Source organism: Pristiophorus japonicus, chromosome 6 (genome assembly GCF_044704955.1).
Source record: "Pristiophorus japonicus isolate sPriJap1 chromosome 6, sPriJap1.hap1, whole genome shotgun sequence".
NCBI lineage: Eukaryota > Metazoa > Chordata > Chondrichthyes > Pristiophoridae > Pristiophorus > Pristiophorus japonicus.
The window spans coordinates 223,699,496-223,771,584 of record NC_091982.1 but is presented as its reverse complement, the minus strand read 5'-3'; the positions used below and the strand labels follow the sequence as shown (position 1 = coordinate 223,771,584).

The window sequence follows — 72,089 nt, the reverse complement described above, 5'->3', positions numbered from 1 at the left end:
GGAGGGGTCTATTACGAGGGGGCATAGTTTTAAGGTGGTTGGTGGAAGGTTTAGAGGGGATTTGAGGCTGGCGGGGGGGAGCTTCTTTACGCAGAGGGTTGTGGGGATCTGGAACTCACTGCCTGAAAGAGTGGTGGATGCAGAAACCCTCACCACTTTAAAGAGATGGTTGGATGGGCACTTAAAGTGTCGTAACCTGCAGGGTTATGGACCTAGAGCGGGTAATTGGGATTCGACTGGTTGGCCGGTGCAGATATAATGGTAAGTATTGCAGGGAATTGAATACAGCCAAGGTGATCTCCTGGACTAGTGTCGATCACCTGGATAGGTCGGAGAGGAATTTGCACAGATTTTTTTCCCTAAATTGACCTGTGTTTTTATCTGGTTTTTGCCTCTCCCAGGAGATCACATGGATCCAGTTGGGGTGGAATGTAGAATGTTTCAGTGTAAGGGGTGTCACAGTTGTGTGGGGCGGACTGGTTGGGCTGGGTGCTCTTTACCATTCCGCCATTGTTCATTGTTCAAATGTATCCTTCAAGGCTGCTGACTAAGGGCCATGCGGCTCTTTGTTGGCCGGCTATAGGTCTGGGTAGCCAATCCAGGTGCAGTATATAATTATTCATAATAATGGGAACTCCGTAAGTTGGAGTTCCCATTATTATGATTGAGAAACCCCTCCAAACACCCAAAACACTAATAAAAAAATCGAAAAAATACACCACGTATTTTTATTAATTTAAATTAAAATTATTTATGTACTAGAAAAAAAAAATTTTTTCCCGATTTTTAAAAAAGTTTTTTAGTTAAGATTTAAAATAACCTTACCTTCGTGGGGAGTTTTTTTTAACAATAAAATGTGTTTTTAAAATGTTATTTTATTATGTTTTTGTGTTTTTTAAAACTCTTATGCCTGTAAAAGTAGGGTATGCACCTGCTTTTATCAGGCGCAAGGCTTTTCAGGACATCTGCTGGGCAAGATATGGGTAAATACTGCAATCTTGCCCATGCGATTGTCCTGGCTGTGGGGATACAGAGGATCTGATAGGTCGGAAAAGCCAGTTTTCATCTCATGTGCATTGTGCGCTGAAAACCAGCTTTTGCGATGCCTTCCCGGGTCCACTCTGAATGGACCTAGGAGGCCGGAATTTCTCGGTTGTTAAATTAATGGGTCAGAATTTGCTGGAACGGGGCATCTCATGGTGAGCACCGTGAGTAGGAATTTTTTCCTCGTCGTTTAACTCCAATTAGTTTGGGCCACAAATTATTGGAAGGACAAGTTGATACACTGCCTGTATGAGAAATCCAGGAATGTCTTCTTTGGTCTGTCTACCCTCTGACACGGTGTATACAGGCAGGGTTTCGATGGCACCAATGATGCTGGGCTCTCCTTGTTTCCTTTCTCTCTTCCTCCATATTTCTGTCATCATCTTCCTCAAAACAGATGAACAAGGGAATTTCTGAAGGGAAATTCATAGCTTCCAAAAAAACACATGCAACAACATTAAATGTTACTGGAATCTTGCAAGTAAATTATACTTCCTAAAGTCTCAACAAGCTCAATAATTCTCAGTCTATTTCAGTCTTTAAAAGACCTACATGTTCAGCAATGCTCTCCATTGTGCTATTCCACTCTGGGACATCATCATCATCAACATAGGCAGTCCCTCGAAACGAGGATGACTTGCTGAAAAAGAATTAGTTCACAGGTGCTTCACTCTGGGACACCCTGCTCCTGACAACATATGCCTTAATGTGCTGCTGTTTTCTGGGGACAGAAGATCAAAACAATACAAGGAACAATGAAGCTATTCTCACCTGCAGCATTTAAATGTAGCGGGGTGGGCTCAAATTAGGCAGTTGCACTCACTGTTGGGTTGGGTGGATGAAAATTCTGATGGGCGTTTTTGGGGGGCTGGGGTTTTGGTGAACTCCTCTCGGCCTCATTTCCTTCTTTCTTTTCCCCTATGACCTGAAATCAAGGGTAGTCAGAAGGAAAACCCAGATCAGTATCTTTCATAAATACAAAAATTACTGCAATTAAGTCCTAGGGTTCCAACTCTCAACAGGGTTTTTTGCCTGGCTTTAAAGAACTGGCCGATTGGATGGAGAGAGACATTAAACAGGGCTTTGCTGCCCTCATTATTACCTAGATGATTGTTTGCACACAAACCATTGGACATACTGAGAGAGTGTCCAGCAGCAGAGGCATGTTCAGAGTAGGCATGGTTGAGGCTGCTTTCTTTTAAAGCAATACCCCTTCCAAGTCATCTGGCCCTCCTATTCAAATGACAAAAGATGTGCCAGAAAACAGAAGCAGCATTGGCTTATGTGGTCGAAACTGTTGTAAGTCTATTGTAAGCCAAAAGAACTTCTGAACGGTTAGCCACATCACTTATTTCCCTGAATGTGAAAACATTTATGTGAAGTAGTCGGATCGAATTGCGAAGACCGCACGCAATCACCAAGAGGAAGTGCCACGGCAGGATACGGTATTCACCTGTAGAAATGCCACAAATAGGAAATAAGCTAGTAGCATTTCATGTCAGCTTTGGCCAGAGAGTTTCTTTCTGATGATGCAGAATAAAGGATGGACCTCCATGATAGATGCAGTGGACAATAATGCTAAGGGTGTTTTGGGCCAGTTGATTGTTGACATATTAAGCGGGATGGAAGGGGCTTAGTCGAATTCTCCTGTATGAGCAGATGCGGCAATTGTCTTCATGGGTGCACAGGTATTTCTGTAGCACCATCCTCTTGATCAGTGCCTGCAGCCAGGCCAGGTTTCCCGCAGGGCCTGCCAACTTTAACGGCAGGGCCTGATTTGAATGCGAGGCCTCGGATTCCCACCCGCAGCCAGCCAGATTGAGAGGCTGACTGGCAGCAAGCGGGTAGGCCTCAGAAGCGAGGGGCCTGTCCGGGAAGGGATTGTGGGATGGGGGTTCTGCAATCGGTCGGCGATCATGGGGGTGGGGATGGGGGGGGAACGGCCGGGGTCGGGAATCGGTGGGGGTGGGGGGCGGCAGTGGAGAGGAGTTACCAGGGATCAAGGCGCAATGGGGGGAACGAAGGAAAGGATCAGGAGGGAATCATGAGGGGGGAGAGAGGATTGGCAGGAGTCGGGGTCGGCAAGGGATCAGGGGATCGCCCGGGGATCGGTAGGGGAGAGAGGATCGGGGCCAGCCACCGGAAGATTGTAGCTGGCCTCATCATCATCGATGGGGGGTGCAGGGGGCGGGTGGAAGGCCTAGTGGGGATGATCAGAGGCCTCGCGGGGGTGGGGGGTCGCCTGTCGCAGGGGCTGGGTATCCTGGATGCAGCATTCCCCGACTCTATTTAACTGCCAGTTTTCACGAATTATGTGAAACCATTCACAGGCTATTAAACACAAAATGGACGGGGAAAAAAAGGCTTCCCGCCTCACTACAATATTTAAATTGAGGTAATGCCTCCTGGGAGTGGGTTGGTCACACGGCCCCATTCCGCTTCTGGCAAAATCGGAAGTGGGCGGGTTGGAGGTGGGATCAGGACGGGAATCCTAATTTTAACACCCCACCTTCCGAACCCACCCATTTTATTGGGGGAAAATTCCAGCCATTTGTCTCTGATGTACTAAAGGTTTCCATTAATGATCCTTTGGCCTTTGGAGAATCCAAATGTGTGGGGATATCGTATAGCTCTTTCATTCTGCTATTGAGTGGTGAGGGTGAGCCTGCGGAATAATACATTGATGACTGAGTTGATGCATTTAAAAACAGCAAAATGGCTGATTCTGCAGATAATCGCTATGGTTGCATCGGAGCAAGGCAGGGGCAAGCAGTGGAGCGAGATATACTTCACCTGCCACTAGCAGGGCTATTCCTGTGGGAGAGGTTGTCTGTCAGAGTCCTAACAGCAGAAACGCCTTTTCAGCTACCTATGCGTTAACTAGGGCAAGTGGAAATAGTTGCCCTTGGTTATTGCCAAATAGGTTTGCCAGGCCCTGTGTTTGTAATTGGTGACATAATGGTGACGATGGTGAGTCCAAATTCCTAGCATGGCTCCTTTCATCTTCTGTCACCTCAAGCTGTGGTCGGAGCACAGTAAGCCACTACTGTAAAATGCCATGAATAAAAATAACTCAACCTAATGTTAGCAATAGATAAATCTGGTACTTCTAAATGCAATGAGAGTATGCACCATTAAAGTGCTTGTTGGTCTCCTGAATACATTGCCTAAATTTTCTAAGGTAGTGTGATCACTTGCAGATATAGAAACATAGAAACATAGAAAATAGGTGCAGGAGTAGGCCATTCGGCCCTTCGAGCCTGCACCGCCATTCAATGAGTTCATGGCTGAACATGCAACTTCAGTACCCCATTCCTGCTTTCTCGCCATACCCCTTCATCCCCAGAGTAGTAAGGACTACATCTAACTCTTTTTGAATATATTTAGTGAATGGCCTCAACAACTTTCTGTGGTAGAGAATTCCATAGGTTCACCATTCTCTGGGTGAAGAAGTTTCTCCTCATCTCGGTCCTAAATGGCTTACCCCTTATCCTTAGACTGTGACCCCTGGTTCTGGACTTCCCCAACATTGGGAACATTCTTCCTGCATCTAACCTGTCTAAACCCGTCAGAACTTTAAACGTTTCGATGAGATCCCCTCTCATTCTTCTGAACTCCAGTGAATACAAGCCCAGTTGATCCAGTCTTTCTTGATATGTCAGTCCCGCCATCCCGGGAATCAGTCTGGTGAACCTTCGCTGCACTCCCTCAATAGCAAGAATGTCCTTCCTCAAGTTAGGAGACCAAAACTGTACACAATACTCCAGGTGTGGCCTCACCAAGGCCCTGTACAACTGTAGTAACACCTCCCTGCCCTGTATTCAAATCCCCTTGCTATGAAGGCCAACATGCCATTTGCTTTCTTAACCGCCTGCTGTACCTGCCTGCCAACCTTCAATGACTGATGTACCATGACACCCAGTTCGTTGCACCTCCCCTTTTCCTAATCTGTCACCATTCAGATAATAGTCTGTCTCTCTGTTTTTACCACCAAAGTGGATAACCTCACATTTATCCACATTATACTTCATCTGCCATGCATTTGCCCACTCACCTAACCTATCCAAGTCACTCTGCAGCCTCATAGCATCATCCTCACAGCTCATACTACCACGCAACTTAGTGTCATCCGCAAATTTGGAAATGCTACATTTAATCCCCTCATCTAAATCATTAATGTACAATGTAAACAGCTGAGGCCCCTGCACAGAACCTTGTGGTACCCCACTAGTCACTGCCTGCCTTTCTGAAAAGTGCCCATTTACCCCGATTCTTTGCTTCCTGTCTGCCAACCAGTTCTCAATCCACATCAGCACACTATCCCCAATCCCTTGTGCTTTAACTTTGCACATGAATCTCTTCTCTGGGATCTTGTCGAAAGCCTTCTGAAAGTCAAATACACCACATCAACTGGTTCTCCCTTGTCCACTCTACTGGAAACATCCTCAAAAAATTCCAGAAGATTTGTCAAGCATGATTTCCCTTTCACAAATTCATGCTGACTTGGACCTATCATGTCACCTCTTTCCAAATGCGCTACTGTGACATCCTTAATAATTGATTCCATCATTTTACCCACTACCGATGTCAGGCTGACCGGTCTATAATTCCCTGTTTTCTCTCTCCCTCCTTTTTTAAAAAGTGGGGTTACATTGGCTACCCTCCACTCCATAGGAACTGATCCAGAGTCTATGGAATGTTGGAAAATGACTGTCAATGCATCCGCTATTTCCAAGGCCACCTCCTTAAGTACTCTGGGATGCAGTCCATCAGGCCCTGGGGATTTATCGGCCTTCAATCCCATCAATTTCCCAAACACAATTTCCCGACTAATAAGGATTTCCCTCAGTTCCTCCTCCTTACTAGACCCTCTGACCCCTCTTATATCCGGAAGGTTGTTTGTGTCCTCCTTAGTGAATACCGAACCAAAGTACTTGTTCAATTGGTCTGCCATTTCTTGGTTCCCCGTTATGACTTCCCCTGATTCTGACTGCAGGGAACCTACGTTTGTCTTTACTAACCTTTTTCTCTTTACATATCTATAGAAGCTGTTGCAGTCCGTCTTAATGTTCCCTGCAAGCTTCCTCTTGTACTCTATTTTCCCTGCCCAAATCAAACCCTTTGTCCTCCTCTGCTGAGTTCTAAATTTCTCCCAGTCCCCGGGTTCACTGCTATTTCTGGCTAATTTGTATGCCACTTCCTTGGCTTTAATACTATCCCTGATTTCCCTTGATAGCCACAGTTGAGCCACCTTCCCTTTTTTATTTTTACGCCAGACAGGGATGTACAATTGTTGTAGTTCATCCATGCGGTCTCTAAATGTCTGCCATTGCCCATCCACTGTCAACCCCTGAAGTATCATTCGCCAATCTATCCTAGCCAATTCACGCCTCATACCTTCAAAGTTACCCTTCTTTAAGTTCTGGACCATGGTTTCTGAATTAACTGTTTCATTCTCCATCCTAATGTGGAATTCCACCATATTATGTTCACTCTTCCCCAAGGGGCCTCGCACAACGAGATTGCTAATTAATCCTCTCTCATTACACAACACCCAGTCTAAGATGGCCTCCCCCCAGTTGGTTCCTCAACATATTGGTCTAGAAAACCATCCCTTATGCACTCCAGGAAATCCTCCTCCACCGTATTGCTTCCAGTTTGGTTGGCCCAATCTATATGCATATTAAAGTCACCCATGATAATTGCTGCACCTTTATTGCATGCACCCCTAATTTCCTGTTTGATGCCCTTCCCAGCATCACTACTACTGTTTGGAGGTCCGTACACAACTCCCACTAACGTTTTTTGCCCTTTGGTGTTCTGCAGCTCTACCCATATAGATTCCACATCATCCAAGCTAATGTCCTTCCTAACTGTTGTATTAATCTCCTCTTTAACAAGCAATGCTATCCCACCTCCTTTTCATTTTATTCTATCCTTCCTGAATGTTGAATACCCTTGGATGTTGAGTTCCCAGCCCTGATCATACTGGAGCCACGTCTCTGTATTCCCAATCATATCATATCTGTTAACATCTATTTGCACAGTTAATTCATCCATTTTATTACGGATACTCCTTGCATTCAGACACAAAGCGTTCAGGCTTGTTTTTTTAACACCCTTTGCCCTTTTAGAATTATGATGTAGTGTGGCACTTTTTGTTTCTTGCCTTTGTTTACTCGGCCTTCCACTATTGCTTTTTACCTTTCTACCGTTTGTTTCTGACTCCATATTACTTCGCCCTGTCTCGCTGCATAAGTTCCCATCCCCCTGCCATATTAGTTTAAACACTCCCGAACTGCATTAGCAAATGTTACCCCGAGGACATCAGTTCCAGTCCTGCCCAAGAGCAGACCGTCCCTTTTGTACAGGTCCCACTTCCCCCTGAACTGGTTCCAATGTCCCAGGAATTTGAATCCCTCCCTCTTGCACCACTGCTCAAGCCACATATTTATTCTAAATATCCTGCTCCCTCTACTCTGATTAGCATGTGGCACTGGTAGCAATCCAGAGATTACTACCTTTGAGGTCCTACTTTTTAATTTAACTCCTAGCTCCCTAAATTCAGTTTGTTGGACCTCTTCCCACTTCTTACCTATATCATTGGTACCTACATGTACCACAACAACTGGCTGTTCACCCTCCCTCTCCAGAATGCTCTGCAGCCTCTCCGAGACATCCTTGACCCTTGCACCAGTGAGGCAACATACCATCCTGGAGTCTCGGTTGCAGCCGCAGAAACTCTTATCTATTCCCCTTACAATAGAGTCCCCTATCACTATAGCTCTCCCACACTTTTTCCTCCCCTTCTGTGCAGCAGAGCCACCCATGGTGTCATGAACCTGGCTGCTGGTGCCTTCCCCTGGTAAGTCATCTTCCCCAACAGTATCCAAAATGGTATATCTGTTTTGGAGGGAGATGACCGCCGGGGACTCCTGCACTACCTTCCTGTTCTTGCCTTGTCTGTTGGTCACCCATTCACTATCTGTCCTAACCCTTACCTACGGTGTGACCAACTCACTAAATGTGCTATCCACAACATTCTCAGCATCGCGCATGCTCCAGAGTGAGTCCATCCACAGCTCCAGTGCCGTCATGCGGTCTGTCAGGAGCTGCAGCTGGACACACTTCCTGCACACATCGTAGTCAGGGACACTGGAAGTATCCCTGATTTCCCACATAGCACAGGAGGAACACGACACGGCTCCGAGCTCTCCTGCCATGACTTTTCTCTTAAATTAATTTACTTACTAAAATTTACTTAAACCAAACAGCTACTTAGTAGTTTGCTGCCAATTAAACCAATCTAAAGGTCAGGCTAAAAGAGAGTTGTACATACCAGTCGAACAGCCAACCACTTACCAGCTTGGCCGTGACGTCACCTCTCGATTTCGCACCCCTCTATCTTTGTCTGCAGCTGGTTGGGCTGGTCTCTGATCCTCCGTCTCCTACTCTCGCACTCCTTATCAGCTGCTCTAGTGTCAGCACTGGTAGGAAAAACAAGACAAAACAGCACCTGCCACACGCTCTTGCCCGAACTCACCCACTTACCAAACTCACGAATGCCACTCTATGCTGCTGCATAGGTTTAGTCTTTCAGGTGGTCTACGCTCCCTCGTCGAGCGCCGCAGTTGGGGCTCTGGTTGTTGGACACTGACGTGAGTGTCTGTCACCTGTGGTGATTCCGGCCTGTCCGGGCTGACCGCAGGGACTGTGCATTCTTCTGATTGCTCTTGTTGCTCGTTCACTGGCAGTGTTGTGACTTCCATTTCATGGTCTTCTTCAGGTTCGTCCGTGTCGATGCTGAACCTTTTATTTACTTGGTCCAGATGCTTACGTCATATCTGACCATTGTTGAGTTTTACCACGATGACCCTATTCCCCTCTTTGTCAAGTACAGTGCCCTCAAGCCATTTGGGCCCCATGGTGTGATTGAGGATGAATACAGGATAATTTATTTCTATACATCTCCCCTTCGAATTATGGTCATGGTACTCGTTTTGTGACTTGCGCTTGCCCTCAACTATGTCGGACAGGACTGGGTGAATGAGGGACAACCGAGTTTTGAGTGTCCGTTTCATTAGTAGCTCTGCGGGCGGGACCCCCGTGAGCGAGTGCGGTCGGGATCTATAGGCCAGCAGGAAACGCAACAGACGGCATTATAGGGAGGGTCCTTGAATCCTGAGCATACCTTGCTTAATGATTTGGACCGCATTTCCACCTGGCCATTGGAGGCCGGCTTGAACTGCGCAGACCTGACATGGTTGATACCATTGCCCGACATAAACTCTCTGAATTCGTAGCTTATGAAACATGGGCCATTGTCACTAACTAGGATGTCTGGCAAGTCATGGGTTGCAAAGATCGCACGTAGGCTTTCCACAGTGGTGGATGACATGCATGAATTCAGAATGATGCAATCGATCCATTTCGAGTACGCATCTACCACAATAAGGAACATCTTACCCATGAACGGACCCGCGTAGTCAACATGAATGCGTGACCATGGCCTGGTGGGCCAGGGCCACGGGCTGAGTGGGGCCTCCCTGGGAGAATTACCCAGCTGGGCACATGTCGTGCCTCTGCGAACACAGTGTTCCAGGTCTGAATCAATTCCAGGCCACCAAACGTGTGACCGGGCAATGGCCTTCATCAGCACAATGCCTGGGTGCTCGCTGTGGAGTTCCCTGATAATGCCTCCCTGCCCTTCTGGGGCATAACTACCCAGCTGCCCCATAGTAGGCAGTTGGCTTGGATGGAGAGCTCATCCATCCGTCTGTGGAACGGTCTGACCTCCTCAGGGCATGCTCCGTGTGCGAGCGCCCAATCCCCAGTCAGGACACATTTTTTAATCAGGGATAGGAGGGGATCTCTGTTTGTCCAGATTTTGATCTGGCGGGCTGTGGTGGGGGAGCCTGCACTGTCAAAGGCATCGACAGCCATGATCATCTCGGCGCTTTGCTCCGCTGCCCCCTCAGTGGTGGCCAGTGGAAGCCTGCTGAGCACGTCAGCGCAATTTTCAGTGCCGGGCCAGTGCCGGATGGAATAGTCATAAGCAGCCAGTGTGAGAGCCCATCGCTGTAAGCCAGTTTATGCGTTGGCATTGATAGCCTTGCTGTCTGACAACAGGGATGCTAATGGCTTGTGGTCCGTCTCTAATTCAAACTTCCTACCAAAGAGGTACTGATGCATTTTTTTTACACCATAGACACATGCAAGCGCTTCCTTCTCGACCATCCCATATCCCCGTTCTGCTTGAGAGAGCGACCGGGAGGCATAAGCCACAGCTTGTAGTTGACCCTCAGCATTGCCCTGCTGCAACACGCACCCAACCCCATTTGACGATGCATCACATGTCAGAACCAATTTTTAACAGGGGTCATACAGGGTCAACAACTTGTTTGAACAAAGTAAGTTTCGTGCCCGATCAAAAGCCCGTTCCTGACAGTCCGCCCAAAACCAATCGCAACCCTTATGCAGGAGCACGTGTAGCGGCTCCAACAATGTGCTCAAATTCGGCAGAAAGTTCCTGAAATAGTTCAGCAGTCCCAGGAATGAACGCAACTCCGATGTGTTGCAGGGCCTGGGTGCTCATCGAATCGCCTCTGTTTTGGATTCAGTGGGCCGAATCCCATCTGCAGCAACCCTCCTGCCCAGAAACTCAACCTCAGGAGCTAAGAACACACATTTATACGTCTTGAGTCGCAGGTCCAGTCGGCGTAGCATCTCCTCCAGGTTGTGGAGGTGTTCCTCGGTGTATCGACCCGTGATGAAGTTGTCGTCCTGGAATACGATCGTTCCAGGAATGGATTTAAGCAGGCTTTCCATGTTTCATTGAAAAATTGCGGCCTCTGATTGAATGCCAAATGGGCCCCTGTTATAAACGAACAGTCCCTTGTGTGTGGTGATGGTGGTCAGTAGTTTAGATTCGTCGGCCAGTTCCTGGGTCATATAGGCTGAAGTGAGGTACAACTTGGTGAACAGCTTGCCGCCTGCCAGTGTGGCGAAGAGGTCCTCCGCTCTCGGGGGCGGGTATTGATCTTGTAGGGACACCTGATTGATGGTGGCTTTGTAGTCACCACAGATCCTGACAGAGCCATCCGCTTTTAGGATGGGAAGGATGGGGCTCGCCCAGTCGCTGAATTCAACAGGCGAGATGATGCCCTCTCTCAACAGCCGGTCCAATTCACTCTCGATCTTTTCCCGCATCACATACGGCACCGCTCTGGCTTTGTGGTGCACTGGCCTGGCGTCCGGGGTGATGTGTATCACTACTTTAGTGCCTTTGAAAGTCCCAACGTCAGGTTGGAATAGTGAATCGAATTGTTGTAGGACTTGTGAGCACGAACTTCGCTCCACAGATGACATTGCGTGAACATCCCCCCATTTCCAGTTCATCTTGGCTAACCAGCTCCTCCCCAACAGTGCGGGACCATTGCCCGGGACAATCTAGAGCGACAGCCAATTCACTAACCCATTGTGTGTGACAGGCAACATTGCACTGCCTAGCATCGGAAAGATTTCTTTAGTGTAAGTCCGTAATTGTGTCTCAATACATGCTAATTTGAGTCTACTGGCTTTAAGTGGCCATAGCTTCTCAAATTGCTGAACGCCCATGAGTGACTGGCTGGCCCCAATGTCCAGCTCCATGCGTACAGGGAGACCGTTTAATAAAACCCTCATCATCATTGGTGGCGTTCTGGTGTATGAACTGTGAATATTCGCCACATGGACCCGTTGAACATCGGCGTCCATCGATTTGCCCCAAAATTCATCCTGCCTCAAAGATCCCTCTTCTGGTCCATCCGCCTCATATATTAGTCTGGTTGCAGACTTCCTGCACATTCAAGCTAAGATTGCATTTCCTGCAGACAGACTGTTGAAATCTGCAAGATCTAGCTGAATGTTTTCCCCCACAGCTCCAGCATGAGTTAAAGTTTCCATTATTGGGAACAAAGGGACTATGGCCAGGCATTCCCCACTGACTGTCCCTTAGACTGCTCTTAAGTACCCTATTAGTGGGTGTCAATGGCCCCATCCCGGGCCGCATTGTCCACTGTGATGGCGTGAATGTCCGTTCAGCCTGCCATTGTCTCTGTTGAAGTCCTACTCTGGGATCTATTGCTGCCTGGGGAGTGTCGGACTGTCCCTGCCTGCCTGCGGGGCTCTGAGTCGCATTGATGATGTTGACTCCCTGATCCCTCGCCGCGTTAGAGGCAGAATTGCACACGTATATTATTTTCGTCTCTTTCTCGCCCGCCATGAAAGTTTGAGCCATCAACGCTGCCGCTTCCAATGTCAAATCCTTGGTCTCAATTAATTTGCGAAAAATTCCCGCATGACCGATGCCCTCGATAAAGAAGCCCGTTAGCATCTCCCCCCTGCAGGCGTCTGTGAACTTAGAGGCTGACCAAACGGCGGAGGTCTGCTACGAAGTCCGGTATGCTCTGTCCTTCACGACGTCGGTGGGTATAGAATCTGTGTTGGGCCATATGTATGCTACTCACCGGTTTGAGGTGCTCCCCGATCAATTTGCTAAGTTCTTCAAAGGTTTTGTCCGCCGGCTTTTCGGGTGCTGGTAAGTCCTTCATGAGTGCGTAAGTCTTTGGTCCGCAGCTGGTCAAAAGATGAGCCTTTCGCTTTCGGCCGCTGCATCCCCCAGCCATTCTTTCATAACGAAGCTTTGCTGGAGCCTCTCGACAAAATCGTCCCAGTCTTCCCCGACACAGTACCGTTCCTCTGTGCTACCGGTGGCCATTTTCGTGTGCCATGAATTCCCGTTTCTCGTCGCCAATATAAAGTCCTTACTCTACAGCATGAAACTTCACGGGGCACATTCTGGGGACAAGGTCACTCAGTGACCTTAACTCTTTATTCACAGGCTCCAATGACGATGACCCTGCATGGGACCTCCCTTTTCTTACCTGTATGATCAGGTAAGGAGTGTCTCCCACAAGTTCACCCCTTGTGGTCAAGGTGTGCATCTAGGTTGAGTGTATACAGTAATACAGTGGTGTTACGTTGTGGTTACATACATGACAATTTATTATCTACCATTTAAGATCAGCCATGATCTTATTGAATGGCAGAGCAGGCTTGAGGGGTCAAATAGCCTACTCCTGCTCCTATTTCTTAAGTTCTTATGTACATGATCAGCCTGATCATTTCAACCATATTTTTCCTTTCCTTATTGCTTTTCAAAATCAATGCCTACTAGCTAGTCTGCAGGTTATACAAGAAATTGCAAATTCTGAGTAACCGATTGGAAAATCGAGGCTAGATTTGTATAGAATCATGGAATCCTGGAATCCTCTAATCTTACAGCACACAAGGGGGCTATTAAGCCCTTCGCGCCCATATCGACTCTTTGAAAGAGCTGACCAATTTAGGCGTACATGTCCAATTGCCTTTTGAAAGTTCCTATGGAATCTGATTTCACCAGATATTTGATGTAGTTCATTCTGGAACATAACAAGCATTTATGTGAAATAATTTCTCATCATTTTCCCTCTAGTTGTTTTGTCAATTCTTTTGAATCTACATACCAAAGCAAAATACTGCAGATGCTGAAAATCTGAAATTAAAACAGAAAATGTTGGATGTACTCAGCAGGGCAGAGAGCATCTGTGAAGAGAGAAACAGAGTTAAAGTTTCAGGTCGATGACGTTTCATCAGAACTGGAAAAAGTTCGAGATGTAACAGATTTTAAGCAAATGCAGGGCCGGGGAAATGGGGAAGGGGAAGGTAGAGCAAAAGAGAAGGTCTGTGATAGGGTGGAAAGCAGGAGAGATTAAATGACGAAAGGATTGATTGTTGGCAGACTGTAATTAGTGGGGTACCGCAAGGATCAGTGCTTCAGCCTCAGCTATTCACTATCTATATCAATGATTTGGATGAGGGGAACCAAATGTAATATATAGAAACATAGAAACATAGAAAATAGGTGCAGGAGTAGGCCATTCGGCCCTTCGAGCCTGCACCACCATTCAATATGATCATGGCTGATCATGCAACTTCAGTACCCCATTCCTGCTTTCACTCCATACCCCTTGATCCCTTTAGCCATAAGGGCAACATCGAACTCTCTTTTGAATATATCTAATGAGCTGGCCTCAACAACTTTCTGTGGTAGAGAATTCCACAGATTCACAATTATCTGAGTGAAGACGTTTCTCCTCATCTCGGTCCGAAATAGCTTACCTCTTAACCTTAGACTGTGACACCTGGTTCTGGACTTCCCCAACATCGGGAACATTCTTCCTGCATCTAACCTGTCCAATCCTGTCAGAATTTTATATGTTTCTATGGGAGCCCCTCTCATTCTTCTAAATTCCAGTGAATATAAACCTAGTCGATCCAGTGTTTCTTCATACGTCAGTCCTGCTATCCCGGGAATCAGTCTGGTGAACCTTCACTGCATTCCATCAATAGCAAGAATGTCCTTCCTCAGATTAGGAGACCAACACTGTACACAATATTTAAGGTGTGGCCTCACCAAGGCCCTGTACAACTGCAGTAAGACCTCCCTGCTCCTATACTCAAATCCTCTCACTAAGAAGGCCAACATGCCATTTGCCTTCTTCACTGCCTGCTGTACCTGCATGCAACTTTCAATGACTGATGTACCATGACACCCAGGTCTCGTTGCACCTCTCCTTTTCCTAATCTGTCACTATTCAGATAATATTCTGCCTTTCTGTTTTTGCCACCAAAGTGGATAACCTCATATTTATCTACATTATACTGCATCTGCCATGCATTTGGCCACTCACCTAACCTGTCCAAGTCACCCTGCAGCCTCATAGCATCCTCCTCGCAGCTCACACTGCCACCCAGCTTAGTGTCATCTGCAAACTTGGGGATATTATATTCAATTCCTTTGTCTAAATCATGAATGTATATTGTAAATAGCTGGGGTCCCAGCACTGAACCTTGTGGTACCCCACTAGTTACTGTCTGCCATTCTGAAAAAGACCCATTTATTCCTACTCTTTGCTTCCTGTCTGCCAACCAGTTCTCTATCCATGTCAATACATTACCCCCAATATCATGTGCTTTAATTTTGCACTCCAATCTCTTGTGTGGGACCTTGTCAAAAGCCTTTTGAAAGTCCAAATTCACCACATCCACCGGTTCTCCCTTGCCACTCTACTAGTTACATCCTCAAAAAATTCCAGAAGATTTGTCAAGCAGGATTTCCCTTTCATAAATCCATGCTGACTTGGACCGATCCTATCACTGCTTTCCAAATGCGCTGCTATTACATCTTTAATAATTGATCCAAGTTTGTTGATGATACAAAGCTAGATGGAAATGTAAGTTGTGAGGCGCATGCAAAGAAAGAAAGAAAGACTTGGATTTATAAAATGCCTTTCATGACCATCGACTGTCTCAAAGTGCTTTACAACCAATAAAGTACTTTTCGAGTGTAGTCTTGTTATAATGTAAGAAAAGGCTTCCAGGGGATATAGGCAAAAGTAAGTGGGCAAGAACATGGCAAGTGGAATATCACATGGAGAAATGTGAAGTTATCCACTTTGAAAAATAGAAAAAGTGTATTTTTAAATGGTGAGAGATTGGGAAATGTTGGCGTTCAGAGGGATCTGGGTGTCCTTGTACATGAATCACCGAAAGTTAGCATGTAGGTACAGCATGCTATTAAGAAAGCAAATGGTATGATGGCCTTTATTACATGAGGATTTGAGTATAAGTGTAAAGATGTCTTACTGCAATTATATAGGGTACTGGTGAGACCACACATGGTGTATTGTGTACTGTTTTGGTCTCCTTACCTAAGGAAGGATATACTTGCCATAGAAGGAGTGCAACGAAGGTTTACCAGACTGATTCCTGGGATGGGGGTTTTGTTCTATGAGGAGTGATTGAGTAGACAAGGCCTATATTCTCTAGAGTTTAGAAGAATGAGAAGTGATCTCATTGTAATATCCAAGTTCTTCCAGGGTTTGATAGGGTAGATGCAGGGAGGATGTTTGCCCTGGCTGGAGAGTCTACAACCGGGAGGTCACAGTCTCAGAATAAGGGGTCGGCCATTTAGAACAGAGATGAGAAGAAATTTCTTCACTCAGAGAGTGGTGAATCTTTGGAATTCTTTACCCCAGAGGGCTGTGGAGGCTCAGTCATCAAGTATATTCAAGACAGAGATCGATAGATTTTTTAATATTAAGGGAATCAAGGGATATGGGGAGAGTGCAGGAAAGTGGAGTTGAGGTATAAGACCACCCATAATCTTATTAAATGGTGGAGCAGGGACGAGTGGCAGAATGGACTACACCTGCTCCCAATTCTTATATTCTTATGTTCTTATTTAACCACAACCATCTTCTCTTTTTGTCTTAATTGTTTCTCTTCTATGGAGTGTGTCAAGTTTGGTTTTAACAACGATAATCTGGTTTGTGGCTGTTGTTTGAGAAACAACTCTGCTGGTGTTCTACCAGTCGTTGTATGAGGAGTATTACGATATGTAATTAGAAAATTAGCCAATTTGTGGTCCAATGACAACTGTCATTTCTTTGGATTTGGATCCAACATCTGTTTGATGAGGGCACGTTTTACAATTTGTACTGTGCACTCTGCTGCACCATTTGAAGCAGGGTGGTACGGTGGAACCTTGGTATGTTTCACACCATTTTTACTCATGAACTATGCAAATTCTTCTGAACAAAATTGTGGTCCATTATCAGAAACAATTTCTTCTGGGAGGCCAAATGAAGAAAATAATCTTTGTAAAATCTCATGTTTTACGTTGTTTTACGTTGTTATTTTCCACATTGGAAATACCTCGACTCACTTTGAATGGCTATCAATCACAATGAACAATTGTTGTCCTAGCTCAGCAAAATTAACATGTAGCCTTTGCCACATCCTGGGAGGCCATTTCCATGGCTGTAATGGTACTGATGGTGGTTTCTTGTTTACCAATTGACATGTCATACATTGACTGGCGATGTACTCCATGGGCTAGAACCTCCACTTTTTTTGCATGCTTAACACCTGCTTAACGCCCATTTTATCGATGAAATGACTTATATCTCCCATATATTGCCCATTTTGGCACAACATGGAAACTGGTGGGCTTTTTTAGGAGATTATCGCTGAGCGTTATTTTCCCAATGGCCTTAACGGCGAGAAAAAATATTACTGCCTGCCCACTTTTTTGGGCGGAATCAGCAGAATGGGCGAATTCAACGCCCATAATATCGGCCAGCATTACTTTCCCCACGAAATTAACGTTGAGATTCAATATTAACACTCACCCACTGTTTTTTGTCAGAAAGAGCATATTTACCCAAACTAGCGGCCATGGAGATCGTCCATTGTCAATTTCACCACCTCACACACATATCGCCCACAATATCACTCGCTCAAAAAACTGCCCACAAAAAGTGGAACTAACCGGGACGAACACTAGCGATGTGGCTGGCATTTGTTAAATCCCACTCTTACGTAAGGAGCTGATGTCGGAAATATTTGCCTGAAAGAACACTGATGTGAGTAATAAAACTGACACACTACTGTCTGTGTGCAGCTCAGACATCAATGGTGCCCATCATCTTGGTGCCAGTTAAAGTTTATGCTGATTGATGTTAAATTGTATTTAACCTTTTCATGGTAAGGAATCATCAGTGTGTAACGGTCCAGCTATCTGAGACAATGCGCAACAAGGTTATGTTCAATAACAAAAGTTTAATAGCAACATTGGTCTGAAATCATAAGTATCACAGCCAATAACACCTAACTTCTGCCCACACACCACTTTTTTCACCATTGACATAAATCACATATTCAACATGTCCAGCAATACAGAATACAAAGGCAAAGCAGGAGCGTGGTCCCCAGCCCCCATACATTGCAACACATTTCATACACCCAGATGGAGATATAACATATCCACCACCTGTGCTGCGCACAAGCACCTCACTTTCCTTTCCACTCTCCATCTTCTCCCCTCCTCTACCCCTTCCCTTCCTCACTCCACGGCGCCTGGCCGAGGAGCTCCTCAGGTGGTGCCTCATTGGGGGGGATGAAGGCAGATGCGTTGGTTGCACAGGTACGGGAGCGGGGGATGCAGAAGCAGGATCTTGGTCCTTGCTCTCATCTGCCATTTGCAGTGGTGGTGCGGAACCTAGGGGTGGAGTGCCGCACTTGGGGACTACTGAGGCCTGTTGCAGCAGTGTTCCTGGCTATCGCATCCAGGGACTTCACCATGCTTGGAATGTACTCGGTCATAGTGGCCAGGTGTCGGGATATGCCCCCCAATGCTTCGATGAGCTGGTCACCAATGTCTGAAGTCCTCCTGGACAACTGTACCATCTCTCCGCTGTCATGTTGTGCTTGTGGGACAGACCTGCCGCGTCCACGAGGCCTCCGCGGGATCGTTGCCGTCCTGGGGACAAATGGAGTGCCCTGTGGAGAGGTGCTTGGGGCCGGCACCTCCAGAGTGGAGACGGGAATGACCGGAGGACCACTAGATGGCCTTGGGGTGGAATGGCTTTTGGAGCGTGGCGATGCAGGTTCTTCGAAGTCCACGCTCTCGTCCATCAAGAACAGACCCAGCGGATTGATGGGCAACAATCGGAGCTCCTCAGCACCAGATGTAGTAGGTCCGTCCGTTGACTCCTGCCCCGTGCCCCCACCTTCTGGCCTCTGTGGTCTTGCCTGGGGCCGCGCTGCTGGCTGAGCTTCAAGAAACAAATGAGATTATTAGAGAAGGGGGGGTGCTAGGGTGACAAGGTGAGTCCAGTGCTACACACAGCATTTGCACGACAAAAACACCACTGCCCTCAAAATAATTGCAAACATCACATTTCATGACCATCAACCCATTGTGCATTGCAATGATTTTCATTAGGCCAGCATTATTTCTATGACACTTTTAAAAATCATCGATCATAAATGATTGTTCGGATATGAGTTGATGCGGCATCTATTGACTTTGCATCATGCAATGGTGTAAGCTTTACTCATGTGGCATCACTTCAGCGTCTGCAGATGCATCCGTGACTGTCCGGGGGTGCTTCCCCACGAGTGTGAGCCCCCACTCCTCCATCTCAGTGATGTCGCTGGAGACTGGTGGTCCCCCACCCGTTCACCTCTGCATGGACCTCATCGTCGATAGCTTCTTTTGTAAAAGGTGACAGGATGACATGGCATGAGATCATTGCGTGATATCATTGTTAGGTACTGTCACAGACACAGATACAACACATAACCGACAGATGTAATCATAATTATTATTATCATTCTTTACCTAAAGACATACACCATGACCGCAGACTTTGAGTAAAACATTCTCGGTAAAAGTGCAAGACCTCACATCTGCTGATAGTCACTCATGACTGTGAGAAATCAAATTATATAAATACATAAGTACATGTAAATCAACGTAATACTTGCTCTTGCGCATCCCACAAGGTCATTCCATCGTTTGCGGCATTGATTGTCCTCACGCACCTCGTTGGTCGCCTACGAGACCACCTCTGCTATCTCAGTCCTCTGGTAGGCCTTTGGGGTGGGGTTCCCACGCCCTCCCTGTGTCAAATCACCCCAGCGTAACTCGACCTCCTGCAGAAGGGAGGCATTTGCCTCGTCCGAGAACCTCCTCGCTCTTTTGTGGCCTCCAATGTGCTCCTCTCCCACCTCACTGCTCTCTCCAGCTTCAGTCTCCACAGTGTGCTGTGATGCCTCCTCCTCTCCCTTCATTATAGGGCAAATTCAGTCAAATATGTGGCTGGTAACAGTTAATTTTTGTTTGCGTACTTGCTGTGAAGCTCTGAAGTCTCCCTCCTTCCTCCCAAAGCAGCCACACCACACCTAGCCATGCCTTCAGTCTCTCTGAGCTCCCTCTTTCTCTGTCTCCTCTTCTGTGCATGTCATGGTGACCCTTGACCTCCAGAATCACGGGAATCGAGCATTACCACGCCATTGCTAAGGACAGCCACACTTTACACCAGAAGGTCAGAAAAATTTAATGCTACCTCCCATGTGATATCGCTCGCGGTAACGGCCATTTTCAAAAATGTAACCTGGTGCTCTGAAAACCCTTTTTTAGCACCCACGCCGGAAATAACGCCCATTTTTGGGCGATAAGCTCAAAAGTGGAGGTTCTAGCCCCTTATCTTTATCTAGACCTGGCCATCATAAGTAACTGCGTACAAAACTCTTGGTCAAGCACATTCCCAGGTGTTGGTCATGGACGTTTCCTAATAATTTGGACTTGAATTGATTTGGTATAACCACTCTTGCACCCAACATGATACAATCTTTAGCAACTGATAATTCATTCCTACGAATGAAGACTGGATGAATATCTTTGTCTGTTACCTGGTTTGGCCAGCCATTTGCAATATAATTATACACCTTTGACATAACTGGGTCACGATTGGTTGCTCTACCAATCTCTCCAGCTGTGACTGGCAGTTCATCAATGTATGAAAAATAGAACACTTCTTCCCTATCGGGTGTAGCTTGTGAAGGGGAAGGCAATCTAGACATAGCATTAGCATTACTGTGATCAGCTGATCGTCTGTATTCAATATCATATGTATATGCTGACAAAATCAAAGCCCATCTCTGCATTTGGGCTGTAGCTAATGTTGGAACTGGGGACTTTGGATGGAGGAGTGCTGTCAGGGGCTTATGGTCCGTAATGATGGTAAACTTACGACCATACAAGTATTTGTGGAATTTCTTGACCCCAAAAATAAATGCCAACGCTTCCCTTTTGATTTGCACATAATTACGCTCACTGGCACTGAGAGTGCGTGAAGCAAAAGCAATTGGTCTCTCCTCCCCACTACTTAATACATGAGAGATCACTGCTCCAACTCCATATGGAGAGGCATCACATGCTAGCTTGATCTCCTTAGATATATTGAATCAAGTCCTCAAACAGCTAGAGAAGCACAGAGTATGAGTGTCTGCTCACAAGTGTGAGTTATTTCAAAAATTCTGTGGAGTACTTAGGGTGCAGAGTAGACAAAGATGGTTTACATCCAACCATGGGAAAACTGGATGCAATCAGAAATGCACCCACTCCCAATAATGTCACTGAACTTTGATCATTTTGGGGTCTTTTGAACTATTATGGTGCTCTCTACCAATTTGTTTTTACACTCCTTGAATGCTGTATCGCATTCTTCTGGCCACTTCCAATGGACCTGTTTTATCAATAGTTCATTCAATGGATGTAATACTGTAGCCAAATTTGGTAGGAACTTCCCATAATAGTTCAAAAGACCTAAAAATGATTGAAGTTCAATGACATTCTTGGGAGTGGGTACATTTCTGATTGCATCCAGCTTTCCCTTGATTGGATGTAAACCATCTTTGTCTACTCTGTACCCTAAGTACTCCACGGAGTTTTGAAATAACTTGCACGCGAGCAGACACTTGTACTCTGTGCTTCTCTAGCCGTTTGAGGACTTCATTCAATATGTTATTATGAATTTGCCTATTTGGTGCTGAAATTAGTATGTCAACTAAATAACATACTACTCCTTCAATACCTTGCAAAATCTGGTTCATCACCCCTTGGAATATGGCAGGGGCGGAAGACACTCTAAATGGTATACTATTAAATTGATATAGGCCTAGATGAGTATTTATAGTCAAGCATGACTTGGACTCCTCATCTAGTTCAAGTTGTAAGTAGGCATTTGTAAGATCCAACTTTGAGAAGATCTGACCATCAGTCAGTATTGTGAACAAATCTTCTACATTTGGCAATGTATTGGGGAGATTACCCTCTAGAACTTGATTTACGGATACTTTATAATCATCACACAATCTTACCTTACCACGGACTTAGGTACAACAACAATGGGTGTAGCCCAATTGCATAGATCTATCTTCGAAATAATGTTCTCAGTTTCTAGTCTTTTGAGTTGTTGCTCAACTTTCTGCTTGAGTGCATATGGTACGGGTCGTGGCTTGCCGTAAACCAATCTAGCATCCTTCTGTACCCTGACACTTGCCTTGAAGCCTTGGATCGAACTACTTGTTTCGCAGAACACTTTTTCGGATAATTCTTGATGACATCATCCTTTGATGCAAATCTCATTTTAACACGAAAAATCTTACTCCAATCGAGCTTCAGTGATCCCAACCAATTTCTTCCCAGTAACATAGGCTTGTCTCCTGCCACTACTAATCGAGGAAAGCTCTGAAATTGATCCTTGTATTTCACCGGTACGGTGATACAACCTACCACAGGAGTGTTTTCTCCTGAGTAGCCTCGCAGCTCTATCTTGGATTTCTCCAATGGGAAATCACGCAATTTGTCGAGGTATAGCGATTCCGGTACTACATTCATGGATGCACCAGTGTTGATTTCGATGGGTATCTTGGTTCCTGCAACATCTATGTGGATGATGATACGTTTTGAATTGCCATTAGTTAACTGCGTGCTCCTGATGATGTGTAGCTCTAAAACCTCCTCATCCTGTTGTGTTTCTTCCATGCTATGTAGTCTCTGGGGATTTCTACTTATAGCTTTGAAAGCTGGTTTACTCTTCAGTCGGTATGCCCTTGCAAGATGCCGAGTTTTCCTGCAGATGAAACACTCTGCCTTCACATATGGGCAACGGTGAGCAATGTGTTTTCCCAGGAACTGATAGCAGGACTTCAATGCTCTGTTACCATTGGCAGTTTCTGAGACCTTGGGGCCCAACTGCTTTACTTTTTACCTGCAGGCGATTCACCTCGGTTGTCTGACGGCTGGAAATAGTATGAAATTCTCAGGACTATTGATTGGCCATGTCCATTGACATAGCTGTCTGACAAGCTAAATCAAAAGTCAAGTTAGGAGTTGACAATAACTTTTTTCTGATTGCATCATTTTTCATCCCACAAACAAAGAGGTCACGCAATGCTCGGTCCTGAAAGTTTCCGAAATTACAGTGAATAGATAATTTTCTTAATGCTACAATGTACTCACTGATATTTTCTTCAGTTAACTGATCTCGTATTCCGAAATGATAACTTTCAGCAAGTTCCAGGGGCTCAGGACTGTAATGCTGGAATCTGCTTAAGAGTTGTGTTCTTTGGCTTGACAGGCACAGCAACGTTTTCAGGGTTTCATGCACCTCGGGTCCTGCTTCAATTAAGAAAATAGCCCTTTGTTGTTCCAACATCACCCGGTTATGGTTTTCTTCACTGGGGACTTCAATGATATTATTTGCAGTGAAAAACATTTCTAGCCGCTCCACATATGCTCCAAAACTTTCACAGTTACGTTGAAACTCCCCCAAATGCCCTATTATTCCCATAGACATGGCCATCTGGACTCTGGCAGTTCAGACAAATGTACTTGTAATTTACCTTGGATTTGTAGCTGTTAATCAAAACAGAGAGGCTCTCAAAGTCTCTCTGTCGGTTGGCTGAATCCTCCACCAACAAAAATTGCAGCTTTGTTATCCGATTAACCCATTCTCTTCGCCATTTGTTATATCTTCAGTACAACTCACAAACACACACAAGCCTTAAGATGGCAGAACACTTCAGGAAGCTTGTCAGCTGACCTGACTGTTTATTGTTGTAGACATTTTTAATTTGCTGGAAGAAGAACTACTGCCGAGAGGACCTGGTGGACATGCCACAGTAGTCCACAGGTGGAGCTATATATATTACAGACCTAAGATTCAGATCAAGATGAGCCCCAGCATCAACAGCAACACCAGCAGCCTTCTCCTCACCGAACTGATGCTCTACAGGAGAGGGGATGAGCTTAGGGCTGCACCATGCCAGAGGGAATAACCTTAACACAGGGAGAGGATGAACTTCCTGGACATGACTGAACAGCAGTGCTTCAGGAGACTCGGGCTATCGTGCCAGGTCATTGCAGACAGTTGTAGTTTGTTGGAAGATGAACTACTGCCGAGAGGACCTGGTGGACATGCCTTAACAGTGGCTGTCAAAATCACCACTGCCCTCAACTTCTTCACCTCAGCCTCCTTCCAGGATCTTGCAGTCAGCCATCCACAAATGCATCACCCAAGTGACCGATGCCATGTTTCACAAGTCAGGCAATTATGTACACTTTGCCACTGATGAAGCCAGTGTGATTGAGTGTGCGCTTGGCTTTGCAGCTCTGGTTGGCTCCCCACAGGTGCAGGGCGTCATCGACTGCATACATGTGGCCATCAAAGCACCTCCACATCAGCCAGTCATGTGTGTGAACTGGAAAGGCTTCCACTCGCTCAATGTGTAGCTCATCAGCCACCACAAAAAAATCAATGCATGTGTGTGCCAGATTCCCAGGGAGCTGTCATGACTCTTTTGTGCTCCACCAGTCCACCCTCCCTCAGCTCTACGCACCTCCGGCAGACTTACCGGCTGGCTGCTTGGAGAGAAGGGTTATCCACTGAAGACATGACTGATGACACCCTTGAGAAGGCTAAGCAATGAGATCAAGGATCGCTATAATGAAAGCCACATGGTGTCCAGATGTGTCATAGAGCAAGCAATCGACATACTGAATCTATGCTTCAGATGCCTTGACAGATCTGAAGGAGCCCTTCAGTATGCACCAGCCAGGGTCTCCATGATGATCAGTGTATGCTGTGCACTACACAACAAATGCAGCAGTGAGGATGAGAACTGCAGGAGCAGCAAGATGCAGAGCGCACAACCTCACCAGAAGGAGCGGAACGGCATAAATAGCGCAGAGACAGGAGGCCTGAGACCAGAAGGAGTGGGAGTGGAGTGGGAGCAGAGCGGCGAGGCTCCGATTCAAAAACAACAAAAAATCAATGCTCCTCTGCAACCACAGGAGAGCAGGTAGATGATGTCTTGGTGAGCATTACAGCTTTTTATTGCTGTCTAAATTAGGGAAGGATGTTAAATTAAGAGGTGAGGAACTGTAACTTGCTAGTACTTATATTAATAAATTAAAACAGATAAAATAATTAAACAGCCACTCTGTTTAATTGGCTGGGAAACCCGCATGACTCAGTCACGTGATTAATTGAATTAAACATGCAGCGTAGGGCACGCTGATGGACCGCTCATGATGGCGACCCGTTACATAAAACCACTGCACCCGAGCCCACTCAAAGGTAAAAATCCAGCCTATTGGTTCTGCAGCCAGTGCTTTTCCATCCATTCATGTTAATGGTGGGAAATCACAGTATGTGGACCAGTGATTGCCCAGCCTGCACCCCCTGTGAGTGTCACTGTCCACTGGAAGCACTTGATCGGTGAATTATCACCACTGTCCTTTCACCTCACAACCTGAATTGAGCCTGAAGTGCTCATATCATAATGTCCTCTCCATAGGTGTCTTAAATTAAATAATAAATACAATCTAAGCCTGGTGCCTGGAAGATCAACACGCCTACAACATAAATTGAACTTTGATACTAAACTGACCATCTAACTCCAGGAGGGAACGAATACGGCTGATGTCAAAATGGATATGTAATTCCGAGCTTGGTGATTTAGGCACAGTAATTGGGTACAATATAAAGTGAGCTTTATTCTGTATCTAATATAGTATATACATATTTATACTGTATCTATACAGTATAAATGCACACGAGGCCCATACTTGAGAGAAGGTTGCTCTGTGACCAGTAACCTTTATTTGCCAGCACTGAAGTGATGAAGGTGGGTGGAGCTTCCCCTTTTATACCTGAAAGTCCAGGTTAGGAGAGTCTCCCACAAGTTCACCACCTCGTGGTCAATGTTCTCACGGTGTACAACTTTGGTCAGTTTATACATGGGTTACAATGACAGTTGAATACATGACATCACCTCCCCCCCAAAATCTTATTGGGATCACAGGTTAAGTCTCTCTGATGGTTTACACTCCCTTGCAGAGCGCCTGAGTTGGGGCACCGGTTTTGGGCGCTGGCCTGAGTGCTGTTTGCGGTGCCTCAGGCCTGTCCTGACTGCCCACAGTGACTGGGCTCTCCTCCGCTTGGTTCCTGTGTTCAGTCACCTGTGGAGAAGTGAACTCTACATCGTGTTCTTCCTCTGCTTCTTCTATGGGATTGCTGAACCTCCTTTTTGTTTGATTCACGTGTTTGCGGCAGATTTGTCCATTGGTAAGTTTAACTACCAAAACCCTATTTCCCTCTTTGGCAATCACAGTGCTTGCGAGCCATTTAGGCCCTGCAGCGTAGTTGAGGACAAAGACAGGGTCATTGACATCAATACATCGCGCCCTCGCATTTCCGTCATGGTAGTCACATTGTGACTGGCGCCTGCTCTCAACAATATCTTTCATGTTGGGGTGTATAAGGGATAACCTGGTTTTGAGCATCCTTTTCATTAGCAGCTCTGCGGGTGGGACCCCTGTGAGCAAGTGTGATTGGGATCTATTGGCCAACAACAGGCGTGATACGCAGCTTTGTAGGGAACCCCCTTGGATTCTGAGCATCCCCTGTTTGATTATCTATACTGCTCATTCTGCCTGGCCGTTTGAGGCCGGCTTGAACGGTGCCGTTCTGACATGGTTGATACCATTTCCTGCCATGAAGTCCTGGAATTCAATGCTTGTAAAGCACAGGCCATTGTCGCTGATCAAGACGTCCGGTAGACCATGGGCGGCAAACATCGCCCGTAGACTTTCTACCGTGGCAGAGGATGTGTTTGAATTGAGAATGTCACACTTGATCCATTTGGAGTAAGCGTCTACTACAACCAAAAACATTTTTCCCTGTAAGGACCTGCGTAGTCCACATGGATGGGTGACCATGGCTTGGCGGGCCAGGACCAGGGGCTAAGGGGGGCTTCCCTGGGCGCATTGCCCAGCTGGGCACACGTGTTGCACCTGCGAACACAAAGTTCCAGGTCTGCATCTATCCCTGGCCACCAAACGTGTGAGCTGGCAATTGCCTTCATCATGACAATGCCCTGGTGCTCATTGTGGAGTTCTCTGATGAACATCTCTCTGCCCATCTGGAGCATGACTACTCGGTTTCCCCATAGTAGACAATCAGCCTGAATCGAGAGTTCATCCTTGCGCCTGTGAAAAGGTTTGAATTCCTCAGGGCATGCCCCGTAAGTGGCTGCCCAGTCCCCATTCAGGACACATTTCTTGACTAAAGACAGTAGCGGGTCTCTATTTGTCCAGACTTTGATCTGACGGGCTGTCAAGGGTGAGCCTCCGCTTTCAAAAGCTTCAACAGCCATGACCATCTCAGCAGCATGCTCGGTTGCCCCCTCAGTGGTGGCTAGTGGGAGCCTGCTGAGTGCATCGGCGCAGTTTTCAGTGCCCGGTCTGTGCTGAATTGTGTAGTCATAGGCGGCTAATGTGAGTGCCCACCTCTGTATGCAGGCCGATGCATTTGCATTTATGGCCTTGTTGTCGGCCAAAAGGGATGTTAGGGGTTTGTGATCTGTCTCCAGCTCAAATTTCCTGCCAAACAGGTACTGGTGCATTTTTATTTACAGCATATACACATGCAAGCGTTTCCTTTTCTACCATCCCATAGCCCCTATCTGCTGGGACAGACTTCTGGAGGCATAAGCTACCGGCTGTAACTGACCCTTGGCATTAACATGCTGCAACACACACCCGACCCCATAGGACGACGCGTCGAATGTTAAAACGAGTTTCTTACATGGGTCATGTAGCATTAACAGATTGTTGTTGCATAACAAATTTTGTGCTCTATCAAAAGCCGTTTCCAGGCTGTCCCCCCGACTCATTTGTGACCTTTGCGTAGGAGCACGTATAGCGGCTCTAACAGCGTGCTCAATTTGGGAAGAAAGTTACCAAAATAGTTCAGGAGCCCGAGGAACGAATGCAGATCTGTCGTGTTACGGGGTCTGGGTGCTCTCTGGATCGCTTCTGTTTTGGACTGATCCCGTAGGTCTGATCCCATCTGCTGCGACCCTCATCACTAGGAATTCTACCTCTGGAGCTAGGAAGATGCACTTCGCCTTTTTCAGTCGCAGACCTACCCAGTCCAGTCTGTGTAACACCTCCTTCAGGTTGCGGAGGTGTTCTTCAGTATCACAACCAATGATGAGGATATCATCTTGAAAGACCACTGTCCTTGGAATCGACTTGAGGAGGCTTTCCATATTTCGTTGAAAGATCGCGGCGGCCGAGCGAATCCCAAACGGACATCTGTTGTACTCAAACAACCCCTTATGTGTTGTGATGGTGGTCAGCTTCTTCGACTCACTCGCCAGCTCCTGGGTCATGTAAGCTGAAGTCAGGTCCCATTTTGAAAAAGGTTTGCCACCGGAAAGCGTCGCAAAGTGGTCCTCCGCTCTCAGTAGCGGGTACTGGTCTTGGAGTGACACCCGATTGATGGTGGCCTTGTAATCACCACAAATCCTGACCGACCCATCCGCCTTGAGCACCGGCACAATCGGGCTCACCCAGTCACTGAATTTGACTGGCGAGATGATGGCTTCCCTCAGCAGGTGGTCCAATTCGCCTTCTATCTTTTCCCACATCACGTACGGCACCGCTCTGGCCTTGTGGTGTACTAGCCTGGCGTCCGGATTTATGTGAATCACTGCCTTGGTCCCCATGAAAGTGCTAATGCCGGGTTGAAATAGTGGAGTTAAATTTGTCTAGGACCTGTGAGCATGATATTCGTTCCATAGAAGAAATTGCATTGACATCGCCCTATTTCCAGTTCATGACAGCAAGCCAACTCCTCCCCAGTAGTGCAGGACCGTTCCCCGGGACAATCCAGAGTGGCAACCTGTTCTCCGAATCTTTGTGGGTCACGACTACCATGGCGCTGCCTAGCACCGGAATGATCCTCTTTGTATATGTCCGTAGTTGTGCATCAATTGGCAATAATTTTGGCCTCCTGGCCTTGGACGCCCACAACTTGTCGAACTGTTTGATACTCATCAGGAACTGGCTGGCCCCCGTGTCTAGCTCCATTGATACTGGGATGCCATTGAGGAGCACTTTCATCATTATCGGTGGCATCCTGGTGTATGAACTGTATATGTGCTCCGCATGAACTCGCTGAACTTCAGCTTCCAGTGATTTCCCCCAGTGTCCATTTGGCCTCGTAGGGCCTACATTGGGCCCATCCTCCTCGTACATCAAACTGGCTGCAGGCTTCCTGCACATATGCGCCAAGTGACCACTGACGTTGCAGTTTCTGCAGATATATTGCTGATACCTGCAAGCTCTGGCTGTGTGTTTACCTCCACACCTCCAACATGAGCCGTTGTTGGAAACAAAAGGTCCATTACCAGTCGATTATCTCCGACTGTCTCTGTAACTGTCCTTAAGCGCACCATTGACAGGTGTTGATGGCCCCATTACTGACCGCATTGTCCCTTGCGATGGCATGAATCGCCGTTCAGCTAACCATTGTCTCTGTTGAATTCCCCCTTTGGGTTCGGCTACATGCTCGGGCATGTCCGATTGCCCGTCTGCCTGGAGAACTGTGTGCCGCATTAATAATGTTGACTCCCTGTCCATTTGCTGCATTTAAACCAAGATTTTTGTCAAACATCATTCTGGTCTCTTCCTCCCCTGTGATAATGTCTGGGCCATCAAAGCCGCCATTTCCAGGGTCAAGTCTTTGGTCTCAATCAATTTCCTGAAAACCCCAGCATGCCCGATGCTCTCAATAAAAAAGTCTCGCAGCATCTCCGCTCTGCATGCACCTGGGAACTTACATAGTCTCGGCAGTCGCCAGAGGTCTGCCACGAAGTCTGGAACACTTTGCCCTTCTCGTCGCCGGTGCGTGTAAAACTGATGTCTCGCCATATGCATGCTGCTCGCCGGTTTAAAGTGTTCCCTGATCAACTTACTGAGCTCTTCAAAAGTCTTGTCCGCCAGCTTCTCTGGCACTAGAAGGTCCTTCATCAGGGAGTACATCGTGGATCCACAAACCGTCAGGAGGTGAGCCCTGCGTTTGTCGGCCTAATCCTGTCCCAGCCATTCCTTAGTGACGAAACTTTGCTGTAGTCTCTCAATAAAATTATCCCAATCATCACCAACACAGTACCTCTCGTCTGTGCTGCTAGTGGCCATGCTCACGTGGTTTAAATCCCAGTTTCTCATCACCAATAATATGTCCTTACTATACAGTATAAATGCACACGAGGCCCATACTTGAGGGAAGGTCACTCTGTGACCAGTAACTTTTACATGATCTCATCTCGCTCATCTGGAGGGAGGAGAGCATGCCGGGAGATCTCAGAGATGTAGTGATCGTGACCATCTTTAAAAAAGGGGACAAGTCCGACTGCGGCATCTACAGAGGAATCGCCCTGTTATCAGCCACTGGAAAAGTTGTCGCTAGAGTCCTCTTCAACCGTCTTCTCCCTGTGGCTGAGGAGCTCCTCCCGGAGTCACAATGCGGATTTCGTCCCCTATGGGGCACAACGGACATGATTTTTACAGCGCGACAGCTGCAGGAAAAATGCAGGAAATAGCACCAGCCCTTATAAATGGCCTTCTTCGACTTTACAAAGGCCTTTAACACTGTCAACCGCGAGAGTTTATGGAGCGTCCTCCTCCGTTTCGGATGCCCCCAAAAGTTCGTCACCATCCTCAGCCTGCTCCGCGACGACATGCAGGCTGTGATCCTTACCATTACAAACCCAATCCACGTCTAGACCGGGGTCAAACAGGGCTGCGTCATCGCCCCAACCCTCTTCTCAATCTTCCTCGCTGCCATGCTCCACCTCACAGCAACAAGCTTCCCACTGGAGTGGAACTAAACTACAGAACCAGTGGGAACCTGTTCAACCTTCGTCATCTCCAGGCCAGGTCCAAGGTCACCCCAACCTCTGTCGTCGAGCTACAGTACTCAGACGATGCCTGCGTCTGCACACATACAGAGGCTGAACTCCAAGTCATAGTCAACATATTTACTGAAGCATACGAAAGCATGGGCCTTACGCTAAACATCCATAAGACAAAGGTCCTCCACCAGCCTGTCCTCGCCACACAGCACTGCCCCCAGTCATCATGATCCACGGCACGGCCCTGGACAATGTGGATCATTTCCCATACCTCGGGAGCCTCTTATCAACAAGAACAGTCATTGACGATGAGATTCAACACCGCCTCCAGTGCACCAGTGCTGCCTTCAGCCGCCTGAGGCAAAGAGTGTTTGAAGACCAGGCCCTGAAAACTATCACCAAGCTCATGGTCTACAGGGCTATAGTAATACCCGCCCTCCTGTATGGCTCAGAGACATGGACCATGTACAGTAGACACCTCAAGTCGCTGGAGAAATACCACCAACGATGTCTCCGTAAGATCCTACAAATCCTCTGGGAGGACAGACAACCCAACGTTAACATCCTCGACCAGGCCAACATCGCCAGCATTGAAACACTGACCACACTTGATCTGCTCCGCTGGGCAGGCCACATTGTTCGCATGCTAGACACGAGACTCCCAAAGCAAGGGCTCTACTCGGAACTCCTTCACGGCAAATGAGCCAAAGGTGGGCAGAGGAAACGTTACACAGACACCCTCAAACTCTCCCTGATAAAGTGCAACATCCCCACTGACACCTGGGAGTGCCTGGCCAAAGACCGCCCTAAGTGGAGGAAGAGCATCCGGGAAGGTGCTGAGCACCTTAAGTCTCATCGCCGAGAGCATGCAGAAATCAAGCGCAGGCAGCGGAAAGAGCATGCGGTAAACCAGTCCCACCTACTCCTTCCCTCAATGACTATCTGTCCCACCTGTGACAGGGACTGTGGTTCTCGTATTGGACTGTTCAGCCACCTAATGACTAATTTTTCAGTGGAAGCAAGTCCTCCTCGATTCTGAGGCACCGCCTATGATGATGATAATACATAAAACAAGTTTTATTTGTTGAATTAGAAATAGAGTAACCTTGCATTTCTCAGAAAGAGCAGGATAAGTAAATGTAAAGGTACACATCATATTGAAGTAAGCAAGATTTTTAACTTGGACTGTGAGGTCTTAAATACTAAATTCACTAACTTCAAGCAATAGAGATTAGATAAACTTTTTATCTACATGATCATAAGCATGTGACAGCTACTTTCGGTCTTTGTGTGCTGGACAAGCATATCAGAAATTCAGCTGCAGCTGTGCACGAAGTCAGAAAATTACTCCTGTGAAACAAACTCTTAGAAATGGTTGATTTGGGGTTAGTTGACATTTTTAGAAAACATGCTGAATTATCACCTGCAGAGACAGGACATTGAAAACAGAGAAGAATGGCACTATTTATTTTTTTCTTTCTAAATTAGTTACTTTGATTATTTTCTACTTATTCATTGTGTAACAAATCACATTATGTAAAACATTTCTCCCCATTTTGAATTTTCTTCCCAATCACACTCCACCTACAAAACTACACAATTGTATTCTACCAGAAAAAAAGTTCTCTCTTGTAGTGTATGAATGAAGAGTCTGACCAGATACTATGAGCTCAAAGTAAAGTGTGACCTTATTCTTTTATTGCAGGTCTCCAGAGTGCCACTCCAGCCTGTGAGGCCTCCTTAAATACAGGTGCTCCCGAGGGATTAAGGGATCCCTTGGGACTCCAGAGGATGAGCCCTCTGGTGGTTAAACAAGGTATTTACAGATTTACATACATAACAACACTCCCCCCAAAGTCAATAGTGTAATTATTTACAAGGTGAGTCGGTTTGGGGCCTTTCTTTCCCTGATTGATCGTCTCGGTGCAAATGCTGGTTTTGGTGAGTCATTTGCTGGGCCCTCGCTGGGCTGCTGTGCAGCTGGCCTTGCTGGGGTGCCTGGTGTGGTGAGTCCTGCTGAGCTGCTACGGGTGATGGATTCGGCTTCGTGGTCAACCACTGTGTCGGTTGCCACTGGTGTGTGTGTTGGGGGGTCAAAAAAGATAGAGTCGAATGTGGGTTGCTCTGGATAGTCCGTGAATCTGAGTTTGGTTTGGTCCAAGTGTTTCCTGTAGATGAGTCCATTTGAAAGTTTGACCCTCTTTGTCCACGACAGTGCCGGGAAGCCACTTGGGATCTTGTCCATCGTTCAACACAAATACAGGATATTTAATCTTAATTTCGTGTGACACTTTTGCGCTATCATGATATGTACTTTGTTGAAGTGCCTACTCTCTTCCTGTTCGTGTACATAGATCATACAACACAAGCAATTTGTTTGAGCACAACAGTTTTCTAGCTTTTACAAAGGCATTTTCTTGGCTTTTACCCCATACCCATTTGTCTCCTTTACACAGTAAAGCATGCAGTGGTTCTAACAGTTTGCTGAGACCCAGCAAGAAGTTACCAAAGTAGTTCAGGAGTTCTAGAAACGACTGTGGTCTCGGTGCATTCTTGATTACCTCCGTCTTCGAGTCAGTGGGCCTGATGTCGTCCGCCGCGATTCTTCTCCCCAGGAACTCCACTTCAGGCACCAGAAAAACGCACTTCGAGCGTTTTAACCTGAGCCCCACGCAATTGAGCCGACTAAGAACCTCCCCCAGGTTCTGCAGATGCTCGACGATGTCCCGACCTGTAACCAAGATGTCGACCTGGAAGACCACGGTACGCGGGACCGACTTCAGTAAGCTTTCCATGTTTCTCTGGAATATCGCCTAGGCTGATCAAATCCCAAATGGGCATCTGTTGTAAATGAAGAGACCTTTGTGTGTGTTGATGCAGGTGAGGCCCTTTGATGATTCCTCCAGCTCCTGCATCATGTAGGCCGAGGTCAAGTCCAGCTTTGTGAACGTCTTTCCTCCCGCCAGCATCACAAATAGGTCATTTGCCTTTGGTAGTGGGTATTGATCCTGCAGGGAGAAACGATTGATAGTTACTTTGTAATCATCACAGATTCTGACCGTGCCATCTCCCTTGAGAAGTGGAACAATTGGACTGGCCAACTCATTGAATTCGATCAGCGAAATGATGCCCTCTCGTTGCAGCAGGTCCAGCTCGATCTCCACCCTCTCTCTCATCATGTACGGTACTGCTCTTGCCTTGTGATGGATGGGTCGCGCCCCCGGAATGAGGTGGATCTGCACTTTTGCTCCTTGGAACTTCCAGATGCCTGGTTCGAACAACGAGGGGAACTTGTTTAGGACCTGAGCACACGAAGTGTCGTCGGCGGGCGAGAATGTTTGGACGTCGTCCCAGTTCCAGTGTATCTTCCCCAGCCAGCTCCTGCCGAGCAGCGTGGGGCCATCGCCCGATACCACCCAGAGTGGTAACTTGTGCACCGCTCCATCGTAGGAGACCTTTACGGTAGCACTGCCGATTACGAGAATCAGTTACTTTGTATAAGTTCTCAGTTTAGTGCGAATAGGAGTCAGAACAAGCCTTGAGACCTTGCTGCACCACAATTTATCGAAAGTCTTTTTGCTCATTATGGACTGGTTCATGCCATGTCCAGCTCTATTGGCACTGGGAGTCCATTTAATTCAACCTTCAGCATTATTGGGGGAAATTTTGTGGTAAATGTGTGCACCCCATATACCTCTGCCTCCTCGGTCTGAGGCTCTGGTTCATCGTGATCCACCGTGGATCTGTCCTCCTCTGCAACATGGTGGTTTGCAGGATTAACAGGGTTTGCAGCTCACCTACATATACGTTGGAGGTGTCCCATTGTTCCACAGCCCTTGAAAACGTATCCTTTGAAGCAACATGAATGGAAACAGTGATCACTCCCATAGTGCCAACAAGGTGTTAGTGGCCTAGCATTCATCACCCTTGATGGTGGACTCTGAGATATCTGCGGACGTGCAGCTGCAGGCATGTGAGGTCTGCCCTGTACGTTACAATTCGAAAACAACATTACTTTGTTCATAATAATTGTAGCAGCACTCGTGTGCTGAGAGATTTGCTTGGTATTGTCACTGGTGGCGATAAACGCCTGGGCTATTGCTATGGCTTTACTCAAGGTTGCGGTCTCTACAGTCAAGAGTTTGCGAAGTATTACTTCATGACTAATGCCAAGTACAAAGAAATCCCTGAGCATGTACTCCAACTGTCCTTCAAATTCACAATGTCCTGCAAGGCGTCTTAGCTCGGCGACATAGCTCACCATTTCCTGGCCTTCAGACCTCTTGTACGTGTAGAACCGGTACCTAGCCATCAGAACGCTTTCCTTCGGGTTAAGATGCTCCCGGACCGGTGTGCACAAATCATCATACGATTTCTCTATAGATTTCGCTGGAGCAAGCAGATTTTTCATGAGGCCATACGTTGGTGCCCCGCAAATGGTGAGGAGAATCGTTTTTCGTTTGGCAGCGTTCGCTTCTCCTTCCAGCTCATTGGCCACGAAGTATTGGTCGAGTCGCTCCACGAAGGTTTCCCAATCATCTCCCTCCAAAAATTTCACCGGGATGCCCACTGTTCTCTGCATCGTTGCGGTGGGGTTCGTCATCTGTATCTCTGTAGTGTATGAATGAAGAGTCTGACCAGATACTGTGAGCTCAAAGTAAAGTGTAACCGTAGTCTTTTATTGCAGGTCTCCAGAGTGCCTCTCCAGCCTGTGAGGCCTCCTTAAGTACAGGTGATCCCAAGGGACTCCAGGGGATGAGCCCTCTGGTGGTTAAACAAGGTATTGACAGGTTTCCATATATAACATCTCTAATTAGATTCCAGCAAAGAAAGCTGAGTTTCAGCTGCCATGGAAATTCCTTACTCATCCCACTATTTACCACAAATAAATCTTTCCACATAAAACAGTCATAAACTTGCCTATATACTTGGCTCCAATAATTTCCCCATACCGTTCTCCCTCTTTCATTACAGAGCACAAGATACCCAACAGATCGCTCAACATCCAGTACACCTTTTCCCCCTTATTTTATGATCCTCACGCAGGCAGCTGACTTCTCCCATTCAGAGCCTGATCACTGCTGGCCCCTACATCTGGTTAGCGGCTTGTTCTGAAACCTTTCTCCAAATATTGGCCCTGAAATTCCAGCCTCCCTGGGTCCATGCACTGGAAACCGGCATTTTCGATCTGTCAAGTTTCTGGCTTGACAGATTGTAGCCAGATCAGGAGCAAGGCCACTTGTAAGTGAAAATTTCCAATATTTATGCTTACCAATGTCCTCAAAAACCTTGCGCCTGAAAAAGCAGGCGCACAGCCTACTTTTACAGGTGCAAATGCTTTAAAAAACACCAAAACATCTAAAAATAAAGTTATTAAAACATAGATTATCATTAAAAACCCTCCCCACAACGGTAAGTTTATTTAAGAAAACGTTTTAAAAAATCAGGAAATTATTTTATTTTTAAGACATTAATAACTTTAATTTAAATGAATGTAGTGTAATTATTTTCTATTTTTTATTAGAGTTTTGGGTGTTTGGAATGTGTTTTGGGTGTTTCGGGCTCTATCACAATCATAGTAATAGGAGTTTAGGACCCTGCGGAACTCCTATTACTATGATACCTTACCTGTTTGGCTGCCCAGAGCCATGTGACACCAGCTCCAACACTGCGCACGTCCCCACGTGCACGCGCTGCGACTAGCAGCCAGCTCAGCCCACAGGCTTGGAAGTGTGGACGTGGGCAGCAGCTTGAGGTAAGTGCGGATTTTTTCTCTAAAATGCCCACGGGAAGACCAAAGCGGAATTTCAGGCCCAATGTGTTATTCCCAGCAGCCATTCTGCAGATGGAACAACAAGGTGTGTAAAGGATCAAGTGTCTTTCTTCATATAAATGTAACAGTGCATCACTGCCCAGAATGCTCTGGATTTTACGAGCCAACAGTTTCGTTTTTTGAATGTATCTATTATCACTGGTCTAACCACTCCTTGGGATTGGCGCAACAACTTTTCCAATTCCCGAATGTCTCTCATTTGTGTTCAATTTGAAACTGTTTAAATGTACCTTTTAAAATAGTTTTTAGTGATATGATAACTATATGACTGCCTGGTACACATTATAGGCTAACATTTCTGACCAGAAAGATGTTCCCAGCTGTCCTTACTGTCAGCATATAGATTTATGCAAATGATTAATTGAGAATGCATCCTGCATGGAAATAAGGACCTATAGAGAAAAGTCAGGATTTCCTGATCGTCAGGCCGAGCCCTGCCTGGCATTACTTATCCCTGCTGATAATGGGCATTAAATGTAAACTGTATGCAGGAACAAGCTCTTAAAGGAATAGAGGCACTTTTTGGTAAGTCAATTTAAAATTAATGCTGGGGTTTGCTTTGAAAGTGCCTCAATGTCAGTAATTATTTATTAAAGTGGTACAAGATGAAAGAAAGTATGATAGTTGATGCCCAAGCTGAATTTCCCACTACCAATATACCACCACTGTACCTACACCTCCTGCCACATCTAACTGGCAGTGACCAAGGACAGTTGCCTCTGCAGGCTCTGGGTCAGTACTGAAGCAGTTCCAGATATGTACCATTTGCTATGTGGACACATAAGAACATAAGAAGTAAGAGCTGGAGTAGGCAATTTGTCCCTTCGAACCTGGTCCGCTATTCAATAAAATCATGTCTCCGCCTTCCCGCACTATTCCCATATCCCTTAATTCCCTTAGTTCCCAAATATTTATCGACCTCTGTCTTGAATATACTCAATGACTGAGCATCCACAGCTCTCTGGGGTAGAGAATTCCAAAGATTCACAACCCTTTGAGTGAAGAAATTTCTCCTCATCTCAGTCCTAAATGGCCAACCCCTTATTCTGTGACCCCGTGTACTAGATTCCCCAGCCTGGAGAAACTTTTTCGCAGCATTAACTCTGTCAAGCCCCTTAAGAATTTTATATGTTTCAATTAAATCACCTCTCATTCTTCTAAACTCTATGGAATATAGGCCTAGTCTACACAAGCTTTCCTCGTAGGGCAATCTCCTCATCGGAGGAATCAGTCTAGTGACCCTTCATTGCACTCCCTCTAAGGCAAGTATGTTTTTCCTTAGGTAAGGAGGCCAGAACTGTACATAGTACTCCAGGTGTGGCCTCACCAATGCTGTGTATAATTGGAGTAAGATTTCTTTACTCTTATACTCTAATCCTTTTGTAACAAAAACTAACATACCATTTGCTTTCTGAATTGCTTGCTGTACCTGCATGTTAACTTTCTGTGATTCATGTACAAGGACACAAAGTTCCTCTGAATGTAAACATTTCCCAGTCCCTCACCATTCAAAAAATGTGCTGTTTTTTTGTTTTTCCCACCAAAATGGATAACCTCACATTTCCACACATTTGTATGTTCTTGCTCACTCAGTCAACCTGTCTATATCTCTCTGCAGTCTCTTTGCGTTCTCCTCACAGCTTACTTTCCCACCCAACTTTGTAACATCAGCAAACTTGGATATGTTACTCTCAGTCCCTTCATCTAAGTCATTAATATAGATTGTAAATAGCTGAGGCCTAAGCTCGATTCCTTGCACTACCCTGCTAGATTACAACCTGCCAACCTGAAAAAATCCTGTTTATTCTTTACTGTCCATTAACCAATCCTCAATCCATGCTAGTATGTTACTCCCATTCTCATATGTCCTAATTTTGCGTAATAACCTCTTGTGTGGCACTTTATCAAATGCTTTTTGAAAATCCAAATACTCTACATCCACTGGTTCCCTTTATCCATCCTACTAGTTAAATCTTCAAAAAACTTTAACAGATTTGTCAAACACGATTTCCCTTTCATAAAACCATGTTGACTCTGCCTAGTCATATTATGATTTTCTAAGTGTCCTGTTACCATGCCCCTAATAATATATTCTAGCATTTTGTCTACTACTGATGTCATACACCTGCAGAAAATCTCCACCACAGGAACTGATGTGGCAGTCAAAGTCACTACTACCCTCAACTGTTACTCTTCCACCTCCTTCGAGGTTAGCAGGTTCATCTGCAAGTTTATTTTCTGACCAGAGATGCTTCCCAAGTAACGATTATCTTACATTCATTTTAATGTTGTCCTTTGATCCTAGCTTCTTTGGCGAAAGATTGCTGTGGCAGGTGTTGGCAGTCAGGGTTAACATTATGTACAATAACTGCAGAACCTAGGCAGAGGCTTTTACCATTATTTCCCAGTCCTCTTTGTATTTGGGCATGGTGCTGGAGGGTTGGAGGACTGCTAATGTAGTACCCTTATTTAAGAAGGGAGAAAGGGATAGGCTGAGTAATTACTGTCAGCCTAACCTCAGTGATGGGAAAATTATTGGGAAAAATCCTGAAAGACAGGATAAATCTGCATTTGGAAAGGCAAGGGACAGTCAGCATGGATTTGTTAAGGGAAGATCGTGTTTGACTAATCTGATTGAATTTTTTGAAGAGGTAACCAAGAGGGTCGATGAGGGTAGTGTGTACGATGTAGTGTATTTGGACTTTAGCAAAGCTTTTGATAAGGTCCCACATGGTAGACTGGTCACGAAGGTTAAAGCCCATGGGATTCAAGGCAAAGTGGCAAGTTGGGTCCAAAATTGGCTTGGAAATAGGAAGCAAAGGGTAATGGTTGATGGATGCTTTTGTGACTGGAAAGATGTTTCCAGTGGGGTTCCGCATGGCTCAGTACTGGGTCCCTTGCTTTTTGTGGTATATATCAATGATTTAGATTAGAATATAAGAGTATGATTAAAAAGTTTGCAGACGACACTAAAACGGGCTTTGTGGTTGATAATGAAGAGGAAAGTCGTGGGCTGCAGGAGGATATCAATCTACTGGTCAGGTGGGCAGAGCAGTGCAAATGGAATTTAATTCAGAGTAGTGTGAGGTAATGCACTTTGGGAAGGCTAATAAGGAAAGGTTATACACATCAAGTGGCAGGCCACTTAATAGTATAGATGAACAATGGGATCCTGGAGTGCTTGTCCACAGATGCCTGAAAGTTGCAGGCCAGGTGGATAAGGTGGTTAAGAAGGCATACAGAATGCTTACCTTTATTGGCATAGAATATATGAGCAGGGAGGTTATACTTAAATTGTATAGTAATACTTTGGTTAGGCCACAGCTGGAGTACTGTGTGCAGTTCTGGTCACCGTATTATAGGAAGGACGTGATTGCACTAGAGAGGGTGCAGAGGAAATTTACTAGGATGCTGCCTGGAATGGAGAATCTTAGTTATGAGAACAGATTGGATAGGCTGGGATGTTCTCCTTGGAACAGAGGAGATTGAGAGGAGACCTCATTGAGGTGTACAAAATATTGAGAGGCCTGGACATATGGATAGTAAGAGCCTATTTCTGGGAAAATTCCTCTCTGACCCATCCAGGCGATCAAAACTAGTCCAAACCCTAGCCATATTCGATTCCCTGTAGTACTTACCATTATATCCGCGCCAGCCAACAAGAGATTATCCAGTTTAATCCCAAGTACCAGCTCTAGGTCCGTAACCCTGCAGGTTACGGCAATTTATTTACCCATCCAACCATCTCTTAAAAGTGGTGAGGGTTTATTATGAGGGGGCATAGTTTTAAGTTGGTTGGTTTAGAGGGGATTTGAGGGGTAGCTTCTTTACACAGAGGGTTGTGGGGATCTGGAACTCACTGCCTGGAAGAGTGGTGGATGCAGAAACCCTCACCACTTTTAAGAGATGGTTGGATGGGTATTTAAATTGTCGTAACCTGCAGGGTTACGGACCTAGAGCTGGTACTTGGGATTAAACTGGATAACCTCTTGTTGGCTGGCGTGGATATAATGGTAAGTACTACAGGGAATCGAATACGGCTAGGGTTTGGACTAGTTTTGATCGCCTGGATGGGTCAGAGAGGAATTTTCCCAGATTTTTTTCTCCTTAATTTGGCCTGGGTTTTTATCTGGTTACTGCTTCTTCCAGGAGATTACATGGCTCTGTTTGGGGTGGAGTGTAGAATGTTTCAGTGTAAGAGATGTCGCAGTTGTGTGGGGTGGACTGGTTGGGCTGGGTGCTCTTTGCCTTTCCGCCATTGTTCATAGGTTATATTCAGGGCTGCTAACCGAGGGCCGTGCAGCTCTTTTCGGCCGGCATGGACACGATGGGCTGAAATGGCCTCCTTCTGCGCTGTAAATAAATTTCTAAATATGATAGGAGATAGCAGATCTTAAGGAGACTGTCAAGGAAAGACTACACAATGCCGCCATTTACTAGGTAGGTAACCACAACTGCATGTCACAAAGTGTATTCAGTCAGCCTGCTGCACATTTAGTACTAAACCATGGCTTTTTTTGTCAGCCAGTTATTTTTCCCATCCAGGTATTTTTAGCATTCTACTTTCAGCCACTGTCCTTTGAGTGTCTGCTTGCCTCGAAGTAGCTACTGCATCCCTTTAAGTCCTGCACCTGCATTGGTAATCTCTTTCGTCCTGCCCATTGCCACCTTCAAAGTAAGCTTCCAATGGAAGTTGGATTCCACTAAGGGAGATCATATTGAATGATAATTACATAGTCCTGGTAAGTTTGGTGAGAAGTCATGCAGGGTGAGGGCCGATGCATATCCTGTTATGTATTGTTCCAATTGTCCCAATCATGCTTGACAAATCTTCTGGAATTTTTTGAGGATGTTTCCAGTAAAGTGGACAAGGGAGAACCAGTTGATGTGGTATATTTGGACTTTCAGAAGGCGTTCGACAAGGTCCCACACAAGAGATTGATGTGCAAAGTTAGAGCACATGGGATTGGGGGTAGTGTACTGACATGGATTGAGAACTGGTTGTCAGACAGGAAGCAAAGAGTAGGAGTAAATGGGTACTTTTCAGAATGGCAGGCAGTGACTAGTGGGGTACCGCAAGGTTCTGTGCTGGGGCCCCAGCTGTTTACACTGTACATTAATGATTTAGATGAGGGGATTAAATGTAGTATCTCCAAATTTGCAGATGACACTAAGTTGGGTGGCAGTGTGAGCTGCGAGGAGGATGCTGTGAGGCTGCAGAGCGACTTGGATAGGTTAGGTGAGTGGGCAAATGCATGGCAGATGAAGTATAATGTGGATAAATGTGAGGTTATCCACTTTGGTGGTAAAAACAGAGAGACAGACTATTATCTGAATGGTGACAGATTAGGAAAAGGGGAGGTGCAAAGAGACCTGGGTGTCATGGTACATCAGTCATTGAAGGTTGGCATGCAGGTGCAGCAGGCGGTTAAGAAAGCAAATGGCATGTTGGCCTTCATAGCAAGGGGATTTGAGTACAGGGGCAGGGAGGTGTTGCTACAGTTGTACAGGGCATTGGTGAGGCCACGCCTGGAGTATTGTGTACAGTTTTGGTCTCCTAACCTGAGGAAGGACATTCTTGCTATTGAGGGAGTGCAGCGAAGGTTCACCAGACTGATTCCCGGGATGGCGGGACTGACCTATCAAGAAAGACTGGATCAACTGGGCTTGTATTCACTGGAGTTCAGAAGAATGAGAGGGGGCCTCATAGAAACATTTAAAATTCTGACGGGGTTAGACAGGTTAGATGCAGGAAGAATGTTCCCAATGTTGGGGAAGTCCAGAACCAGAGGTCACAGTCTAAGGATAAGGGGTAAGCCATTTAGGACCGAGATGCGGAGGAACTTCTTCACCCAGAGAGTGGTGAACCTGTGGAATTCTCTACCACAGAAAGTTGTTGAGGCCAATTCACTAAATATATTCAAAAAGGAGTTAGATGAGGTCCTTACTACTAGGGGGATCAAGGGGTATGGCGAGAAAGCAGGAATGGGGTACTGAAGTTGAATGTTCAGCCATGAACTCATTGAATGGCGGTGCAGGCTAGAAGGGCCGAATGGCCTACTCCTGCACCTATTTTCTATGTTTCTATGTTTCTATATACTTCTCCTGGACATTGTACTAGCTCAACTCTGGTGGGCAACCCAAGTGCTGCGTGTTTCTCATGTGGTAAATAAACATTTGAGTCCAACTCCAGGACTTGAGCGCATAAACTAGGCTGACAATTCATTACAGTACTGAAGGAGTGCCGCATTGTCAAAGGTGCTATCTTTCAGATGTTAAACTGAGGCACCGTCTGTTCGTTCGGGTCAGCATGAAAGATCCCATGACATTTTTTCAAAGAAGAGCAGTATTCCCAATGACCTGGCCAACATTAATTCCTCAACCAACACCACCAAAGCAGATTAACTGGTCATTCATCTCATTTCTGTTTGTGGAATCTTACTATGTGTACAAACATTTGTCTACAAAACAGACAAATTTTCAAAAATAATTTATTAACTGTGAAGTGCTTTGGGATGTACTAATAATGTTAATGATGCACATGGTTTGTAACTGCCGTTAGTGCCTTCGACTTTTGCGCCCTTAGCTCCCCAGACCTGCCCCCGAGAGGAAGTGGAACGCCCAATATTACGCTCCACTCCTTATCGGGATGCTAACCCGAATTTAGGTCGTAGGGTGGGACATCTGCGCCGGCGCAGGAAGTCCAACCTCATCAAGATTACTGCCCCCAAATGGAGCGATAGGCAATTTCGGACCCTTATTCTCAATGCCTCTTTCAGCATGAATAAATATTCATAGAGAAAAGAGAATTTGTCATTCTTTACTTGTCTTAAAACACATGCTTAAACACAGCAGACCAGGAGATGAGGAGCTTTGCCTGTGAAGAAGGAACTGTTTCCAGTGAGCCCAATAACATGGCACCAATAACTTACCCTCAAGCACAGTAACCCGCACCTCATATCAGCTATTCCAATGGGCTCTTCATGGCCGATTGTCTAAATACATGTAGAAGATGTTGTCTAAATACATGTAGATTGCCATGATAGAAGGGGCAACTAGGATGGTTGGTATATTTGATGAAGGTGGTGGGCTGCTGATTGTAAGCAGTGTTTAGAGCAGATTTCTGTTGCTGCTGACAGCATTGTGACAGTGCAACAGACTACTCACTAGTGAAGGAGCTGGGGTGTAGTGCACCCCAACCCTATAATGCATGTGCAGCTCAATGGCACCTTCTTAGAAGACATAAACTTAGAAGATCATGTAGGAGGAGCAACAATTGACTAAGCAGTTAATAAGCAAAAGGTGCTGGTGGTATTGGGCCCATTTGAGAATCATCACTAACAGCAGGAACAAGACATTCAGCACATGTAGCTGACAGGTGAGGTTCAGTACATTACGTTGTCACTTACATTATTCAGTTGTGGGTGTGGAGAGAATTTGTTGTCAGTAATTCGAATGGGGTGAGTGAGAGGAGGAGACATCCTGTTAATCAGAAAGGGAAAAAGAGGGGAATCTTTTCTTGGTCTGTTGGGACTATGAGGTTCAGTTAATAGAAACATAGAAACATAGAAAATAGGTGCAGGAGTAGGCCATTCAGCCCCTCGAGCCTGCACCGCCATTCAATAAGATCATGGCTGATCATTCCCTCAGTACCCCTTTCCTGCTTTCTCTCCATACCCCTTGATCCCCTTAGCCGTCAGGGCCATATCTAACTCCCTCTTGAATATATCCAATGAACTGGCATCACCAACTCTCTGTGGCAGGGAATTCCACAGGTTAACAACTCTCTGCGTGAAGAAGTTTCTCCTCATCTCAGTCCTAAATGGCCTACCCCTTATCCTAAGACTATGTTCCCTGGTTCTGGACTTCCCCAACATCGGGAACATTCTTCTCGCATCTTACCTGTCCAGTCCCGTCATAATCTTATATGTTTCGATGAGATCCCCTCTTATCCTTCTAAACTCCAGCGAATAGAGACCCAGTTGATCCAGTCTCTCCTCATATGTCAGTCCAGTCATCCCTGAAATTAGACTGGTGAACCTTCGCTGCACTCCCTCAATAGCAAGAAAGTCTTTCCTCAGATTAGGAGACCAAAACTGAACACAATATTCCAGGTGAGGCCTCACTAAGGCCCTGTACAACTGCAGCAAGACCTCACTGCTCCTATACTGAAATCTCCTCGCTATGAAGGCCAACATACCATTTGCCTTCTTCACTGCCTGCTGTAACTGCATGCCCACTTTCAGTGACTGATGAACCATGACACCCAGGTCTCATTGCACCTCCCCTTTTCCTAATCTGCCGCCATCCAGATAATATTCTGCATTCGTGTTTTTGCCCCCAAAATGGATAACCTCACATTTATCCACATTATACTGCATCTGCCATGCATTTGCCCACTCACCTAACCTGTCCAAGTCACCCTGCAGCCTCTTAGCGTCCTCCTCACAGCTGGCACCGCCACCCAGCTTAGTGTCATCTGCAAACTTGAAGATATTACACTCAATTCCTTCATCTAAATCGTTAATGTATATTGTAAAGAGCTGGGGTCCCAGCACTGAGCCCTGCGGCACTTCACTAAACACTGCCTGCCATTCTGAAAAGGCCCCGTTTATCCCGACTCTCTGCTTCCTGTCTGCCAACCAGTTCTCCATCCACGTCAGTACATTACTCCCAATACCATGCGCTTTGATTTTGCACATCAATCTCTTGTGCGGAACCTTGTCAAAAGCCTTTTGAAAGTCCAAAAACACCACATCCACTGGTTCTCCCTTGTCCACTCTGCTAGTTACATCCTCAAAAAAATTCCAGAAGATTCGTCAAGCATGATTTCCCTTTCATAAATCCACGCTGACTTGGTCCAATCCTGTCACTGCTTTCCAAATGCATTGCTATTTCATCCTTAATAATTGATTCTAACATTTTCCCCACTACTGATGTCAGGCTAACCGATCTATAATTAACCGTTTTCTCTCTCCCTCCTTTTTTAAAAAGTGGTGTTACATTAGCTACCCATCAGTCCATTGGGACTGATCCAGAGTCGATAGACTGTTGGAAAATGATCACCAATCCACTATTTCTAGGGCCACTTCCTTAAGTACTCTGGGATGCAGACTATCAGGCCCCAGGAATTTATCGGCCTTCAATCCCACCAATTTCCCTAACACAATTTCCCACCTAATAAGGATACCCTTCAGTTCCTCCTTCTCACTAGACCAACTGTCCCCTAGTACATTCGGAAGGTTATTTTTGTCTTCCTTCGTGAAGACAGAACCGAAGTATTGGTTCAATTGGTCTGCCATTTCTTTGTTCCCCATTATAAATTCACCTGAATCCGACTGCAACGGACCTACGTTTGTCTTCAGTAATCTTTTTCTCTTCACATAGTTATAGAAGCTTTTGCAGTCAGTTTTTATGTTCCCTGCAAGCTTCCTCTTGTACTCTATTTTCCCCCTCCTAATTAAACCCTTAGTCCTCCTCTGTTGAATTCTAAAGTCCTCCCAGTCCTCAGGTTTGTTGCTTTTTCTAGCCAATTTATATGACTCTTTCTTGGCTTTAACACTATCCTTAATTTCCCTTGTTAGCCATGGTTGAGCCACCTTCCCCGTTTTATTTTTACTCCAGACAGGGATGTGCAATTGCTGAAGTTCATCCATGTGATCTTTAAATGTTTGCCATTGCTTATCCACCGTCAACCCTTTAAATATCCTTTGCCAGTTTATTCCAGCCAATTCACGCCTCATACCGTCAAAGTTACCTTTCCTTAAGTTCAGGACCCTAGTTTCTGACTTAACTGTGTCACTCTCCATCTTAATAAAGAATTCTACCATATTATGGTCACTCTTCCCCAAGGGGCTTAGCACAACAAGATTGTTAATTAGTCACTTCTCATTATGCATCACCCAGTCTAGGATGGCCTGCCCTCTAGTTGGTTCCTCGACATATTGGTCTAGAAAACCATCCCTAATACACTCCAGGAAATCCTCCTCCACCGCATTGCTACCAGTTTGGTTAGCCCAATCAACATGTAGATTAAAGTCGCCCATGATAACTGCTGTACCTTTATTGCACACATCCCTTATTTCTTGTTTGATGCTGTCCCCAACCTCACTACTACTGTTTGGTGTTCTGTACACAACTCCCACTGGCGTTTTCTGCCCTTTGGAATTCCGTAGCTCCACCCATACTGATTCCACATCATCCAAGCTAATGTCCCTCCTTACTATTGCATTAATTTCCTCTTTAACCAGCGATGCCAGCACGCCTCCTTTTCGTCTCTGCCTATCCTTCCTAAATGTTGAATACCCCTGGATGTTGAGTTCCCAGCCTTGGTCACCCTGGAGCCATGCCAATTACATCATATCCGTTAACCGCCATCTGCGCAGTTAATTCATCCACCTTATTCCGAATACTCCTCACATTGAGGCACAGAGCCCCTTTAGAATTTTGCTGTAATGTGGCCCTTTTTGTTTTTTGCCTTGGGTTTCTCTGCCCTCCACTTTTACTATTCTTCTTTCTATCTTTTGCTTCTGCCTCCATTTTATGTCCCTCTGTCTCCCTGCATAGGTTCCCATCCCCCTGCCATGTTAGTTTAACTCCTCCCCAACAGCACTAGCAAACACTCCCCCTCGGACATTGGTTCCGTTCCTTCCCAAGGTACTGGTCCCACCTCTCCCAGAACCGGTTCCAATGTCCCAGGAATTTGAATCCCCTCCCTTCTGCACCACTCCTCAAGCCACGTATTCATCTGAACTATCCTGCGATTCCTACTCTGACTGGCACGTGGCACTGGTAGCAATCCTGAGATTACTACTTTTGAGGTCCTACTTTTTAATTTAGCTCCTAGCTCCCTAAATTCATCTCGTAGGACTTCATCCCGTTTTTTACCTATATCATTGGTACCTATATGCACCACGACAACTGGCTGTTCACCCTCCTTTTTCAGAATGTCCTGCACCCGCTCCGAGACATCCTTGACCCTTGCACCAGGGAGGCAACATACCATCCTGGAGTCTCTGTTGTGGCCGCAGAAATGCCTATCTATTCCCCTTACAATTGAATGTTCTATCACTATAGCTCTCCCACTCTTTTTCCTGCCCTCCTGTGCAGCAGAGCCACCCACAGTGCCATGAACTTGGCTGCTGCTGCTCCCTCCTGATGAGGCATCCCCCTCAACAGTACCCAAAAAGGTGTATCTGTTCTGCAGGGGGATGACCGCAGGGGACCCCTGCACTACCTTCCTTGCTCTTCTCTTCCTGTTGCTCACCCATTTACTATCTGGCTGTGTACCCTTTTCCTGCGGTAAGACCAACTCGCTCAACGTGCTATTCACGTCATTCTCAGCATCGTGGATGCTCCAGAGTTCATCCACCTGCAGCTCCAGTGCCGCAGTGCGATCCGTCAGGAGCTGGAGGTGGATACACTTCCCGCACACGTAGTCGTCAGGGACACCGGAAACGTCCCTGACTTCCCACATAGTACAGGAGGAGCATAACACGTGCCCGAGCTGTCCTGCCATGACTTAACCCTTATATTACTTAATTTGGCAACAACAATGCTGAAAGTTACTTACTGATGTAGGAAAGAAAAAGAAAAACTACTTACCAATCACCAGCCAATCACTTACCCCCTGGGGTAAGAGAGCTAAAGCTATAAAACTGGAGTTTTGATGAAGGGTTATCGACCTGAAACGTTAACACTGTTTCTTACTCTGTCATTTATGTACTTTTGGAATCACTAGCCAATAGATGGCATCACTGTTGGAGGCCATTGGGCTGCACGCACGTGTGTGCAGCCCAAGTATAAAAGGCCAGCCATTTTTTATATTCGTCACTTTGGGCCTTAGGTAAAGCAGAGCCAAGGTCATACCTCTTGGAGTTAAACAGTACTCAGTCTAACAGTTATTGCATACACAACATTTGGCGACGAGGCAACAAGAATCTTTGCATGCAAAAATGAGCACAATTGGATTGTTTGACCGATTTGTGGAAGGAGAAGATTGGGCAGACTTTGTGAGCCATTTGAGCCAGTTCTTCGTGGTTAACAAAATGGAGGAGGTTGGCGACGTAGATTGGCACCGGGCGGTGTTCCTCACGGTCTGATAAAGAATCTACTCCTGCCTGTGAGTCCAACAGAGAAGACATCTGAAGAATTGTGTGCACTGGTACAGGACCACCTTAACCCAGAAGAGCATCATCATCTCGAGATACAGATTTTATACGCACGTTCGCTCAGAGGGCCAGAATGCGGCGGAATTTGTTGCCAACCTGAGACATCTAGCGGGAACATGTAAGTTCGGGGCTGTGTTGGCAGACATACTGCGGGACTTCTTTGTAATCGGCATCAACCATCAGGTGATCCTGCGTAAACTACTGGCGGTGGAGATGTTGGACTTGAACACGGCCATCACGATCGCTCAGTCATGCATGACGACGGATAGAAGTCTAAAGCAGACATCAATGAAATATTGAAACTCGGCAAGTACTGTAAATGTGATCGATTCGCCGTTCGGCAGAGCAGTACACGGCAGGGCCTACCCGACTGCATACGCAAAACATGTGGCTGCCCAAAGTCCGCCAGCGGGAATGCATCTGATTTCTCCGTGTTGGCATTGTGGGGAAATCACCGGCACCAGCAGTGCTGTTTTAAGCAATATAGTTGCAAAGGCTGTCTGAAATTGGGGCATCTCCGGCGCAAGTGTCCGTAGATAAGCAAGCGTGCTGCGACACACCATGTGGAGGATGATGTTCAGACTAGCGCGGATCTGGATACGCAATCCGAGATACCAGAGGAGGAAGTGTATGGATTGTACTCGTTCCTAACTAAGAGCAAACCGATAATGATCAACGTGAAATTTAATGGGGTGCCGGTATCGATGGAACTGGACACGGGGGCAAATCAGTTGATAATGAGTCAGAGGGCATTCGACAAGCTGTGGGATACTAAGGCTGTGAGGCCCAGGCTGAGTCCAGTCAATGCCAAGTTGCGCATGTACACTAAAGAACTCATAATGGTGATTAGCAGTGCCACAATTAAAGTGTAATATGATGGTGCGGTTCCCGAGTTACCGCTATGGATTGTCCCAGGCAATGGCCCAACGCTGTTCGGCAGGAACCGGCTTGAAAAAATCAGATGCGACTGGAACGACATCAAGATGTTGTCGTCGGAGGAAGATACATGTGCCCAAGTACTGAGCAGGTTCCCCTTGTGGTTCGAACCAGGCATCAGCAATTTCACGGGAGCCAAGGTGCAGATCCACGTGGACTCGGATGCAAGACCCGTCCATCATAAAGCTCAGGCAGTTCCGCATATGATGAGGGTGAAGGTCAAAATCGAACTGGACAGACTCCAGCATGAAGGGATCATATCACTGGTTGAATTTAATGAATGGTCCAGCCCCATTGTTCCTGTGCTGAAAAGTGATGGCACAGTCAGAATCTGTGGAGACTACATGGCTACGATCAACAGGGTTTCGAAACAGGATCAGTATCCGTTACCGAAGGCTGATGACCTGTTTGCAATGCTAGCCAGAGGGAAGTCATTCACTAAACTGGATCTGACATTGGCCTACATGACACAGGAGCTGGTTGAGATGTCGAAGAAACTTACGTGCATCAACACTCATAAAGGACTGTTTATCTAGAACAGGTGTCCTTTTGGAATTCTCTCGGCTGCAGCCATATTTCAGACGAACATGGAGAGTCTACTGAAGTCCGTCCCGAGAACTGTCTTGTTCCAAGATGACATCCTGGTCACAGGTCGTGACACCGCCGAACATCTGAACAACCTGGAAGAGGTTCTACATCGACTGGACAAAGTGGGATTCTGACTGAAACGTTCTAAGTGTGTCTTCATGGCACCGGAAGTCGAATTCCTGGGGAAGAAAATTGCTGACGACGGCATCAGGCCTACGGACTCGAAAACCAAGGCCATCAAAAATGCATCCAAGCCTCAGAATGTGACGGAGCTGCGTTCGTTCCTGGGTCTACTCAACTACTTCGATAACTTCCTACCTAAATTGAGCACCTTATTAGAACCACTGCACATGCTGCTAAGAAAAGGCGACAACTGGATGTGGGGTACGTCTCAAGACAGAGCTTTTGAGAAAGCCACTAATCTGCTTTGCTGTAACAAGTTGCCGGTACATTATGACCCATGTAAACATTTAGTATTGGCCTGTGATGCTTCGTCATATGGAATTGGTTGCGTACTCCAGCAAGCTAATGAGTCGGGTAAACTTTAACCAGTCGCGTTTGCTTCAATAAATGTTGTCTAAAGCAGAAAGAGCCTACAACATGCTAGAGAAAGAAGCACTAGTCTGTGAGTATGGGGTTAAAAAGATGCATCAGTACCTGTTCGGTCTTCGGTTTGAACTGGAGACAGATTGCAAGATGCTCATTTCACTGTTCTCTGAAAACGAAGGTATCAATACCAATGCTTCATCCCGCATCCAGAGGTGGGCGCTGTCATTATCCGCTTATGATTATGTCATTCGCCATAGACCTGGCACCAAGAATTGTGCCGATGCTTTGAACCGTCTGCCGTTGCCCACACCGGAGGTGGAAATGCTATAACCGGTGGACTTATTGTTAGTTATGGATGCTTTTGAGAGTGAAGGAACCCCTGTCACGGCTCAACAAGTTAAGACTTGGACCAGCCGGGACCCGATTTTATTGGTGATGAAGAGTTGCATTCTCAAAGGTGATTGGTCTGCCATACCCATGCAAATGTGCGAAGAGCCCAAACCTTACACTCATCGCAAAGACAAACTGTCTATTCAGTTGGATTGAATACTGTGGGGCAATCGTGTTGTTATGCCCAAGAAAAGGAGAGAGAAATTTGTACGTGAGCTACATAGCACATATCCCAGAATTGTAATGATGAAAGCCATCGCCAGGTCTCATGTATGGTGGCCGGGAATTGACTCTGAGCTGGAATCATGTGTGCATCAGTGCAACACTTGCATGCAGCTCAGCAAAGCATCAGCGGAATCGCCGCTGAGTCTGTGGTCGTGGCTGTCTAAACCATGGTCCAGGATCCACGTAGATTTTGCAGGTCCCTTCCTGGGGAAGATGTTTTTAGTTGTGGTGGATGCATATTTGAAGTGGATAGAGTGTATAATCATGTCATCCAGCACATCCACAGCTACCATTGAGAATCTCAGTGTCATGTTCGTGACACATGGTCTGTCTGACATTGTTGTTAACGACAACGGATTGTGCTTCACCAGTCAGGAGTTTCAAGAGTTCAAGTAACTCAATGGTATCAAGCATGTAAGGTCAGCACTGTTCAAATCTGCATCCAATGGGCAAGCAGAACGTGCTGTCTAAATCATTAAGCAGAGTATGAAGCAAGTAAGCCAAGGGTCACTGCAGACCCGCCTGTCATGCATACTGCATGTGTTACAGGACAAGACCACACACACTTACCGGCTGTCGCCTGCTGAACTAATGATGAAGAGAGGTCTTAAGACCAAGCTATCTCTTATACACCGTGACTTGAATAATCATGTTGAATGTAGAAGACAAAGTCAGCAAGGGTATCACGATCGCGCAGCGGTGTCACGCGATATTTCTGTAAATTATTCTGTATATGATCTGAATTATGGTCAGGGTCCCAAGTGGATCGCTGGTACTGTCATGGCCAAGGAGGGCAACAGAGTATTTATTGTCAAGCTCAAAAATGGGCAAACATGCAGGAAACATATGGATCAGACAAAGCTGAGGCACACAGATGAACCAGAACAGTCGGAGGAAGAGACAATCGATGACCAACCAGCCTACCCCCAGTCATCAGAGGACTCAGTGGTCATCAGTGAATCGGGACTTTCAATCACTGACATGTTCAATGAAAATGGACTTTCAATCCCTGACATGGCCATTGCCACTCACACCAGGTCAGCCACCCAGCCACTAGTCACAACAGACTCTGAACACTCACCCAAGGCTGGAGTTGAACTGAGACGGTCAACCCAGGAGCGTAAAACGCCGGACGGTCTCAATTTGTAAAAGACTGTGTTCATATCTCAGAGGGGGTTATTGTCATGTATGTACTTTTGGGATCACTAGCCACTAGATAGTAGAACACTAGTCACTGTTGGAGGCCAAAAAGCCAGCCATTTTGTATATTAGTCATTTTGGGCCTTAATAAAGCAGAGCCAAGGTTATACCTCTTGGAGTTAAACAGTTCTCAGTCTAACAGTTATTGCATACACAACACACTCCAAAGATGCTGACTAACCTGCTGTATATTTCCAAGATTTTCTGTTTTTGTTTATTATGAAACTTGGTATTGTCTGACTCTCTGTGAGCAACCACAGTAGATCTGCTGCTATTAAAGATAAACAACTGATGTGCTGGGAATGTTAATATATTAACTGCAACCGATGTAAATTCAACATTGCACTGATTTACACACCAAGGGCTGGACTTTCGGCTTTTGTAATTTCGGGGCGTTAATGGTGGCGTGATGGTTCTGGTACTGCCTAGAACAAGTTTGTGCCCTCATCTGAAAAATTCGGCAATAAAGAGGTTTAATGATTGGGGGCACAAAATCCGGCATTACACAAGCAAGTTTTTGCACCTCAGCTGAAAATGGTGACGGTAAAAAAGTTTTAAAATTTGTGCATGCGCAGACGCGTTTAAATTTTCCCAGGCTGTGCTCCAGAGCGTGGCAGTTTCCTTCGTGCATGTGCAGATGACCCGGCCCACTTCCAGCACAGCAGGAGAGATGGCCCAGCAAGAGGGCATGGCAATTCCCTCCAGCGGCTGCTGAGGCGTTAGTGCAAGCCATTGAGAGGAGGGTCCTGCACTCCATCTGGTTGGGGGAAGGAGGCCGTTGCCCAGCATCTTTAGGAGAATTTGGAGGGAGATTGCCCAGGAGGTCTCAGTGGCAGACACGGTGGCCAGAGCTGGCCCACAATGCCGCAAAAAGTTCAACGATCTCACGAGGTTCGTCAGGGTAAGTACTCATCACATTTTTGTAGGCCTGCCATGCTTGCAAGATCACTGTCTCACACAATGTTAAGTCTTTGATGCAGCTGGCCCTTCCCTATGTGTTTCAGGCCATGGCGTGGGTTGTTGAATCCAGCAGAAAGCTGGAGGCTCACTTCTCCAGCCATTCCCTCTGCATTCAGGATGCACCTACCCTCTTGTCACCTAATCATTGTCAACTCTCCTCGCACTCCACTCCCACTGATGATATGTGTTATCCAAACATCACCCTGAGCCGCTCACCTCCTCCCAGTGTTTGAAAAACCTCAGTCAACAGCCACACAGATTGACCTGAACACATTCGCACATCCACACAGTGGCAGCTATTGAACTATGGGAGGCACATGTGTCACAAGATAATGTGGACCCTTATGGAACACTTCTTCTTGTTCATATTGCAGGCCAAGCTGTCCCATAACAGAAGGAAGCAACGCTGTACTGGAGACAGACGGCCAGAGCTGCTGGAGCTCACAGAGGTCGAGCAGCGAGGGTCGGCCCTCATGGGCGCCCCAGTTCGCACAGTGGCTGAGGGCGATGCCGAGCCTCCTGTGGGTAGTGATGGTATGTGAATGGCACTTGCGACTGATGTGACTTCCTTGACCCCTAATACCAAGTGGCTTAGCCCCTTTACATATACATGTCCAATGCCTCCCTCCTGTTATCACCCTGCCCGCTCCCCTGTTGTTAACCACACGTCTATTGCTTTGTGCCTATAGATGACTAGCCAGAAGATCGCCAATGTTCCCGTGAGCCATTGACGTCTGGCCACGGGGGAAATGATGATGGAGGGGATGATAGTCTGCTGCCTGAGCGTCAGTGCCCTCCAGTTGCACCGTCTGAGGACACACGTTGGGGGATGAAGGAGACTTCGAGGGGTTTGAGGACTCTGAGGCTTCTGGCCCCAGTGGCCTACAGCAATGCCGAGCAGGCGGGGAAGTTTGGACGCCAGCTCCCCAGAGCGTGAGTCAGCACAGTAATCCTGCTCAAGAACAGGCAGACGTGGGCCTGGACTGGTGGCAATATCCAAGGAGAACCCGGAAATGCAACACGAGCTCATGGGTGCATTGGCTAAGGTCCCCCAGAGCATAGACGTGCTTGCTGTAAGTGAGTCTCCAGCAAGCCCATCCTGGCCGCTCACAGAGGCAGATGGGCTCCAGCAGCGATAGTGTTGTGCCAGAGTGTGTGGCATGTGCCATGGGTGAGGTTGCAGCATGAGTTCAATATTTTGATATTTCAAATAACAGTGTTAATAAAGAGGAGACTAATTGATGTCCTGTTTCTGAATGCTCCATTTTTGATCGGAGTGGAGGAGCAGTGAGCGTCGTGATCGGGGCCCAGGAGAGGCGAGGGCCCAGGGGCAGCACGGGCCAGCGCACACTGTGATCTATGGATAGTAGGAGCATATGTGCACACTAGGTCCATGCAGCAGAGCTTGGTCTCCAGTCGTCTTGGTTAACCCTTGCCACTGGATCAAGCTGGTGTAGTGGCTGGTGTGCAACAGCCACCCCATGTTAAAAGAATCCATGCACAGGCATCTTCCACCCTTCAGTATGTAGTTCGGGACATCGAATGTCAGGTCCCTCATTGAAACACCTGTGAACTCATCCCTTTTTGGTGTGGAAGCAGGTCATCCTCAATACGCGGGATTACCCAATACTATACTATACTGCAGCAGGATTGCATCGCAGGCACAAGCTATGCTCCAGCTTGGTGATGTCATATAATCACTGACTGCTGCTATCCTCTCTGACTTCCCCATTTGGATGCTGAAGCCCAGCCTCGTGTGAGTGTCATTGGTTCCCAGGAAATGGAAGGTGCTGTCCTTCCTCAACATGACAGCATTTCAGTTCCCACCACTGACTCTCCCACCATGCACCTGACGCAATCCACACCCGAGCCATCAGAGACAGCTGCCGCCAATGCTGAGGCACAGCAGTCCGCAGCCGGGCCTTCCTGGGCCACAGCTGGTCCAGGGCGTCCTCCTAGGCCATCTGCACTGTCTGGCCCACCAACAAAGCAGACCTCAAGCAGCCTTGCTGTAGGTACTGAGGCCTCATTGAGGAGGAGCAGCAGGTGTGGGAGGGGGATGGAGGGAAGGGGTGGAAAAGCTCAGGGCAAGTCCCTTTTAGGAGTGTGAGGACATTGTGGAGATGCCTTCGTGTATTGTGATGATGTATATAAATAGTTGAGTTGAAGTAATCCAATGCCTTGTCCTTGAGTGCCTTGCAGCAGAATGCTGTTTATTAAATGGTTTTGTTTTGTTGGGGGGAACTGTTTGTTACTTTGTTGGAGTAAATTGTCACTTTGATCATTTGCCTTTGGTGTCATGTACATCATTCCAAAGTTCACCGATGATGTGCCTTTATGGTGGCAAATAGCATGGCCAGTTTTAGTGCATCCCTCCGTTTCCTCCATTCAAGCCAACTGGTCCATTATGAGCTGGCGATGTGCGGCTCTTTGTCCAGCAGAATTTCGGGTGGCCTCCCCCGTGGATGGGGTGGCTATGCATTTGGGGCCTCACCAGGCTCCTCTTCATCGTCCTTCTCCTGAGGTGGCCCTGCAATCCCCATTGGCAATGCCTGGACCCTCATAATGGCCAAGCTGTGCAGCATGAAGCACAACACAATTAATTTGGAGACCTGTTGAGCAGAGTATTGAAGGCTGCTTCCAGAGTGGTCCAGGCATCGGAAGCGTTGCTTGAGCACCCCTATTGTCTGTTCGATTATGTTGCATGGCTCTCATTGTAGTGCTCCTCGACTTCTGTGGTGGGTTTGCGGAGGGGGTCATGAGCCAGGTGACTAGGCCGTATCCTTTGTCCCCGAGCAGCCAGCCGCGCCCTTTCCTTTGTCGCTGAAACATTCATAACATACTACTCTCATGCAAGATGAAAGCATCATGTGCTCTCCCTGGATAGCAGGCATGTGAGGATGTGCTGAGTGTGGTTGCACAGCAGCTGCACATTTAGGGAGTGGTATCCCTTTTGGTTTCTGAATACCTCTGTGTTGTGGAATGGTGCTGGCAAGGCCCTGTGTGTGCAGTCAATGGCTGTCCACAATTCTGCCAAACCCACATGCCCACTCATTCTGGCTGTCCCTCTTCATTGGGAACTTTATGAAGTTCATTCTGCGGGCATACAGAGCCTTTGTAATATGCCGAATGCAGCGATGTGCAGCGTATTGAGAGATTTTGCATTGGAGTTTAGAAGTATGAGAGGGGATCTCATAGAAACATATAAGATTCTGACGGGACAGGACAGGTTAGATGCGGGTAGATTGTTCCCAATGTTGGGGAAGTCCAGAACCAGGGAACCCAGTCTTAGGATAAGGGGTAGGCCATTTAGGACTGAGATGAGGAGAAACTTCTTCGCTCAGAGAGTTGTTAACCTGTGGAATTCCCTGCCGCAGAGAGTTGTTGATGCCAGTTCATTGGATGTATTCAAAAGGGAGCTAGATATGGCCCTTGCGGCTATGGGGATCAAGGGGTATGGAGAGAAAGCAAGAAAGGAGTACTGAGGGAATGATCAGCTATGATCTTATTGAATGGTGGTGCAGGCTCAACTCCTGCACCTATTTTCTATGTTTCTATGTTTCTATGTCCTGGAAGGAGCCAGAGGCATATAAGGCCAATGCCACAGTCACTGCGACGGGAAGTCCTGTTGGCGCTGGAAGGCTGTAGGTCTGCCTGTCGGAGATTGCATATCTCTGTCAGCACTTCCTTTCGGAAGCGCAGCCTTCTCACACACTGCTCCTCAGAGAGCTGGAGGTATGAGCATTGGTGTCTGTAAACCCATGGGGGGGTGAGCCCTCCTCCCCAGATGTCTTTGGCCTCTCCTCATCCGTGGACCAAAATGGCCAAGAGCCCTTTTTCTATCTTGATGCCGCCTAGCAATAGCATGGAGCATGATATGCTGGGAAACTAGTAATGCCCCCATTAAATTATCTCACTGATGTTGTAAGAACACTCTAATGGCAGATAAAACTGCTGCTTTCAAGTTGGAGCTTCACGCAGTGTGCTGTGTGCAACCGTTGAAGTCAATGTGACCTGCGAGATAGGATCCTCCTCCCTCCATTTAAATACACCGCAAATACACTGCACCCTGGGAATGCCTAGGCATTTTCTGGGACGGGTGTATGATGGGGCTTTGGGGCCTAATTTTGCAACTGGGGCACTAGTGGAGCATTACATATTGATTGACTTCATGATTTCACTGAAACAAGAGGGTGGGGCGGTAAGTTTGTGCGCCGCCGCAAATCTGAGCCGAATTAGCATACCAGGCGCTAAAAGCTGGACGCTTGCAGTTGCGTCTAAAAACACCCTTTACCGTCCCTCCAGGGCGCTACTGGAGGAGCAAGGGAGCCAAAAATCCAGCCCCAAATAACTAAGTGAACAAAGACTATAAGCATGTGAAGGTAATTTATGTGCAGGAATCTTGCAATATCATGCACAAGTCAATTCAATTGCTGTTTCTTCTTGAAACCAATTCGAAACATTGACTTTATTGGGATTTCAAATAGAGAAATGCAGGTTATGCATACCTCATAAAGATTAAAACATGAATATAAATGAGTTCAATGATTTTTGCAACTCGGTCTATTTCCTCAAGGCCTGGTGACTTACTAACTGAATACAGGTCAGCTATTATGTCACACAGCTGGTTCCACAGGATAAGCACATCACCGCGAGTAGAACTAACTTGGTCACTTTTCACAGTGCAATATACTTGCTTGTGTTTGCGGGGAAATATAACTCAGTTCCTAATTTGGAATCTACAAACTATTTTGGGTGTGTCTAAGGGCTGATTTCAGTGAGTGCTGACACTCATGCACATACAATAGGGAACCAATGGCTTTGGCTTTCATTCTCTGTTGTGGTGTAGATACCGCAGAAATTGCTCGTCCATCGTAATAGTGACACGAACACAGTGACAAACCAACACATTGAAATGTTTCAATTATGATACAAGAAGTTATTTGTAAAAAATGCTATTGCTGTAACTGCAAGGTTTTCAAAAGATGTTCGGGGCAAAATTGCCCCACGTTCCGTTTGGGGCGCATAATTTGAATTAAATGGAAACTTAGCGCCAGCAGAATTGGGTTCTTTGAACAATCTGAGAGGCGGTATTGGATGCATAATTTGCCTCCGCGAAGCGATAGTGGGGCAATAGAGGGGTGGAAACCCGATGTGGCACAACGCCCCTCCCCTTCTTTTAAAGGGGCGGGCGCCCATTGCGAACTCTGCAGCCATTTTCCTGGTGCCCACTGGGCCACCAGGGAGCGTTTCGGTTCGGCCAGTGGCTGCCATTGTCGGGCCGACTGTGAAGTCGGCCGACAAAAAAAGATACCGGCCGTGGTGCAAGACTCTCCCCTTTAAGGGCAGATGGGGCGACCCAGCCACGACAGCTTCACGACCCGCAAAGCTGTCATTGGCATCCACCCACGCCAATCTCACATTAAAATGGACTGCAAAAACTTCTATAGATATGTAAAGAGAAAAAGGTTAGTAAAGACAAATGTAGGTCCCCTGCAGTCAGAATCAGGGGAAGTCATAACTGGAACAAAGAAATGGCAGACCAATTGAACAAGTACTTTGATTCGGTATTCACTAAGGAGGACACAAACAACCTTCCGGATATAAAAGGGGTCAGAGGGTCTAGTAAGAAGTAGGAACTGAGGGAAATCCTTATTAGTCGGGAAATTGTGTTGGGGAAATTGATGGGATTGAAGGCCGATAAATCCCCAGGGCCTGAAGGTCTGCATCCCAGAGTACTTAAGGAGGTGGCCTTGGAAATAGCGGATGCATTGACAGTCATTTTCCAACATTCCATAGACTCTGGATCAGTTCCTATGGAGTGGAGGGTAGCCAATATAACCCCACTTTTTAAAAAAGGAGGGAGAGAAAACAGGGAATTACAGACCGGTCAGCCTGACATCGGTAGTGGGTAAAATGATGGAATCAATTATTAAGGATGTCATAGCAGCGCATTTGGAAAGAGGTGACATGATAGGTCCAAGTCAGCATGGATTTGTGAAAGGGAAATCATGCTTGACAAATCTTCTGGAATTTTTTGAGGATGTTTCCAGTAGAGTGGACAAGGCAAAACCAGTTGATATGGTGTATTTGAACTTTCAGAAGGCTTTCGACAAGGTCCCACACAAGAGATTAATATGCAAAGTTAAAGCACATGGGATTGGGGTAGTATGCTGACGTGGATTGAGAACTGGTTGGCAGACAGGAAGCAAAGAGTAGGAGTAAATGGGTACTTTTCAGAATGGCAGGCAGTGACTAGTGGGGTACCGCAAGGTTCTGTGCTGGGGCCCCAGCTGTTTACACTGTACATTAATGATTTAGACGAGGGGATTAAATGTAGTATCTCCAAATTTGCGGATGACACTAAGTTGGGTGGCAGTGTGAGCTGTGAGGAGAATGCTATGAGGCTGCAGAGTGACTTGGATAGGTTAGGTGAGTGGGCAAATGCATGGCAGATGAAGTATAATGTGGATAAATGTGAGGTTATCCACTTTGGTTGTAAAAACAGAGAGACAGACTATTATCTGAATGGTGACAGATTTGGAAAAGGGGAGATGCAACGAGACCTGGGTGTCATGGTACATCAGTCATTGAAGGTTGGCATGCAGATACAGCAGGCGGTGAAGAAAGCAAATGGCATGTTGGCCTTCATAGCGAGGGGATTTGAGTACAGGGGCAGGGAGGTGTTACTACAGTTGTACAGGGGCTTGGTGAAGCCACATCTGGAGTATTGTGTACAGTTTTGGTCTCCTAACTTGAGGAAGGACATTCTTGCTATTGAGGGAGTGCAGCGAAGGTTCACCAGACTGATTCCCGGGATGGCAGGACTGACATATCAAGAAAGACTGGATCAACTGGGCTTGTATTCACTGGAGTTCAGAAGAATGAGAGGGGATCTCATAGAAACGTTTAAAATTCTGACGGGTTTAGACAGTTTAGATGCAGGAAGAATGTTCCCAATGTTGGGGAAGTCCAGAACAAGGGGTCACAGTCTAAGGATAAGGGGTAAGCCATTTAGGACCGAGATGAGGAGAAACTTCTTCACCCAGAGAGTGGTGAACTTGTGGAATTCTCTACCACAGAAAGTTGTTGAGGCCAACTCACTAAATATATTCAAAAAGGAGTTAGATGTAGTCCTTACTACTAGGGGGATCAAGGGTTATGGCGAGAAAGCAGGAATGTGGTACTGAAGTTGCATGATCAGCCATGAACTCATTGAATGGTGGTGCAGGCTCAAAGGGCCAAATGGCCTACTCCTGCACCTATTTTCTATGTTTCCATCCCGCGGCGCAAAGTGGTTGGTGCGGGGCGGTGTGTGGTTGGCGCCAACGGCGATTACGTCATCGCCGGTTGTGTGCCGGCCCGGGGCGGTAATCAAGGGGCATGGTGCTGCCAGAACAGCACATCCCCAGGCCTCCGGGGCAATTTCTCTGCAGGTGCTAGTGCCCCCCCCCCCCCCCCCCATTCCCCTGGACAAAAACATCAATGCGCCGTTAGCGTCGACGACTACGTGTGCGGGAAGTGTATCCGCCTCCAGCTCCTGACGGTCCGCGTTGCGGAATTGGAGCTGAGGGTGGATTCACTCTGGAGCATCCATGATGCTGAGAATGACATGAGTAGCACGTGTAGCGAGTTGGTCTTACCGTAGGTGAAGGGTCCACAGCCAGCTAGTGAATGGAAGACCAGCAGGAAGAGCAGTGCAAGGAAGGTAGTGCAGGGGTCCCCTGCGGTCATCCCCCTGCAAAACAGATACACCGTTTTGAGTACTGTTGAGGGGGATGACTCATCAGGGGAGGGCAGCAGCAGCCAAGTTCATGGCACCGTGGCTGGCTCTGCTGATCAGGAGGGCAGGAAAAAGAGTGGGAAAGCGATAGTGATAGGGGATTCGATTGTAAGGGGAATAGATAGGCGTTCTGCGGCCACAACCGAGACTCCAGGATGGTATGTTGCCTCCCTGGTGCAAGGGTCAAGGATTTCTCGGAGCGGGTGCAGGATATTCTGAAAAGGGAGGGTGAACAGCCAGTTGTCGTGGTGTACATTGGTACCAATGATATCGGTAAAAAAAGGGATGAGGTCCTACAAGATGAATTTAAGGAGCTAGGAGCTAAATTAAAACGTAGGACCTCAAAAGTAGTAATCGCAGGATTGCTACCAGTGCCACGTGCAAATCAGAGTAGGAATCGCAGGATAGCTCAGATGAATACGTGGCTTGAGTAGTAGTGCAGCAGGAAGGGATTCAAATTCCTGGGGCATTGGAACCGGTTCTGGGGAAGGTGGGACCAGTACAAACCGGACAGTCTGCACCTGGGCAGGACCAGAACCAATGTCCGAGGGGGAGTGTTTGCTCGTGCTGTTGGGGAGGAGTTAAACTAATATGGCAGGGGGATGGGAACCAATGCAGGAAGACAGAGGGAAACAAAAAGGAGACAAAAGCAAAAGACAGAAACAAGATGAGTAAAAGTGGAGGGCAGAGAAACCTAAGGTAAAAAACAAAAAGGGCCACTGAATATAAAGGGGCTGCAGGAGGGGTCAAAATTAAAAATCATGGTTTAAAAACCAGTATTAAAACACTCTACCTAAACGCGCGCAACATTCGAAATAAAGTAAATGAGTTGACGGCACAAATCATTACAAATGGGTATGATTTGGTGGCCATTACAGAAACGTGGTCAAGACTGGGAATTAAACATACAGGGGTATCTGACGATTCGGAAAGATAGACAACAAGGGAAAGGAGGTGGGGTAGCTCTGTTAATAAAGGATGATATCAGGGCAGTTGTGAGAGACGATATTGGCTCTAATGAACAAAATGTTGAATCAATGTGGGTGGAGATCAGAGATAGTAAGGGGAAAAAGTCACTGGTGGGTGTAGTTTATAGGCCCCAAAATAATAACTTCACGGTGGGCAGGGCAATAATCAAGGGAATAATGGAGGCATGTGAAAAAGGAACGGCAGTAGTCATGGGGGATTTTAGCCTACATATCGATTGGTCAAATCAAATCGCACGGGGTAGCCTAGAGGAGGAAGTCATAGAATGCATACAGGATTGTTTCTTAGAACAGTATGTTACATAACCTACAAGGGAGCAAGCTATCTTAGATCTGGTCCTGTGTAATGAGACAGGAAGAATAAACGATCTCCGAGTAAAAGATCCTCTCAGAATGAGTGATCACAGTATGGTGGAATTGTAATACAGATTGAAGATGAGGAAGTAGTGTCTCAAATGAGCGTACTATGCTTAAACAAAGGGGACTACAGTGGGATGAGGGCAGAGTTGGCTAAAGTAAACTGGAAACACAGACTAAACGGTGGCACAATTGAGGAACAGTGGAGGACTTTTAAGGAGCTCTTTCATAGTGCTCAACAAAAATATATTCCAGTGAAAAAGAAGGGCAGTAAGAGAAGGGATAACCAGCTGTGGATAACCAAGGAAATAAAGGAGTATCAAATTAAAAACCAATGCGTATAAGGTGGCCAAGGTTAGTGGGAAAATTGAAGATTGGGAACATTTTAAACGACATCAAAGAATGATTAAGAAAGCAATAAAGAAAGGAAAGATAGATTATGAAGGTAAACTTGGGCAAAACATAAAAACGGATAGTAAAAGCTTTTACAGATATATAAAACGGAAAAGAGTGACTAAAGTAAATGTTGGTCCCTTAGAAGATGAGAAGGGGGATTTAATAATGGGAAATGTGGAAATGGCTGAGATCTTAAACAATTATTTTGCTTCGGTCTTCACAGTGGAAAACACAAAAACCATACCAAAAATTGCTGGTCACAGGAATGTGGGAAGGGAGAACCTTGAGACAATCACTATCACTAGCGGAGTAGTGCTGGGCAGGCTAATGGGACTCAAGGTAGACAAGTCCCCTGGTCCTGATGAAATGCATCTCAGGATATTAAAAGAGATGGCGGAAGTTATAGCAGATGCATTCGTTATAATCTACCAAAATTCTCTGGACTCTGGGGAGGTACCAGCGGATTGGAAAGCAGCTAATGTAACGCCTCTGTTTAAAAAAGGGGGCAGACAAAAGGCAGGTAACTATAGGCCGGTTAATTTAACATCTGTAGTGGGGAAAATGCTTGAAACTATCATTAAGGAAGAAATAGCGGGACATCTAGATAGGAATAGTGCAATCAAGCAGACGCAGCTTGGATTCATGAAGGGGAAATCATGTTTAACTAATTTACTGGAATTCTTTGAGGATATAATGAGCATGGTGGATAGAGGTGTACCGATGGATGTGGTGTATTTAGATCTTCAAAAGGCATTCGATAAGGTGCCACACAAAAGTTTACTGCAGAAGATAAAGGTACCCGGAGTCAGAGGAAATGTGTTAGCATGGATAGAGAATTGGCTGGCGAACAGAAATCAGAGAGTTGGGATAAATGGGCCCTTTTTGGGTTGGAAGTCGGTGGTTAGTGGTGTGCCACAGGGATCGGTGCTGGGACCACAACTGTTTACAATATACATAGATGACCTGGAAGAGGGGACAGAGTGTAGTGTAACAAAATTTGCAGATGACACAAAGATTAGTGGGAAAGCGGGTTGTGTAGAGGACATAGAAAGGCTGCAAAGAGATTTAGATAGGTTAAGCGAATGGGCTAAGGTCTGGCAGATGGAATACAATGTCGGAAAGTGTGAGGTCATCCACCTTGGGAAAAAAAATAGTAAAAGGGAATATTATTTGAATGGGGAGAAATTACAACATGCTGCGGTGCAGAGGGACCCGGGGGTCCTTGTGCATGAATCCCAAAAAGTTAGTTTGCAGGTGCAGCGGGTAATCAGGAAGGCTAATGGAATGTTGGCCTTCATTGTGAGAGGGATGGAGTACAAAAGCAGGGAGGTCCTTCTGCATCTGTATAGGGTATTGGTGAGGCCGCACCTGGAGTACTGCGTGCAGTTTTGGTCACCTTACTTCAGGAAGGATATACTGGCTTTGGAGGGGGTACAGAGACGATTCACGAGGCTGATTCCAGAGATGAGGGGGTTACCTTATGATGATAGATTGAGTAGACTGGGTCTTTACTCGTTGGAGTTCAGAAGGATGAGGGGTGATCTTATAGAAACATTTAAAATAATGAAAGGGATAGACAAGATCGAGGCAGAGAGGTTGTTTCCACTGGTCAGGGAGACTAGAACTAGGGGGCACAGCCTCAAAATACCGGGGAGCCAATTTAAAACCGAGTTGAGAAGGAATTTCTTCTCCCAGAGGGTTGTGAATCTGTGGAATTCTCTGCCCAAGGAAGCAGTTGAGGCTAGCTCATTGAATGTATTCAAATCACAGATAGATAGATTTTTAACCAATAAGGGAATTAAGGGTTACAGGAAGCGGGTGGATAAGTGGAGCTGAGTCCACAGCCAGATCAGCCATATTAAATGGCGGAGCAGGCTCGAGGGGCTAGATGGCCGACTCCTGTTCCTAATTCTTATGTTCTTATGTTCCCTAGGGGTGCTAACGGGGTTATAAAAAGAGGCAATTTGGCCCCTGTTGTTCCTTTTGGGGAAGAGGGGAATTGTTTGCTCTAAACTAATTGAAGGTGGATGTGAAAGAAACAACAAGTGAAACTTTAGTTTTCATCAGCGAAGTTACCGAATTGAATCGAGGCACAAGCACAACAAAAAGGGTCGAAATGAATCTGTGTTTTGTTGCTTCGGTTACAAAGCCAACTTAGGGTTTCATTAAGGTAACACTGAACACTCCAAGGCATTTTACAGTTGGGTATTGGACTTGAGCCCAATAGAATAGGGAGGAAGGAATTGCAGAAAATGCCATGGAGAAGTAAGCTTTAAGAAGGCTCTTGGTGGGGGCGGTGGGCATGAGGAGATGTGCAATCGTGTTAACAGCATGAATGTCGTGTGCTGCCTGCACTACTTTCAAAGGCAGATCGCGCATTACTATGCCCACAACCGTTTTCGGGCCTTATCGAATTTTTAGCATTGAGTTTTACCCATGTTCAAAAACTATTCTAAAAACTGATTTTCTACAAATTTTCCCAGGTTTTTGGGATCCAATATTTTCATACTGATTTTCTATTGGGTTCTTTCTCTTTAAAAGAAACTGTACAAATGTATTTAGAAATCTTAAATTGACAATAAAAATTGTCTTTAATCCATAAATATTTTGAAATACAATTATTATTTAATTGTGAAATAATTATCAATTATTTATATCTTTAGCAAAGGGGAAGAAGTCAATTCAACCAAATTGTTCAGTTAGAAGTGAGGGGGAGTCATTTTGCACATGCTCTCTACCTGTAACTGCCTCGCTATCTAACGGCTCAACCGCAAGAAACTTTGGTTCTTTAGAAAGTCTTTTACTGCTCAGGGGGATATCTTCTTCCCCCATCAGTGCCTGTGGTACATGTATTCGCATCGTACAGCACACGAGGAGACCATTCGGTCCATCGTATCTGAGCCACCATCAGTCTCCAGCCCATGTTAAGAAAAACACCTGGCGAAACGGGCGATATTAAGAGCGGCACCATTGGGGTTGTACGAAACAGCTCGTCCAACTCGAGAGGAAGTGTGCATTGTCATTTGTAGAAACACTCGGCAGACAGATCCGACTTCAGGTGGGTGGTGAGTACTTCGGCAGCAGTTGCTTATCGATAATGTCTGAGACGGTGCGCACAGGGTGTAACGTGCAGGGAAAGAAAGAACTTGCATTGATGTAGCGCCTTTCGCGATCCCAGGACCTTCCAACGCGTTTTTACAGACCAATGCAGTGCTTCTGAAGTGCATTGGAGGGAAATACTCTTAATAAAGGCGAGAAAATGGCTGGGGAAAGGTGAGGGATGGTTCAATGGCCTGATTTGACTCTGCCATCACTGTTTTATTTCGGATTCTTACAGCGATGAACTGTGAAGGCTCATGGAATCAGACCGACTTGTCGCATCAGGTGGTTCTGCTTGTGTTTAGTTTACCAACGATCGTTGTTGGCTCAACACTGAACGGAGTGGCACTGTGCATAATCTGCTATCGAATAAAGGCGAGGACCAAGCCGCTGATCTACATGGCTAACCTGGTCTTCTCCGATGTCTTTCTGCTTTTCGCCTTGCCTTTCAAAATCCTCGCCTATTATATCCGCGAGGAGTGGCCCAGGCGCCTGGGAAAGATGTTCTGTCAGTTTCTGGAGTCCCTGTGTTTTATCAACACTTACGCCAGCATCCTGCTGATAACCCTGATCTGTGTAGATCGCTACATCGCCATCACACATCCTTTCCTGGTCAACGCCATCTCGTCCCCGAAGCGAACCGCGATCATCTGCGCTTCAATCTGGGCAGTCGTGTGGTCAGCAAGCATCTACATCTATTTCACCAGTGATTCGGACTCCTGTTTTTACCATCTCGCGCCTGAAGTTTTGAAAATGGGTTTCATTGCCCCCCTGGGAGTACTATTTTTGATATGTGCGTTTATAATGATGTTCTGCTCCCTGCATATCGTCCATAGACTGAAAGTTCAAGCCAGCGAGACACAGGTGGGCTGGCTTGAACTGAATAAATCCGCCAAGATCATCCTTTCAAATTTGATGACCTTCCTGATCTGCTTCACGCCCTATCAAACCATACTGCTGCTGTACTCCTTAACGATCAATGGATTCCTCTCCCAAAGTTACTGCGAACAATTGCGCAGCGCTCTGCATTTCAGCCTGTACTTGGCCAATGTCAACTGTTGCCTGGACGCAATCTACTATTTCTACGGCATTAAAGAATTGTGCCAGTCAAGCTCGGGCAGAAGTCAGCTCCCAGATTCCAACATCCAATTGGGTGTCTGCGAGACATTAGTGGATTCGACCGCGGACCACCCACTCAACTCTCAGTCTCGTTAACCTTCACCCCAACCACTGCTGCCCCAGTTTTCTACAGCAATGATCTCGTTTTACTGCTTGTTTTTTTTAAAACAAAAGATCATCTATCGCCGCTGTACTAAATACAGCTTTATGCGCGGTCCTGGTACTGCTGCAGGTTATTTATAGCACGGTTCAAACTCCCTGAAAAATTGGTAAATAATTATACTGGAAAATTTAAACTTTGATATCAAAAATATTTTCGTGCATCAGAAAGACGAGGTAGCGGACACAAAATGAACATTGACATGTGAAAACAGAACATTTTTATATGGTGGTTGGCTTTCCCCGGATAAAAGATATGGGTCAAAGTCGGGTATACGGAGTTAGATCGCAGATCAGCCATGATATTGAATGGTGGAGCAGACTCGAGGGGCTCAATGGCCTACTCCTGTTCATATGTACTGAATGTTTCTGTCCCATGCACAGATGTACAATAAGGGACTCAGCTGAAGACCTCATCATTTTTCTGGATTTAATGCCTGTAGGGGAACTAATATTTCTTATGTGAATATATTAAATCGTCTTTTTAAATATATACTTAAAATTACTCTGAAAAAACTCTCAAATAATGAATTCAATATCTAATTCCATTTGTATAGATAGCAAACCACCAATGCACTTGCACCATTTAAAACATTCAGTACATGTGGTCAATGTGTCTAGATAAGCTAATTTAGCATGTGAGTGATGGATATATATTTGGTTTCACTATTCCATACAAAAGAAAATGTAATTTGAATATGCAATACAAGGTACATTGACTAGGCTTGTATTCTCTTAAATATAGAAGATTAAGGGATGATTTCATTGAGGCATTTAAGATTATTAAAGATGTAGATGGATAGACAATTTACTCTAGTGGGGGATTCCAGAACAAGGGAGCATAACCTTAACATTAGAGCTTGGCCACTTAGGGGTGATGTCTGAATGCACTTCTTCACACAAAGGGTAGTGAAAATCTGGAACTCTCTTCCCCCAATTGAACATTTAAAAACTGAGATTGATAGAATTTTGTTAGGCAAGGTTTATGGAACCAAGATGGAGTTAAGCTATGAAATCAGCCATGATCTAAGTGAATTACAGAATAGGCTTGAGGGACTGAATGGCCTACTGCCATTCCTATGTTCCTATGCCAGTTGGAAGTAACATTAGTTAGTTGTAGGACATAAATGAAAATATATTAAATTGAGAATAAAATTAAATGATGAAGAAATTGGGAGGTAATAATCAAATGACAAACTGATATACATCATGAATTTCTAATGCATAATATTCAAAGCAAAATCTGTTCCATTGTCAGCAATTCTTACTCCTGAGCGGAGTTATCTGGACTAGCACATGAAGATGTCAGAACTGGAGTGAAGTAATTAAAAGTTCCCTGATCCTCTAATTGCTTCAAAGCATATAACATTAGAACGACTGACTGATACTGGGTAGTATACAGTTGTTTCCTATTATAACATCCAGTATTATGTGTTCATTCCGTGAAATACAGTTTTGTTTTAAATATATGGATGTGGCACATCTCCAAATTTGTCTGAGGAGAAGTTATTAACAGAATCACTTTAGAATTGGGACTACTGAAAGTTTAAATAAATTTGGTTGGAAATCTGTGACAGCAAAAAAAAATAATCTCTATGGATCACTGTTATTTTTCAAAATATAAATTGATAAATAATTTGCTAAATACACAGCTGAAAGTTGAATTGAGACATACAGATCAGAAAGGTTCCAGGTTGTGAGCTTTGGTCTGCAACGAGTTAGCTGATCCCAATTGGGATTATGGAAGTGATGCTATAATTGGTTTACCAGGCCGCGATTTTACTCACCTCTGTGGGTCTGGGGCAGGCGATGTTGGTGACGGTTCATGGCCCCACTGCTGGTTTCATCCCACTCCCAAATTAATTTCACTTGATAGAGCTTGTTAAGCCCGCCCAGCCCAATTCCCGGGCCAATTAGATAATGAGCAGCCTGTCCCTGAAGGCACCATAGAGAGCGAGACGGGAGAAGAGGAGGAGGAAGAACACACCGTGTCACTGCATGTCTCACCCACAGGCACCAGCTCAGATACTGGCACTACGTGTTTTTTTTAGAGATTAGTGTAGATCTGCACAGAATGAGGCCCTGGGGATGAGTGGGCTGTATCAAGTTCAGGGGGAAAGGGTAGCTCGCCGGAGGGCGAGTTCGTGTGCGAGTTCCATATAGGACTCAAATGAAGATCTCGATGGGGAGGTATTTAGAAGGGTGATGGGCATGAACATGGAGATGATATGTGCAATGACAAGCGTGTCCGAGAGTCTCTCGGCAATGATAAGGAGCATAGAGAAGTCCACCTCCAACATTGCACAAGCCTCAGCACACACCATGGAGCCCATCATTTCCAGTCTACAACTTTTAAAAGTTTATTTCTGTTCGATAGTTCTGAGTCTATTAACCAGAGGCGTTGCAGGGTAGCTCAGTCCCATGGAGTGCAGATCCTGTGCCATGTGGGAAGTCCTGGACACTTTGCGTAGCCTGAACGACCACATGTGGAGGATGTGTTACCAGCTGCAGCAACTTGAGCTCCGCGTTTCGGAGCTTGAGTGGCGGCTGGAGTCACTGGGGTGCATCCGCGAGACTGAGAATTTCGTGGATAGCACATATCTAGAGATGGTCATCTGCAGTTTAAAAGTGTGCAGGCAAAGGGGGAATGGGTGACCACCAGACAGAAGAGGAGGACCAGCCAGATAGTGCAGGAGTCCCCTGAGTGCATCTTGCTCTCCAACCAATATTCGGTTCTGAGTACTGGTGGGGGCAATGGTTCCTCTAGGGAGTACAGCCAGAGCCAAGTCCGCGGTACCACAGGTGGCTCAGCTGTACAGGGGGGAGGAAGAAGAGTCGAAGACCAATAGTGGTAGGGGATTCGATAGTTAGGGGAGCATACAGGCATTTCGGTAACCACAGACATGCCTCTATGTTGCCTCCCTGGTGCCAGGTTCAAAGATGTCACTAAGAGGCTACAAAACATTCTGAGGAGGGAGAGTGAACAGCCAGAGGTCAAGATCCATATTGGTACAAATGTCATAGTTAGAAAGAGGGATGAGGTCCTGCAGGCAGATTTTAGGGAGCTAGGAAAGAGATTAAAAGGCAGGACCTCAAAGATAGTAATCTTCGGATTACTCCCGGTGCCACGCGCAAGTCCGTATAGAAATAAAAGGACTTGATGCAGCCCACTCATCCCCGGGGCCTCATCCTGTGCAGATCTATACTAATCTCTAAAAAAAACACATAGAGCAGAAGAATGCATGGCTGGAGAGATGGTGCAGGAGGGAAGGCTTCAGATTCTTGAGGCATTGGGACTGGTTCTGGGGGAGCTGGGACCTGTACAGGCTGGACAGGTTGCACCTTCAACAGGTCCAGAACCAATATCCACACAGGGAGGTTTGCTAGTGCTGTTGGGGAAGGTTTAAACTAATTTGGCACCAGGATGTAACATTAGAAAGGTGAAATAAAGTGTTCAATGTCATGTATCTTACATTATTATACATAACTGTATCCCAACATGCTATACATGACTGTAATAAGATATAACCTGTAACCACCAGCATACCTTACCACCGGGGGTGCACTTGCAAGAGACAGGTATATAAGCACAGGTCTCAGGCAAGTGCAGCATTCCAGAGGTGTGAAATAAAGGTGCAGGTCCAGAGTGACCTTGACTTCACTACATGCCTCGTGTGAATCTGTACTGAGGGGACAGGACTTTACAGTGGCGACAGGTTATGGGATTACAGAATCCACAGAATGGCGAACAACGGATCAGATGAAAAGTACAATGCGGGAGACAATTGGGAGGACTTTATAGAAAGGCTCCAGCAAAGCTTTGTAACCAAAGATTGGTTAGGCGACGATATGGCAGACAAGAGAAGAGCTCATCTCTTGACCAGCTGTGGCTCGAAAACATACGCTTTAATGAAGGATCTGCTGGCACCCGAGAAACCAGCAAGCAAGTCGTTTGAAGAATTGAGCACACTGGTAAGAGACTACCTGAAGCCAGTGAGCAGCCTACACATGGCCAGACACAGGTTCTATAACTACAGACGTTGTGTGGGCCAGAGTATACCTGACTTCGTGGCGGAACTTCGGAGGTTGGCTAGTTTATGTGAGTTCTCCGATGAACTGAGGAGAGAAATGCTGAGAGACTTTTTCATTGAAGGAATAGGCCATGCAGGCATATTCCGAAAGCTCAAAGAGACCAAGAACCTGACCTTAGAGGCAGCAGCACTGGTTGCACAGACATTCTTGGTAGGGGAAGAAGAAACGAGGTTGATTTACAATGCAGATACGACAACTAACGAAATAATGGAACAAGGAGTTCACAGCATTAGAAAAGCTGCTACCCCACACCCAGACAAAACCAGCAGAACAGGCTTTCGACAGAAAACAGTGGCAACAGAAGCCATCAAGGGCCACAGGAATGGCCGTTCACACCTCATCAACCCACAATGAGAGCAATCAACTACAAACTGAGAGATCAGCCAGACGCAGCTCATTCTTTGCAAGCAGTCTGTGCTGGAGGTGTGGGGGTGGGCACTCGTCAAGGGAATGTCGATTTCAGCAGGCTGTTTGCAGGAACTGTGAATTTTCAGGGCATTTGG

At 46.2% G+C, this 72,089-nt stretch overlaps 1 protein-coding gene across 1 annotated transcript; it reads left to right on the top strand.

Annotated features, from left to right (window-relative positions):
• Positions 1–23,835: 23,835 nt before the first annotated feature.
• LOC139266260 (G-protein coupled receptor 35-like) lies at positions 23,836–67,431 on the top strand. The gene is made up of 4 exons (XM_070884090.1): positions 23,836–24,030; positions 36,389–36,499; positions 53,970–54,129; positions 66,455–67,431. The coding sequence occupies exons 1-4, from the start codon at positions 23,836–23,838 to the stop codon at positions 67,429–67,431; spliced, it is 1,443 nt and encodes a 480-aa protein (XP_070740191.1).
• The last annotated feature ends 4,658 nt before the right edge of the window (positions 67,432–72,089 follow it).

Excerpts from the sequence above, each read along its gene's own strand:
- LOC139266260 (XM_070884090.1), top strand. The coding sequence starts at position 23,836 with ATGAACTTCCTGGACATGACTGAACAGCAGTGCTTCAGGAGACTCGGG. Across the intron at positions 24,031-36,388 it reads CCTCCTTCCAGGATCTTGCA|AGCCATGTGACACCAGCTCC; the intron begins GTCAGCCATCCA and ends TTGGCTGCCCAG. Across the intron at positions 36,500-53,969 it reads GACGTGGGCAGCAGCTTGAG|GCCAAGCTGTCCCATAACAG; the intron begins GTAAGTGCGGAT and ends TTCATATTGCAG.